General features: G+C 41.2%; 2 protein-coding genes and 1 long non-coding RNA gene across 3 annotated transcripts in view; all 3 read right to left on the bottom strand.

The window, feature by feature from the left end:
* Positions 1–24,037: 24,037 nt before the first annotated feature.
* Positions 24,038–25,193, bottom strand: LOC106085799 (uncharacterized). Its single transcript, XR_009397751.1, has 2 exons — positions 24,765–25,193; positions 24,038–24,708 (listed from the first exon to the last, which is right to left on the bottom strand). It is a non-coding gene; the product is annotated as an uncharacterized LOC106085799 (long non-coding RNA).
* A 5,561-nt stretch (positions 25,194–30,754) lies between these two features.
* LOC106085798 (lipase 1) lies at positions 30,755–59,081 on the bottom strand. Its single transcript, XM_059365456.1, has 7 exons — positions 59,021–59,081; positions 54,202–54,332; positions 47,953–48,133; positions 36,401–36,612; positions 36,202–36,345; positions 35,997–36,134; positions 30,755–31,216 (listed from the first exon to the last, which is right to left on the bottom strand). The coding sequence occupies exons 1-7, from the start codon at positions 59,079–59,081 to the stop codon at positions 30,755–30,757; spliced, it is 1,329 nt and encodes a 442-aa protein (XP_059221439.1).
* A 4,000-nt stretch (positions 59,082–63,081) lies between these two features.
* LOC106085797 (lipase 1) overlaps positions 63,082–72,089 on the bottom strand; it is a 20,959-nt gene continuing 11,951 nt past the window's right edge. The window contains exons 2-7 of the mRNA XM_013250211.2: positions 69,970–70,166; positions 69,729–69,906; positions 69,348–69,559; positions 65,158–65,307; positions 64,962–65,093; positions 63,082–63,492 (exon numbers count right to left, since the gene is read on the bottom strand). Of these exons, the coding sequence (XP_013105665.2) occupies positions 63,082–63,492; positions 64,962–65,093; positions 65,158–65,307; positions 69,348–69,559; positions 69,729–69,906; positions 69,970–70,166 (1,280 nt within the window). The remainder of the gene's footprint in view (positions 63,493–64,961; positions 65,094–65,157; positions 65,308–69,347; positions 69,560–69,728; positions 69,907–69,969; positions 70,167–72,089) is intronic.

The following is a 72,089-nucleotide window of genomic DNA, read 5'->3' as shown; positions in this document are numbered from 1 at the left end:
TGCGAACATACCAAGCCCACTTTTAACCCTTCCCCAATGTTACTAGACTTTGGATGCTGTGTGACTTACTGCAGTTGTTGGTTTGCCCTGTGGCTTCATATTTACGGATATGCCAACAGATCCTAAGTTGTGAATGGAGTTCAATGCAGTGAAGTCATTGTGTTAATGAAGTTTGAAACAATTCTGTTACTTTATTTTGGAGTACTAGCATATTTGGAATGTTTGCAACACAAAATTGTCGGGCAACAAAGGAAAAAAAAACGGTAAACCCTAGAACAAAAGTGAATTGGAATGTTGCAATGAAATCGATATGGCTGTGATTTCTGCAGAGTCAACAAAGTTGAAAACATAATTAGAATGTTTACAAACTAAATTTAAAAACAAAAAATGAGCTCCCAATGGAGTTAGTTTCACATGACAATTGAGAGTTTTGTGAGCATCATGGGGGAAGTAAATAATTTTTTTTCAGTTGGCTGAATCAGTCAAATGTTATGGAAATTGAAAAAAATGTAACAATTGTGAATAAGGACAAAATATTTCTTTTTGCTACCGACTGTGACAGGAATCCAAACCCATGGCAGCCGGTTTTGTTTACCGGACTGACCTGAACCTGAACCTTTCATGGCAGAGGCACATCCCAAGTGCCTTCTCTGCACGTTTCTGGTCCGTGCCGGTATTGACACACCCTGATTCTGTCCGTCTTGCCAGAAACGTCTCCATCTTCGGCGGTGTCTGTGAGGTGTAACTGGTGTATGGAGTGGGTGATTTTCCGATCTTGTTCCGGCCATACGTCATTACGGGTGTATAATCGCACTGAATATATTGCAAGGTGTTGTGTTGCTTCGAGAGGAAAGTCTCAGTGATGAGTCAGCTGGCACTGGCTCTTACTTAAATACTGAGTGCCAATGATACTCGAGATGACAAGCCGAGTTATTTTCGCCTTCAAATAACCAATGGCCAACATGAGGGTCTGTTCCCAGGTTAGGGGCGGCTGGCGGCGAGCGTCGGATCTTGGAGCAAGCGGCTCGCCACAACGAGGGATACGTGTGCAATCCCACAAAACCCATGCGGTTGGGGCGCTGGGCCAGTAACCCGCCCCCCGGAAAACTGAGAACTACTATGAGAAACAAAGGAATAGTAAAAACGGAACTTTGACGACCCACGCAAACGAAAAAAGGACCATGATTTGCGGATCTGCACCTGGAATGTCTGCACACTTTATAGAAAAGGAGCAGTGCACGCGCTGGCGGATGTATTAGAGAAGTACAAGGCAGATAATACCGCCTTACAGGAAGTGCGATGGACTGGATATGGCGTCACTACAACACCAAACGGTAACGAACTACTACTACGTGTGCAATCCCACAAACCCATGCGGTTGGGGCGCTGGGCCAGTAACCCGCCCCCGGAAAACTGTGAACTAATATGAGAAACAAAGGAATGGTAAAAACGGAATGTTGACGACCCACGCAAACGAAAAAAGGACCATGATTTGCGGATCTGCACCTGGAATGTCCGCACTCTTTATAGAGAAAGTGCAGTATACGCGCTGGTGGATGTATTAGAGAAGTACAAGGCAGATGTTACCGCCTTACAGGAAGTGCGATGGACTGGATATGGCGTCACTACAACACCAAAGGGTGACTAACTATACTATAGCTGCCATAACATGAGGCATGAATTTGGCTGTGGATTTGTAGTAAGTCGGAGACTGAAACACCTTCTCTCCAGCTTTACTCCGGTGGATGAGAGGCTAGCCACAATGTGCATAAAAGCCAGATTCTTCAACATCAGCCTTATTTGTGCCCATGCCCCGACGGAAGACAAAGACGAGCAGACTAAGGATATTTTCTACGAACGCCTAGAGAGAGAATATGACCGCTGGCCCGCCCATGATATAAAAATCGTTCTGGGAGATTTTAATGCGAAGATAGGGAAGGAAGACATTTTGGTCGGAAAGAGATAAAGACCAGCAATGGGTTGAGGCTGATAGATTTCGCTGCGACAAAAAACATGGTAGTGAGTAGCACCAGATTTCAACATAAAAATATTCACAAAGCCACATGGCTGTCACCCGATCAGAATACGAGGAACCAACTTGACCACGTTGTGATAGATGGGAGGCATTCATCCAGCGTGTTAGATGTACGATCGATCCGTGGAGCGAATATAGATTCGGATCATTACCTTGTTGTAGCAAAGATTCGCACCCGTTTGAACATGGTGAGGATAGTACGATCTGACACTGCGCGGAAGCTGGACATTGATCAGCTGCAAACACAACAAATGACAGCGGCATACTCCACTCGACTGACCCAACTGCTTGATGAAAGCACTCCTTGTTCCGATGATATTATGGCGCAGTGGGAAACTATTGCCCATTCCATGGAAAATGCCGCGAAATCCGTACATGGGTACCGAAAGCCTCCTCCAAGAAACCCACGGTACGACCAAGAGTGTCGAGATGCTACTGAAGCCAAGAATGCGCCATATAGAGCAACCCTGCAATCAGTAGCAACGCCAGATCAAGGAGAGGTATCGGGAGAAAAAGAGAGAGAGGAGAAACGTCTATTCCGCAGAAAGAAAAGGAAATGGAAAGACCTGAATGTGAGCGAATTGAGATGTACAGGTGTCAGAATGAAGTCCGGAAAGATAAAGGAGAGGTATCGGGAGAAAAGGAGAGAGGAGAAACGTCTATTTCGCAGAAAGAAAAGGAAATGGATAGACCTGAGTGTGAGCGAATTGAGATGTACAGGAGTCAGAATGAAGTCCGGAAATTCTACCAAAGAATTAAACATCAAACCGATGGCTTTGGTGCAGGCACATCCTCCTGCAGAGACAAAGAAGGAAATCTGGTAACTGACACAGATAACATGCTGAGGATATGGAAAGAACATTTTACCCAACTGCTAGAGTCCGACAGTATCAGCGAAGAGGATACCGCAGAACCAATCCCTTATGATGGTATAGAATGTTTACCTCCTAGTCAGAATGAGAAACAAGTAGCAGTGACCCGACTAAAGAATAACAAGGCAGCAGCAGCCGACGGGTAACCCGCTGAACTATCTAAGACCGGAGGCGACACACTGATTAGGCGTATGCATCAGCTGATCTGCACAATCTGGCTAGAAGAACGCATACCCGATGATTGGAATCTCAGCATTCTATATCCCATACACAAGAAAGGAGACAAGACAGAATGTGCCAACTACAGAGAAATAAGTCTCCTCCCCATCGCATACAAGATACCCTCGAGCGTACTGTGTAAACGATTAAAATCTAAAGTCAATGAGATTATTGGGCCCTATCAATGCGGCTTTAGACCTGGTAAATCCACCCTAGACCAGATATTCACACTGCGCTAAATCCTGTAAAAGACCCGAGAAGGACAAATTAACAACTACCAACTCTTTGTTGACTGCAAAGCCGCCTTCGATACTCCTTTACTTTCAAACGTATTTCAAGCCATGTGTGAATTTGGTATCCCTGCAAAATTAATGAGATTTTGCAGGATGAAACTTGCTGATACGCTTCCCTCAGTAAGAATAGGAAAGAATCTCTCCCAACCATTTAATACCAAACGAGGTTTCAGACAAGGAGACAGCCTATCGTGTGATCTCTTTAATATTTTGCTATAGAAGATTATACGAGATGCAGATGTGCATAGATATGGCACACTAATCACAAGAGAGCACATGCTACTCGCCTATGCCGAAGACAACGATATCATAGGTCGGTCACCGGAAGTAGTAACTGCAGCCTTTGAAAGAATCAAAAGAGAGTCAGTGAAAATGGTAGTAAATGGCGATAAGACGAAATGTATGGTTTCAACTCCCAAAAAGCCTTGCACAACCCAGCAGATGAAGAAAATGGAGAAAGTTGGGAACCACAACTTTGAGACAGTCAGTAATTTTATCCACCTCGGCACCGCCGCAACCGAAACGAATGACACCAGTTTTCAGATTAAGCGAAGAATAATACTGGCAAACAGATGCTACTTTGGACTAAGTAAGCAGTTTAGCAACAAGGTCACCTCTCGGCAGACGAAGATTACACTAAACAAGACACTGATACTACCTAGCCGTGCTGTTATATGGTTCTGAAGCATGGGTATTTGTGTAAGCAGATGAGGCAGTGCTTGAAGTATTTGAGAGAATGATTCTTCGTAAAATATATGGACCAGTTTGCGTTAATGGATAATATAGGCGACGTATGAACCACGAGCTGTATGACGACGATAGCATAGTTACACGCATCAAAATACAATGGCTGCGTTGGCTAGGTCATGTTGTCAGAATGGATGAAGAAGCTCCAGCAAAGAAGTCTTTTGAAGGAAAGCACGGTGGTACACGCAAACTGGAAAGACCAAAAACCCAATGGAAAGATCAAGTTGTGGGAGACACCTCGAAAATTGGTGTCGAAGATTTTAGAATGAGCGCTGAAGAACGAGGCGTTTGGAACGCTATTCTACGTTCGGTAGTGGAACAAATATTCTGTCATAGCCAATTAAAGTAAGTAATACCTTCTGGGCTGTTATCGCACTGACCATCCAAATCATCATCTTGTGAATAGGTATCCACCGCTCAGAAGCCTCAAGGTGCATCTTCATGATCTAAAGCAAAAGGTTCAACGCTGCAATAAAGAATCTCTAGATCAAGCCGCATATAATGCGGGTGTGAACAACATTCATGCCGGCACGGTATTGGGTGCGGTGAATAGCTACCGGGTGAATGTTGTCCTTGGGGAACGACCGCCACCCATCACACCTGAAGAAATTGACCTCCTCCGGCAAACCAGAGTAGTTTTGGCTCAATTACGTTCCAGCAGATGCAACCGCCTCTTTTTCTACAGAGCAAGGATTGATGCCAACGTGCAGAATATGTGTCCTGATTGCAATCTGAGACCACACGACACCTGTTTAACTGCCCAGCCAGACCCACTCGACTCAGACCCAGATCCTTCTGCATACACCACACCTTAGTTGCAGAGTTCTTGGATCTGAATATTCAACAGAACTAAGCAGACGAAAGATAGAGCAATACGACACACTGTTGCACCAACATGAGGCTGTTACTTTCTGACGCTTTCAGAAAATCGTAATCTGTGGTTCCAGCCTATAATTGGGGTTTTACGGAACTAAAAATTGTTGCTGCTGGTAGAGTTGAATCCTGGACCTCAATATCAGCTCGACCATTTCCCCTCTGGTTTTGGCAATTTTCACCATTTCTAATTTGCAATTTCACCCAAGAAATGGGAATCAAGTTAAAGATTATTTTGTCGATGCAAATCCAAGATGTTGTTAAATATTCAGACATCTTTAATTAATACCTGCACTTTTCTATGGGTTGCCCAAAAAGTAATTGCGGACAAATTTTTTCACAGCTTGTGACTCTGTAATTGCATTCTTTCTTCTGTCAGTTATCAGTTGTTACTTTTAGCTTGCTTTAGAAAAAAAGTGTAAAAAAAGTATATTAAAAATGCATTTACTTTCATTTAAAAAATCCGCAATTACTTTTTGGGCAACCCAATACTTATCCCTAAGAGAGTTAATCCAAAGTGGGAATTCTTTTATTTCCCCATTAAAGCTTCTATAGACCTCTTTCACCGGCATTGCTTTCGTCCAGGCTGTATAGTTTAAGGTCTTGGCTGGCAAGATACTTTATTCGTAAGCCACTTCAACTTATTAACTTTATTGAAATGCATACACCAAAGCATGTAGGAAGCCGTACATGAGTTTTCAACTCCAACTCAACAAGGATAATGGAAAAGTGCATGTGATGCATATGCGTTTGCATGCTAGCTCTTCTCTTGAAGGGGTTTGAGATTCTTTTTCTTTTGTCGCTAAGAAAGAATCATACAACATCAAAGGAGATGATGGCAGGATAGTGAGTTCCTTTTAAACTGCTTTGTTGCAGTTTCTCAACACTGCAACAAAGGATCTTGCAGAAATTTACCCTAATGTGTAGTTGTTAGTATGAAATGTATTTTTTTATATACGAGCAGATTGAGTAGATTAAAAATTTAAATCGGTGTGTGTGGAAGGCTAATTGGGGATCCAACTTAAGTTGGCAATCGCAACAGATGGAAAGAGGTCCGCAGACTTTTTAATAGAGCATGTCTTAAAAAAGCGGAAATGTATTGGCATAGGTATTACAAACGGCTCAAGCAATACAATAAGATTAGCAGAGCGGCAAAACGTGTCTCCTGTAAGCTATTCTGCGACCAGGTCGATAGCGTTAATGACGCCGCCAAGATGAAAAGTTTCTCTCAAAAACTCATATCTAAATTGAAACGTTAGTAGACGACATGGGAGTGACAGCAAAAACCAGGAGGACAGCAGGACATATTGAGGCCTTTGATGAAAACGCATTTTTCACAGGATACGACGGGACTCACGGAGACATCAGAATCTTGGAATAATGAGGTTGAACATAACGGAATTAATGGCCAAGGAAGCCTTGAGGAGCTTCAAACCATTTAAGTCACCCGGACCTGATGGAATATTTCCGGCGTTACTACAAAAGGACGCCGACTATCTGGAGCCTCATCTGGCCACTAGTTTCACAGCATGCGTAGGACTTGCATATACACTGAAAGCCTGGTAGGAGGCAAGGGTGGTGTTCATACCCAAGTTCGGCCAGGCAAGTTATGCGACACCAATTGCCTGCAGGCCTACTGGCCTGTAAGCCTTACGTCCTTCCTACTCAAAACCATGGAAAGTTTTGTGGATAGCATGATGAAGAGTAGAACATCCAGCGAACTGCTTAAATACTAACAGGTTGCCCATGTCAAGGGAAAGTCGGTGGAGACTGGCTTGCAGGAGGTTTGCGTAAACTTGAAGAATCCTTCGATACCAAGACGTACACATTGGCGGTTTGTATGGATATCGAGGTGGCGATTAATAATCTGCGAACCGACACATTGATCCAAACCTTAGACCAGTACCGGGTGGACAGGAACCTTAGAGACTGGATAAACCATATGCTAAGGAACAGATGAATAAATTGCGGGTCCCATGGGGAAAGAATAAGTGAAAAAGTGGCACAAGGCATGTTACAGGGGGCATTTTATCGCCACTCGTTTATGTGACCACCATTACGAATGCTAACTGAGGAGGAATTTGAACCCTTCTGCTATGCAGACGATGTTATAAAACTTTTTAGGGGTAAGGATTCGAACCAGATATGCAGAACAGCCGAAAGGTTCATGTATATGGCATCTGACTGGGTTCGACCCAGGGGTCTCAATGTTAACCCAGAGAAGACTGAAATATGCCTGTTCACGATGAAGATGGCCAATTGGCCAATTTGATGTACCGATGTTATAAAACTTTTTAGGGGTAAGGATCCGAACCAGATATGCAGAACAGCCGAAAGGTTCATGTATATGGCATATGACTGGGTTCGACCCAGGGGTCTCAATGTTAACCCAGAGAAGACTGAAAAATGCCTGTTCACGATGAAGATGGCCAATTGGCCAATTTGATGTACCGATATTATACTGCTTCTTAGGGGTACGGATCCGAACCAGCTATGCAGAAGGGCCAAAAGGGTCTTGCACTTGGCATATGACTGGGCTATACCCTATGAGAGCCCTCAATGTTTACCCAGACAAGACTGAAATATGCCTGTTCACGAGGAAGACGAAGGAGGGCTAATTTGAAGCACTACGTTTCCTCAACATCTGACAAGCTTAAATGTTTAGGAGTGATCTGGGATCGGAAACTTAATTGGAAGTGTAACATTCAGGAGCTTACTGAGAAGGCTCACAGATGTTGGGCACTATGTAGATGGGTCGAATCCGAGGATAGTCCACATGCTCTACAGGAACGTGATAAGACCAATCAATGCTTACTTACGCCTCAGTAGTTTGGTGGACTGCTACGCAGAAAAAGTGCAACAAATAGTGACCATACAACAGGTTCAGAGATTATGTTGTCTTGGCATAGGCGGAGCGAAGAGGACCACGCCTACTAGGACACTGAGGACTATTTTAAATATCCAACTCATTACAGATTAAGTATGAGGCAGCCCCTGCGGCTATGAGACTTAAGGCGATAGGAGAATGGATTGAGGATGGAAGCAGCTCATACCATCGCGATATAATCGAGGCGACGATAGGAAACCTGGAGGGAAAGGAAGAGGTCTTCGATCGGATATGAGACGACACTTGAGGTCGAGTGCGAGGCACTACTGCCAGCGGCACAGTCTCCGACTAACGGAACCCTAGCGAAATTTGACAATGAATGCACCTTTTATGGGCCCAAGATCTTAACCCCCAAGAATTGTTTGTACCCTCCACCATAAGATGGGGCTATACTAATTTCGTCATTTTGTTTGCAACTCCTCCAAATATACGTCTAAGACCCCATAAAGTATATATATCTTGATCGTCATGATATTTAAGTCGATCTAGCCATGTCCGTCCGTCTGTCTGTCGAAAACACGCTAACTTTTGAAGGAGTTAAGCTAGCCGCTTGAAATTTTGCACAAATACTTCTTATTAGCGTAGGTCGGTTGGGCTTGTAAATGGGCTATATCTATCCATGTTTTGGTATAGCTGCCATATAAACCATATACAAATCTTGGGTCTTGACTTCTTGAGGCTCTAAAAGGCCCAATTCTCGTCCGCTTTGACTGAAATTTTGCACGTTGTGTTTTGGTATCACTTCCAACAACTGTGCAAAGTACGATTCATATCAGTTCATAATCTGGTATAGCTGTCATATAAACCGATCTGGGATCTTGACTTCTTGAGCCTCTAGAGGGCGCAATTCTTATCCGATTTGGCTGAAATTTTGCATGAGGTGTTTTGTAATGTCTCCCAGTAACTGTGCTAAGTATGGCGCAAATCGGAACATAACCTAATATAGCTGTCATATAAACCGATCTGGGATCTTGACTTCTTGAGCCTCTAGAGGGCGCAATTCTTATCAGATTTGGCAGAAACTTTGTACAACGACTTCTCTCATTACTTTCAACATACGTGTCTAATATGGTCTTAATCGATCATCGATCGAGCTTGATTTTGCTTCTTGAGCCCCTACAAGGTACAATTCTTATCCGAATGAACTGAAATATTACACAATGACTTCTACTATGTTCGGCATTCATTTATGGTCCACATCGGACTATAACTTGATATAGCTCCAATAGCATAACAGCTCTTATTCAATATTCCTTGTTTGCCTAAAAAGAGATACCGCGCAAAGAACGCGACAAATGCGATCCATGGTGGAGGGTATATAAGATTCGGCCGGGCCGAACTTAGCATACTCTTACTTGTTATTTTTAGGTTAAATCGCACCACTCCTATCCGAGATCTGGGGTTTCTGAGAATTATGGTAAGGGGGAGCGTCCGCTCCCCCTTCAGATATCAACAAATGTAGTACCCTATTTTCACCACGGATGCGAAATTCTTTTCCGATTGGAATGAAATTTTGCACGAAGTGTTCTGTTATGATATCCAACAACTGTGCCAAGTATAATTCAAATCGGTCCATAACCTGATATAGCTGCCATATAAACCGATCTTGGGTCTTGACTTCTTGAGCCTCTAGAGGGCGCAATTCTTATCCGATTGGAATGAAATTTTGCACGACGTGTTTTGTTGTGATATCCAACGTCTGTGCCAAGTATGGTTCAAATCGGTTCATAACCTGATATAGCTGCCATATAAACCGATCTTGGGTCTTGACTTCTTGAGCCTCTAGAGTGCGCAGTTCTTATCCGATTGGAATGAAATTTTGCACGACGTGTTCTGTTATGATATCCAACAACTGTGCCAAGTATGGTTCAAATCGGTCCATAACCTGATATAGCTGCCATATAAACAGATCTGGGGACTTGACTTCTTGAGCTTCTAGAGGGCGCAATTCCTATCCGATTTGACTGAAATTTTGCATGACTTATTTTATTCTTACTTTCAACAACTGTGTCAAATAAGGTTCAAATCGGTTCATAACCTGATATAGCTGTCATATAAACCGATCTGGGATCTGGACTTTATGAGCCTCTAGAGGTCACAATTATTATCCGATTTGCCTGAATTTTGGTACGACAGATCCTCTCATGACCATCAACATACGTGTTATTATGGTCTGAATCGGTCTATAGCCCGATACAGCTCTCATATAAATCGATCTCTCTATTTTACTTCTTGAGCCCCCAAAGGGCGCAATTCTTATTCGAATTGGCATTTTACACAGGTCTCCAACATATAATTTAATTGTGGTCCAAACGCACCATATCTTGATATCGCTCTAATAGCAGAGCAAATCGTTTCTTTTATCCTTTTTTTGCCTAAGAAGAGATGCCGGGAAAAGAACTCCACAAATGCGATCCATGGTGGAGGGTATATAAGATTCGGCCCGGCCGAACTTAGCGAGCTTTTACTTGTTATGTATAAGACTATAAACAAATTTTTAGATTGGCTTTTTGAGGTAGACGTTAACTAACTCAACATAGGTCAAACAAAACAATTACGCCATTTATATGTTAGACGTAGATCTTTTGTGTTCATATGTTTATACGCTAAATTATTTAAATTCTAAAGCACTTAACCTAAGAGCTGATACTTATACCCTGCTTACTGCTGTACCAAAGATGCTCCATTTTTAATACTGTGATGAAAATGGGATTGCCTCTGTTGAGGGACTCCACGTTATTGATGGCTTAATTCTGCTTGATTTATTGCAACACCAACACCATCTTACATTCCTCATCTCCCACATGGTTGCGGCAGCATATCTGTGGCAAGAAACCATTTCTAATGATGGTGTTTGGTGCCTGGAGCATTGAAGTTTGGTGTGGAGGCAACGTTCGAACATCAATAAACATTAAGGGACTCCAACAATACAAATTCCCTCTCTTCCACTCCTTCACCACTGCTCCATCTCCTACCGACCAATGCCCTAAACCACTCACATTATGTTTCACTAGCTCACACACATACATTTATGCGAAGAGCCACAGTTTGTTTTTTGAATTAATGTAATGTGCATTGAAGGAGCAAAGGAGCAGAAGACAGAGCAAAAACAACAAGCAAATCTAAATAAAACATTAAATAAAAACAAATACATATATATTGTGAGGGAGCACCTTACTACAAGTTGCCAATGTTTTATTTTACTTTTTTGGGGTATGGGAGGATATAAAGCTTCTCATTCTGTTTGTAACACGCAAAAACTATTTATTGGGTTGCCCAAAAAGTAATTGTGGATTTTTCATATAGTCGGCGTTGACAATTTTTTTTACAGCTTGTGACTCTGTGATTGCATTCTTTCTTCTGTCAGTTATCAGCTGTTACTTTTAGCTTGCTTTAGAAAAAAAAGTGTAAAAAAAAGTTCATCCTAAGTTTTATTAAAAATGCATTTACTTTCTTTTAAAAAATCCGCAATTACTTTTTGGGCAACCCAAAAGTAGTACATGAGTTATACTATAGGATATAGATCACCCTATAGCAATTCTTCAACTTTTTTTGGGTCGCCCCCTTAAAGTCGTAACAAATTTCCAGATTAGTGAGGTCTCTAGACGTCGACGCTGTTACGAGTTACCAACAAACTTGGCCATTTTGAGAATGTAAGCGACTTTTTCGGTAATACTCTATACAATACAAGCCTGAGAGGGCATTTTGTCTGTTTTCCCCGGAGGTGAGACTTCCTTCATGTCAGTGAGTGTATGTTTAGGTTAGGTTGAAAAGAGGATGCGGATATTAAGAGAAAACAAGTAAGAGCGTGCTAAGTTCATCCGGGCCGAATCTTATATACCCTCCACCATGGATCGCACTGGTCGAGCTCTTGCCACGGTATCTCTTTTTAGGCAAACAAAGAATATTGAATAAGAACTGTTATCCTATTGACGCTATATCAAGTTATAGTCCGATTCGGACGATAAATGAATGCTGAACATTGTAGAAGTCATTGTGTAATATTTCAGTTTATTCGGATAAGAATTGCACCTTGTAGGGGCTCAAGAAGCATAATCGGGAGATAGGTTTATATGGGAGCTGTATCAAGCTATTGATCGATTCAGACCATATTAGACACATATGTTGAAAGTCATGAGAAAAGCTGTTGTACAAAATTTCTGCCAAATCTGATAAGAATGCTCCCTCTAGAGGCTCAGGAAGTCAAAATCTTAGATCGGTTTATATGGCAGCTATATTAGGTTATGTTTCGATTTGCGCCATACTTAGCACAGTTACTGGAAGACATTACAAAACACCTCATGCAAAATTTCAGCCAAATCGGATGAGAATTGCGCCCTCTAGAGGCTCAGGAAGTCAAAATCCTAGATCGGTTTATATGGCAGCTATATCAGGTTATGTTCCGATTTGCGCCATACTTAGCACGGTTATTGAAAGACATAACAAAACACCTCATGCAAAATTTCAGCCAAATCGGATGAGAATTGCGCGCTCCATTGGCTCAAGAAGTCAAGATCCCAGATCGGTTTATATGACAGCCATACCAGATTATAAACTGATTTGAATCATACTTAACACAGTTGTTAAAAGTGATATCAAAACACTACGTGCAAAATTTCAGCCAAATCGGATGAGAATTGCGCCCTCTAGAGGCTCAAGAAGTCAAGATCCCAGATCGGTTTATATGACAGCTATACCAGATTATAAACTGATTTGAATCATACTTAACACAGTTGTTGAAAGTGATATCAAAACACTACGTGCAAAATTACAGTCAAATCGGATGAGAATTGCGCCCTCTAGAGGCTCAGGAAGTCAAGACCCAAAATCGATTTATACGGCAGCCATATCTAAACATGGACTGATTTGAGCCATACTTAGCGCAGTTGTTGGAAGTTATACCAAAACACCACATGCGAAATTCTAGTCAAATCGGATAAAAACTGCGCCCTCTAGAGGCTCAAAAAGTCAAGACCCAAGATCGGTTTATATGGCAGCTATATCAAAACATGGACCCATTTGACCCATTTACAATCCCAACCGACCTACACTAATAAAAAGTATTCGTGCAAAATTTCAAGCGGCTAGCTTTACTCCTTCGAAAGTTAGCATGCTTTAAACAGACAGACAGACGGATGGACGGACGGACGAACAAACGGACGGACATGGCTAGATCGACTTAAATGTCATGACGATCAAGAATATATACACTTTATGGGGCTCAGACGCATATTTCAAGGTGTTACAAACAGAATGACGAAATTAGTATACCCCCATCCTATGGTGGAGGGTATAATGAACTCAAAGTCAGGAATTCCATGCTACATACAAAATCCCATATTGTTTTCCATACCACGCCCTTAGGTTGTTTAATGTCAAGTATTGTGTACCTATCTAAGTGCCGCTGAGTGTTCCCAGCGAAAGTCAGGCAATGACATGTACTGCAAGACAAGTAAAAGCGTGTTAAGTTCAGACGGGCCGAATCTTGGGAACCCATTACTATGGATTCTGCTAAAAATTTATACAGAATAAATTTAGTCGCAGGAATTCCATGCTACCCAAAAAATCCCAAATTGTTTTCCATACCACGACCTTATGTTGTTTCATGTCAAGATTGTGTACCTATCTAAGTACCGCTGACTGTTCGCAGCGAAAGTCGGGCAATGAAATGTAATGCAAAACAAATAAAAGCGTGCCTTGGGAACCCACCACCATGGATTCTGCTAAAAATTTATACAAAATAAATTTAGTTGTAGGGCATAATTTTATTCTAAATACATACCAAACTTCTGTCAAACCAGCAAAAATTAAAGCTTCTAGGAACCGAACAAGGATGATCGACAGACCGGTTTACATGGGTGCTATATCAGGTTCTAGACTGATTTTGGCCGTATTTGGCACAGTCGTTGGAAGTCGTACCAGAATATCGCAAGCAAATCGTACAAAATTTGCGGCTTGTAAGGACTCAAGAAGTCAAATCGGGAGATCGGTTTATATGTGAGCTATATCAGGTTAAAGAGCGATTTGGACCATACCTGACACAGTTGTTGGAAGTCATAACAAAAACTACATGCAAAATTTCACCCAAATCGGATGAAAATTGAGGCTTACAGAGGCTCAAGAAGTCAAATTGGGAGATCGGTTTATATGGGAGCAATACTAGGTTATAGGCCGATTTTTACCGTACTTAGCACAGTCATTGAAAGTCACATCAGAACACTATGTGCAAAATTTCAGCCAAATCGGATGAAAATTGCGGCTTCCAGGGGCTCAAAAAATCAAATCGGGAGATCGATTTATATGGGAGCTATATCAGGTTACGGACCGATTTAGAGCGTATTCGGCACAGTCATTGGTAATCCTAACAAAACAAAAATCACATGCAAAATTTTCGGCTTGTAAGCACTCAAGAAGTCAAATCGGAAGATGGGTTTGAATGGGAGCTATATCAGGTTCTTGACCGATTTAGACCCTACTTGGCACAGTTATTGGAAGTCATAACAGGACCCTACAAGAAAAATTTCAACCAAAAATTGCGTCTTCCAGGGGCTCAATAAGTCAAATCGGGGAATCGGTTTATGTGGGAGCTTTATCTAAACTTGAACCGATATGGCCCATTTGCAATACCCAACGACCTACATCGATACTAAGTAAAAATGCAAAATTAGCCCATGAACATTCCACTAACACAATAGGAGCAAACTTCTCCCCTATCAATGAGTGAAGTCCGATTCAAGTTTAAGGTCAATGATAAGGGGCCTCCTTATTATAGCCGAGTCCGAACGGCGTGCTGCAGTGCGACACCTTTATGGAGAGAAGTTTAACATGGCACAGTACCTCACAAATGTTGCCAGCATTAGGAGAAGAAAGCCACCGCTGAAAATTTTTTATCATGGTTTCGCCAGGATTTGAATCTAGGCGTTCAGCGTCATAGGCGAACATAATAACCTCTGCTCTATGGTGGCCTCCACATCGATACTAAGTATCTGTGCAAAATTTCAAGCTGCTAGCTTAACGCGTTCGAGCTCTATCCTGATTTCGACAGACGGGCAGACGGACATAGCTAGATCAACTCAGAACGTCGAGACGATCAAACATATATTGGGTTGCCCAAAAAAGTAATTGCGGATTTTTCATATAGTCGGCGTTGACAAATTTTTTCACAGCTTGTGACTCTGTAATTGCATTCTTTCTTCTGTCAGTTATCAGTATATTTGATTAAAGTTCATTCTAAATTTTATTAAAAATGCATTTACTTTCTTTTAAAAAATCCGCAATTACTTTTTGGGCAACCCAATATATACTTTATGGGATCTAAAATGAATATTTCGAGGTGTAACAAACGGAATGTCTAGATACCTCCATCTAATGGTGATGGGTATAAAAAGAGAGCCTTGAAGATATCCAGAGCACCGACCTTACTCTCACCGAACTGGTGAATAGAGCGACTCCAACGTGCAGATAGGAATGCCATCAAGTCACCTGTGGAACGTTTTCTGCGGAACCCATATTGTCGGTCGCTACCAAGAACATTGGACTCCAAATATCTCACAAGATGGCAATTGACCATGCTCTCCTTAACCCTGGAGAGCGCGGAGCATAACGCTGTTGGTTGGTAATTCGCCTGGTCGGTTGCCTCACTCCTCTTGGGGATAGGCGGCACGTTCGCAATCTTCCAACACGCCGGGTAAACATCCGCACCTTAAGCAAGGTTGAAAGGATTGCAGAAAGTACAAGTGAGCGTCGAAGAACACTTGCATAAAACAAGTGACGATATGCCATCTGGGTCCAGGAATTTATTTACGTCGCGATCTGCAAGAACCCTTTTGACTCCACGTTTTCGAAAATATATTTGAGGCATGGTACCAGATACGTCTTACATAACGGGGAGTGGTTGATCGCTTTCCGAGTTTATTGACAGCAGTCATCTGGCCTTCACTTGCAAATTGTCAGCTCTTTCATTCCCGCTGTTATACTCCGCTGTGACCCGACACACTAACGATGCAGATTGTGCCATACTTCTCCTTACACTCCAAGACTGTTTGTGACCGTCTTGGCTGTTATTGCCTTGATGGCCACCTTACGCCCGGATATCCGCTTGCAACACCGTATTATGGTCAGGCACTCTAAAACAGATCTCAGGGCCACTTTGTCCTCTATACCGCGATGGCGTGATCTGCTCCTATCCTCCATTCATTCTTCCACAGCCTTAAGTCTGGTCGTGGTCCTTATCGCTCCACCTATGCCAAGGAAACATGTTCTATGAATCTGTAGTATCATCATCATCACATTGCACTTTTTCTCTATAGCAGTGCACCAAACTACTGAGGCGTAAGTAAGTATTGGTCTAATCGCGCTCTTTCAGAGCCAGCGAAGAGTGCTCAGATGCATGCCCCATATCGTGCCTACGGCTCATCTACATAGTGCCAAACATCTGCAAGCCTTCTCGGTACGCTTCCGAATGTGAGACTTCCAATTCAGTTTCTCGTCCAAAATCACTCCAAAGTATTTGATATTTTCAGATATCGAAATGATTCTGTTGAGGAAACGGTGGTGTGTGTTGTTGACCGACCTTCATTTTCCTCGGGAGCAGGCAGATTTTAGGTTTCTTTGGGTTAACATTGTCATAGGCCATTTCCATTACCCGGCTCTTCTGCATAGCCGATTCGGGTCCTTAGAAATATTTTAACATCGTCTGTGAAGCAGATCGGTTCAAACACCTCCTCAGTCAGCTTCCTTAACCCTCCGGCGGTTGAGAAGGTCTCTTTATCTATGACGTTTTTCAAGGTGCCTGGGGACCTTTTCCGTAGATGTCTAAACTTTTTTAAAAAATGCGTTCCCTGTAGACCTTTTACTACGGCTACGGCAACAGATGACTCGACCGTCCGAGGATTAATAGGTTACTATGGTGGCCACCAATAGAAGTGGCGATAAAATGCCACCTTGTAGCGTGACCCGTGCCACTTCCTCCCTTATATTCATGTCATTGGACCCGCAATTTATCCACCTGTTCTTTATCATATGGTTTAAGCTGTCTCTAAGGACTCGTTCCACCCGAAACTAGTCATAGGATTAAATCAGTATTTCGGTCCGCACTTAGTTACATGGAAAAATTCTTCTATTTTATGCACAAGATCGTGTAGGACAGTCTCCACCGACCTTCCCTTGATATAGGCATGCTGTTTCTATTTGAGCTGTTCGCTAGATGTCCTAGTCTTTATTATAGAATCCACAATACGTTCCAATCTTCTGGGGGCCATAACTTTTGATCTACTCAACCGATTTGCTTGATTTAGGACCCTATGTCACCAAGTACCGTTAGTGAGGTATAATTCAAAATTTTCAAAATTTTGCCTTGAGTTTTTCAGTGTTTTTTTATACCCTCCACCATAAGATGGGGGGTATACTAATTTCGTCATTCTGATTATAACTACTCGAAATATTCGTCTGAGACCCCATAAAGTATATATATTCTTGATCGTCGTGAAATTTTATGTCGATCTAGCCATGTCCGTCCGTCCGTCCGTCCGTCTGTCTGACGAAAGCACGCTAACTTCCGAAGGAGTAAAGCTAGCAGCTTGAAATTTTGCACAAATACTTCTTATTAGTGTAGGTCGGTTGGTATTGTATCGGTCCATGTTTTGATATAGCTGCCATATAAACCGATCTTGGGTCTTGACTTCTTGAGCCTCTAGAGTGCGCAATTCTTATCCGATTGGAATGAAATTATGCACGACGTGTTTTGTTATGATATCCAACAACTGTGCCAAGTATGGTTCAAATCGGTTTATAACCTGATATAGCTGCCATATAAACCGATCTTGGGTCTTGACTTCTTGACTTCTTGAGCCTCTAGAGCGCGCAATTCTTATCCGATTGGAATGAAATTTTGCACGACGTGTTTTGTTATGATATCCAACAACTGTGCCAAGTATGGTTCAAATCGGTTTATAACCTGATATAGCTGCCATATAAACCGATCTTGGGTCTTGACTTCTTGAGCCTCTAGAGTGCGCAATTCTTATCCGATTGGAATGAAATTTTGCACGACGTGTTTTGTTATGATATCCAACAACTGTGCCAAGTATGGTTCAAATCGTTCCATAACCTTATATAGCTCTCATATAAACCGATCTTGGGTCTTGACTTCTTGAGCCTCTAGAGGGCGCAATTCTTATCCAATTTGAATGTATTTTGGCACGTAGTATTTTTTTATGATATCCAACAACTGTGCCAAATATGGTTCAAATCAGATCTGGGGACCTGACTTCTTGAGCTTCTAGATTTGGCTGAAATTTCGCAAGACGTTTTCTATTGTTACTTTCAACAACTATGTCAAATAAAGTACAAGTCGGTTCATAACCTGATATAGCTGCCATATAAACCGAACTGGGATCTTGACTTCTTGAGCCTCTAGAGGTCGCAATTATTATCCGATTTGCCTGAAATTTTGTACGACGGATTCTCTCATGACCATTAACATATTTGTTTATTATGGTCTGAATCGGTCTATAGGCCGATACAGCTCCCATATAAATCGATCTCTCTATTTTACTTCTTGAGCCCACAAAAGGCGCAATTTTTATTCGAATTGGCTGACATTTTACACAGGTCTCCAACGGTGAATGCCAGAGGACTGCCGTCAATAAACTTGGTTAACCCGAAGACTAGGGTAAACGTGGTCCGAGTTAAGAGAGTGGGCGACAAATGCGCATGCAACATTTTGGAAAAGCAAAATGGTCGTAGGACGGCGAAAATCCTATGGGGGATCCAGATCGTGAGAAGATTAGAAGGCTATTACTGAATGGAAGCCAGAAGGAGGTCAGTATAGCTATTGGTATCATAATGGGACACATAGGACTACGAGCTCACTTATGCAAAATCGGTGCGGCAAGTGATAGCATGTGTAGGGCATGCGGGGAAGATGATGAGACGTTGGAGCATTTCCTTTGTCATTGCCCGGCTTTCGCATCCAACAGATACCGGTACTTAGGTGGAGACAATATCAGACATGAACCAACTTAGGGGAGTGGTATTGAAAACAATTAAGGATTTTGTAAGTAGCACGGAATTTCTAACTTAAAATTATCTTTTTAGAGGTTACTTTATATGTTTTAGAGCGCACAACAAGCCTGGCTTAGGTGTATGTCCATAGTGGCAAGGGGCGTATTAACATCTGCACTCTCTTTTCAACCTTACCTACGCCCCACAGTGCAGGAAATATATTCTCACACACCAGATTTATGCTACATACTTGCTTTTGGTGATCTAAAGTTTTGTTACTCTAAGAAAAATGTCCAATAAATCCAAAGAGTGAGCGTGGGCAACATATGAGACCATTTCCTGTACGAATAATACCATCTACTTTGTATATGTCTGCGTGACCGGGATTTTTGTTAGTCCGCTTCTGAGAGAATTTTTGGTATTTACGCTTTCATGACCCTTTCCTTGTGTACTCTACTTCATTGTGTGCTTAATAAATAAAAATGCGCGAAGTTAACTGTGCTTAACATTAAACAAATACAAAGAAACCATAACAAGTCATAAGTGGTGTTACATGAGTGTAATAATAATAACCTAAAATACACATGCAAAACAAAACACACATATATGCACGCATTTACACAGCCAAGTGGTTAAATCCACCATCAGTGTAGCAGCACCCATGTGCATATCCTAACATTTATTGCTAATGTTTTAGCAAATTTTGCGTTTTAGGTGAGTGTGTGTGTGTTCGTTTGTTCCATTTAACATTGAAGTTGCGTTGTTTTGTTAAAGTTTTATAGCTATTGTTGAAATAGTTATTTTAGTTGTTGTTTTTGTTAAAGATAAACAGGCATTTAACCGCAATCGCTGAATGGAATTTTAATTATTACAAACCATAAATTAAGCGCGCAATATGGTTGGATTAGTGGCTCTTTCAATTACAGGTTGCAATACTTAATGCGGATACTGATATGCACAGGATTTATTATTGGTAATAGAATGCTCATAGCGATAACATTTAAAATTGTTAAACAACAAATTTAACAGAGATAAGACTTGAATATGAATATTCAGGATATGAAATAATTTATTTAGGTGTTTGCCTTAGAACTGGTCTGGCTCTCTGCGTGCAGAGCAGATATCATGGATGATGTTGTTTAGCTTCGATGCTACACCATTCGGATGACAAATGGCCCATAGTAGTTCTGGGTTTTCTAGTCAGATCTTTCTCGCCATCTACCATTTTCGTTGGGTATCCATCAAGGGCTATAGTCGGTTGGTAAAGTGAACTCGCATAGGCGACAACATTCTGGTAAATATCCTGCAAGCCACTTGTGCATGAGAAGGTTTTAAGTGGACCTACCCGATAAGTACAATGTGGGAGCTATATCCAATTCTATTCTGATGTTTGTCAAATTTGGAGCAAATATGTTCGGTTTGGGTTTGACAAATGACGACAAATTACCCAAAATTTTACGAACATATGTATGAGAGCTATATCTAAATCTGAACCGATTTCGAACAAACTTCTCAGATATTGTGGTGGTCGTCAAGGAAAACGTTGTGCAAAATTTTGGCAAGATTGGTCTATAAATGCGCTGGGAGTGAAAATCGGGCGAAAATATATATATGAGAGCTATATTTAAATCTGAACCGATTTCTATGAAATTCACCAGTAATGTCTAGAGTCAATAGAAAATCCTTCCTGCCAAATTTCAAGAGAATCGATTGACAAATGATCACTTTATTGCAATATTTCTTAAAATCGCACGGACATATATATGGAAGCTATATCTAAATCTGAACCGATTTCGACCAAACTCTATGGATATTGTGGTAGTCGCCGAGGAAAGCGTTTTGATAAATTTTGGCAAGATTGGTCAATAAATGCGCTTGCAGTGGCTCTAGGAGTGAAAATCGGGCGAAAATATATATATGAGAGCTATATTTAAATCTGAACCGATTTCTATAAAATTCACCCGTAATATCACGAAGATGGGTAGTGCAATTTATAGTTTCTGTCCTCTCTTATAGTAACCTAAAAACAAAAATTTGTTATCCAAGCTTCAGTTGTGGAGTGCCAACAGGGTTGGAGCCATTCCCAAAACCCACCAAATATATATAGTGAGCAATCATGAACATATTGGACTCAAGTGAAAGATATTTATGAGTAGATATCGTATCTTATATCCAATTGTGGGGCCAAGTGTTTTGGGGACCACCCCAACTCCCAAAACCTCTTTATTCGGACGTATTTGCCGACCATGGCAATCTGGGCTTCAAATGAAAGGTATTTAGGAGTAGAAAATAAAATCAGACATTCAAGTTTTGGTTGAAGGGTTTGAGGGGCCGCCTCACCCCGAAAACCCCCATAAACCGAACATATTTACCAAACATAGCAATATGGGGCGTATATGATAGATCTTTTGGAGTACAGTACGAATCTGATATTATCATTGGGGACCAAGTGTCTAGGGGCCGTCCCACCCTCATGACACCCCTCAAATTGGACATGTTTGCTAACCTTGGCAATATGTGGCTTAAATAAAAGGAATTTTAGAATAGAGTACGAATCCGATATGTTTCAAGGCCAAGTCTCTGGCCGTCCCACCAATAGGGTACTAAATTTTTTGATATTTGAAGGGGGCGCCCTCATTTTCAAAAACGTCACATCCCAGATATGGATGCACCAAATTAAGTGAAATTTTGCATGCCACCTCATGGTACCCCACGAAAATACGAAATTGATATGAAATTTTGTCAAAAAAAGTCAAAAACGCCCAATCCTAAAACCCACCCGAACAGACATGTTTACCTATTGGGGCAATATGGGTATCAAATGAAAGGTATTTAAGAGTGGAGTACGAACTTGGCATTGACATGGGGGGGGGGGGAGTGTAGCACGAAAATTATACTTAAAATTGCGTCCAAGTACCTCCTCCGGGGCCTCCGCGATCCCAAACCTCCCCAAATATGCATATTGTACTATCATGTCAATATAGAACTCAAATGAAAGGTATTCGGCAGTAGATTACAAATATGACATTAAAAATTAGGTCCTAATATTGAGGAGTCGTTCCACCCCCAAACCCCCTCAAAAACCCCCCAAAAGGGGAAAATTAGCCAATCATGGCTATATGGAGTTAAAATGAAAGGAATTTTGGAGTAGGTTACGAATATGACATTAAAAATTATGTCCAAATATCTGACGGCGCAGCGGGCAGAATTCACCTTAGCTTACGTTAAGTTGAAAAGAGGGTGCAGATAATAATCCACCCCATGCCACTATGGACATACACCTAAGCCAGTCATCGGCTTGTTGTGCATTCTAAAAACTAAAAAATAACCCCGAAAAATAAAATTTTACGTTAGGAATTCCTTGCTACTTACAAAATCCTTAATTGTTTTCCATATCACTCGCCTAAGTTGGTTCATGTCTGGTATCGTGTCTCCACCTAAGTACCGGTGTCTTTTAGCCGCGAAAGCAGGGCAATAACATAGGAAATGCTACAATATCTCATCAACTCCCTACACATGCTACCACTTGGCCCACCTATTTTGAATAAGTGGGCTCGTAGTCCTATGTGTCCCGTTATGACATCAAAAGCAATACTGACCTCCTTCCTACTTCCTTATAGCCGCGTCCTCTCACGATCCGAAACACCCCTTAGGATTTTCGCCGACTGTTTCTCAGTTCCACATTGCTTTCGCCCACGCTTTTAAATCGAACTTCGTCGACCTGAAAGGCTTCAGGTTAACCAAGTTTATCGGCGGCAGTTCTTTGGCTTTTACTGCGAAATCGTTTGCCATTTAATTCCCTCTTACTCCGTTATGGCCCGGCATCCAAACGATGCGGATTGTGCCATCCCCAGAGAATGCGTTAATCTCCTTCTTGCACTCAAAACTGTTTGTGGCCTTACCCTCCTTGCCATTATGGCCATATCACTGTCCGTAATGATGTTCACATTGGACGTCCTCGCGTTGGTACCACACCACCTCACGCATTCCGTGATCGCTCGGATCTCTGCTTGCAGGACCGTTTTATGGTCAGGCAGTCTAAAACAGATCTTAGTCTGTGGGTTCTCAATGTAGACTCCCAGGCCTACTCTATCCCTTACCTTGATCCGTCCGTATAACAAGATCTTCCAAACGGCAATACTAGGCTTCCGTTAGTCCGTTAGCGTAGGTCGGTTGGGATTGTAAATGGGCTATATTGGTCCACGTTTTGATATAGCTGCCATATAATCCGATCTGGGATCTTGACTTCTTGAGCCGCTAAAGGACACAATTCTTATCCGATTTGGCTGAAATTTTGCATGAGGTGTGTTATTCTGACTTCCAACAACTGTGCTGACAATGGTTGATATAGCTGATATAGCTGTCATATAAACCTATATGGGGTCTTGACTTCTTGAGCGTCTAGAGTGCGCAATTCCTACCCGATTTGGCTCAAATTTTGCACATCGAGTTTCGTTATGACTTCCAACAACTGTGTTAAGTATGGTTTAAATCGGTCCATAACCTGATATAGCTGCTTTTGTACCGATCTGGGGTCTAGACTTCTTGAGCCACTAGAGGAAGCAATTATTATCCGATTTGGCTGATATTTTGCATGAGATGTTTTGTTATGACTTTCAACAACTGTGCTAAGAATAATTCAAATCGATCCATAACCTGATATAGTTGCCATATAAACCGATCTGGGCTCTTGACTTCGATTTGGCAAAAATTTTGTACAACGGCTTCTCCCATGGCCTTTAACATACGTGTCGAATCGGTTTTTAGCCTATTACAGTTGCCATTTAAACCGATCTTCCTATCTTACTTCTTCAGCCCCTTAGGTGCGGAATTCTTACCAGATTTGGCTGAAATTTTACACAATGACTTCTACTACGGTCTCCAGTATTCAATATTCACCCCTATCGTGCAAGTTTTTTCCCTCGAAATATTTTCCCATTCCACAAATTTGCAACCGTTAACAAATTTTCCCATGAAATGGTTTCCCTTTTTGTGATAATTCAAAGGGGAATGATTACCCATTCACATCAAAAAAAAAATTTCCTTATCGTAAACTTGGGATTTCCCAAAAAATATTTAATTTTTCCCATAAATTTTGTTCACATCGTTTTTGCTGAGGAGTTGCTTTAACCATGTAAGTTTTTGTGGGGTTTTATTAGAACAATAATGCCTTATTTAAAATTTTTTAGGAGCCGAAGTGTGAACAAAAACCAAGACGCGATTTTGCTCAACAAAATGCAAAATAGCAGGACAATTGCATGTGGCTTTGTCAAAATTTCAAAATACGTAATGACAGAATTTTGGAATAGTCTTACAGAGGAATTGAATAGTAACGGCCCTACAGTTAAAAACGTGTCAGATAGGAAACTTACAAGTGTTGTATTTAGGCTATAGTGTCCTTTCCGGTTGAAGTATAAGTGTTCCATTGGACCTATATATGTTGATGTGAGTGCCATCAATAGATTCCACAACGCCTGGTATTCCAAATTTACGATAGAAATCTTGCGCTGTCACTCGACTCTCTTCCTCGGTCGGAAAGGTTCCATTACATTTAAAATATGTGTGAGCACTTCGCTGAACGTTGACTGCGCCATTCCAACTTCGTAATCTCTGCCTACTCCTTTCTGGTACCCACCCTCTGCAAAGTATCGCAGACAGGCACATAATTTTAAAATTGTTGGAATTCCGGATGATGTTTTTGATGGCGGCAGATTTTCCTCGAGCTCCTCCAGAATATACTTAAAAGCATCTTTACTTAATCTATAGTGCTGGATGAATCTACAACAAAAGTTTATTAAGAAGCAAACACTTTTTAATGCATTTAGGTAACCTACAATGTATGGGGTAAATCCAAGAGGTTAGATGCATCTCGTACACGTCTGCGGATGATACGATGCTGCACTGTTTCTTCCTCCTGAAGCAACAATATTGCACCGATTCTCAACATTTTCTCTTTTTTAAATTCAATTTAAATTTGTTTTGTATTTTACCTTCATTCAGTATGCACTGATAGCCCTACAAAACTTGTAACAGCTGATTAAAAAAGGGAACAAACATTTCGCGGGAGTTTAACGATTGTAAAATCCCTTTCGAGGGGAATTCAGATCTCATGGGAATAAAAATTCCACATATTTTTCACGATAGGGGTGATTATTTTGTCCTTTGTTTGCCTTAAAAGAGTTACCGCGCATAGAACTCGACAAATGCGATCCCAGGTGGAGGGCATATAAGATTCGGCCAGGCTGAACTTAGCACGCTCTTACTTGTTCTTTCTAGTGTTAAGATTAGTTTATCAAATCTTTGCATTTAAGATTTCATTTTTTTTTTTTTTTTACAAAAAACACAGAGGCACAAATTATCAATCCTCAGGAAGATTAATTATGATTTATTTAGCCAACCATCAACTCAAACTATATTTAAAGATTTCTGTTTTCTCTCCTTACTTTCAGCCTGCTTTCCTTTCGTATTGGATATGTCTTCAAAGTCGGTAAGTTCATAACTTTTTTAGTATAAGGTAATACGCCAAAAATAATATTTAATACGTCAATTCTGACAACTAAAACTTTTACTTCAGAGGGTTACTTAATAAAAAAAATTTACCATTGTACCTTAATGAAATGTTCCTGAGCAAATTTGCATTTGGGGTTTCTCGATTTTATAACATTTCCAATTATCTTTTAAACATTCTGCATTTACAGTTATGGTCTCAAAAACTATTTTTTTTTTTTGATTTTTTTAACCATCATAATTCATTAGAAAAATAATTTATTTTCAAATTTTCCTGTATTCTATACTCCAAAGTCTACAGCCGAAATTCCTAATGGAATTTCTTCATCTTTTCAAGTCTTGATTTGAAAATATTTGCCAGGAAGAATTTGTACAATGACAATAACTTTATAATAAACTGCAGTTGACATTTTTTGTCATGTTTTTTCCCTATGCTGTTCTTGGTGATGAAGAACATTTAAATTTTTGTGGAAGAATATTTGGATGTTAGTGACGATGGTACGATGGTTGACGATGAAGCAATGAGAATGTTATCATGGTTGATGGTGTCAACTAAGTTTTAGATGAGACAACTATGGTGTTTGCAGCTCTATTACAAGTGTCAGCAACTGACTGAAATAGTTCTAAAAAATGTTTAATGGATTTGTTTTGCTTGTACACAGAACGGAAAAATCATTTTATTTGATAAGTAGATGCGAAAATTCAAATGAAATATTTTTCAATAAATCTACGACAAACTTTTTAGAATATTCCACATTTTATTGAAAATATTTTATATATTCACCTGATAAAAAGAGCATTTTATCCCATCCAAGTCGATAACAAAGAGTTGATTAAATTATCCTAAGCATTTTTTCAACAAGAAATTTTACAAACAAATGTGTTAAAAATGTCGTTAGGTGTTTATCAATCTCGAGTTTCAATCCATAAAAAAATCCTGCTTTTGATAAAAATGCTGGCAGACCAATTTACTTCATATTTGAATTCGATAAAGATATCCACAATTTGCTGAAAAATAACGTTGTCGTCAATATAATCAATACCACACAACAATAATGGGTTCCAAAAAAAAACTATATTTTGTTCGCGCCCGCTCCGCTGCGCTTTCTTTAACTCTCTAATATCTTTTAAGGGTAGGGACACTTCACCCTGAATGTGAATATCGAATTTGTGCCATTGTAGCATATGTCCGCCAATGACGCTGAATTGTCGAATATCGAATTCTCGAATTCGTGCCATTGTAGCATATGTCCGCCTATGACGCTGAATTGTCGTGATTGGTCTATATATCCACTTGGCAGATATATAATAGAAACCATGTTTTGTTTTAGGTGACATGCCACTATAGACATACCCCTAAGCCAGTAATCGGCTTGTTTTGTACGCTCTAAAAACCAAAAAGTAAGATCGAAGAAAAAAATTTTAATTTTGAGGCAATGCTCTAACGTCTCGTCATTTTCCCTACATTTCCTACACATGCCATCACTTGTAACCTTATGTGTCCCGTTATGACACCAAAAGCTATACTGACCTCCTTACTTCCTTTCAGTAATAGCCTCGTCCTCTCACGATCCGGATCACCCCATAAGGTTTTCGCCGCTGTTCCACAGAGTTACATGCGTTTGTCGCCCATGCGCTTTAATCGGACTGCGTCGACCCGAAAGGCTTCGAGTTTACCCAGCTTATTGACGGCAGTTCTCTGGCCTTCACTGATCGCCTGCTCTTTCATTTCCCCTTACTCCGGTATGGCCGGGCACTCAAACGATGCGGATTGTGCCATCCTCAGAGGCCTTTAATATCCAATGCAAAAAAATTTCGAACGAATCACATCACCAATCTCCGAGATCTGATGTTTTTAAAAATAAGGGGGGAACGAGTAGTGCTTTTTTAGGGGAGCGATGGCAGCTCAGACATTTCGACTCAAATATGGATATCAAATTTGTGCAACACTCCCAAATCCCTTTAATTTGAGCCCAATATTGCCATGCAGTGCTTGATTCCACGGAACAAACAAAAAAACCGAGTCCCATATAGTCATGATGGGTCATATGCCCATTTTAGGAATTTTTGGGACGTAGGGTGACCCCCTAAACTTCGAACTGATTTTGTATGTACTGTATGTAAGATCCGTAATTTACTGCCGAATGCCTTTCATTTGAGGCCCATATTGACATGAACGTCCAATATGTCTGTTTGGGGGAATTTCGGAGTTGGGGCGGGGTAAGGGGGAGAGTCCGCCCCCTTCCGATATCAAAAAATTATATAGCCTATGTTTCCTTCTAGACCAACCTACACAATCTGTGAAAATTTCAAGGTAATCGGTTCAGCCGTTTTTGAGTCTATACGGAATAAACAAACACAAATTCAATATTATATATATATAAGAAGATTTATTTTTTTTATACAGCTGCCATATAAACCGATCTTGGGTCTTGACTTCTTGAGCCTCTAGAGGGCGCAATTCTTATCCGATTTGAATGAATTTTTTGCATGACGTTTTTTCTTATGATATCCAACAACTGTGCCAAGTATGGTTCAAATCGGATCATAACCTGACATAGCTGTCATATAAACCGATCTTGGGTCTTGACTTCTTGAGCCTCTAGAGTGCGCAATTCTTATCCGATTGGAATGAAATTTCGCATGACGTGTTTTGTTATGATATCCAACACCTGTGCCAAGTATGGTTCAAATCGGATCATAACCTGACATAGCTGTCATATAAACAGATCTGGGGACTTGACTTCTTGAGCTTCTAGAGGACGCAATTCCTATCCGATTTGGTTGAAATTTTGCATGACGTATTTTATTCTCACTTTCAATAACTGTGTCAAATAAGGTTCAAATCGGTTCATTACCTGATATAGCTGCCATATACACCGATCTGGGATCTTGACTCCTTGAGCCTCTAGAGGTCGCAATTATTATCCGATTTGCTTGAAATTTTGTACTACGGATCCTCTCATGACCATCAACATACGTGTTTATTATGGTCTGAATCGGTCTGTAGCCCGATACAGCTCCCATATAAATCGATCTCTCTATTTTACTTCATGAGCCACCAAAGGGCGCAATTCTTATTCGAATTGACTGACATTTTACACAGGTCTCCAACATATCATCTAATTGTGGTCCAAACCGGACCATATCTTGATATCGCTCTAATAGCAGAGCAAATATTTTCTAATATCCTTTTTTGCCTGAGAAGAGTTGCCGGGAAAAGAACTCGGCAAATGCGATCCATGGTGGAGGGTATATAAGCCGAACATGGCACGCTTTTACTTGTTTTTTGTTTAAATAACCCTTTTACACCCACTACCATAGGATAGGGGTATACAAATCTAGTCATTCCGTTTGTAACATCTCGAAATATTTATCTAGAACCCCATAAAGTATGTATATTCTTGATCGTCTCGACATTCTGGGTCGAACTAGCCATGCCCGTCCGTCTGTCGAAATCACGATAGCGGTCACTTGAGATTTTGCACAGATACTTAATATTGATTTCGGTCGTTGGCGATTGCAAATGGGCTATAGCGGTTCAGATTTGAATATAGCTCCCATATTAATCGACCTCCCGATTTGACTTCTTGAAGCCGCAATTTTTGTCCGATTTGGCGGGTGGTGTTCTGTTATAATTTCCAACAACTTTGCCAAGAACAGTCCGAATCGTTTAATAACCAGATATAGATCCCAGATTTTAGCAGAATCTATGGTGGTGGGTTTCCCAAGATTCTGTCCGGTCGAACTTACTTGTTAGTTTTTAAAGCGCACAACAAGCCGATTACTGGCTTAGGTGTATGTCCATAGTGGCATGGGGAGGATTAATATCTGTACTCTCTGCTTAACCTAACCTAATGTTACTGGTGAATCGCAAAGATATCGGTTCAGATTTAGATATAGCTGTCAAAATTTTCTATTTCGCCCGATTTTCACTCCAATCTTGCCATAATTTTGTACAATTGATTCCTCGACGGCTACCACAATATCTAAGAATCTTGGTTGAAATCGGTTCAGATCAAGATATAGCTCCTGTACATATGTTCGCCAGATTTTGTGTAATTAGCAATAATGTTGTTATTTATTAAACGTAGTTATTGCTGTTTGAATATACATGGTCAAAATTTGATATGGATTGTTTAATAACCCATCTGAAAACATCCGCCGAGATGCATCAAAATTGGTTCAGAATTGGATAAAGCTCTCACAATTTACTTATAGTGTATGTGTAGGTAATTTGTCACAGAAAGAATTGAATATGTCATTACACAAAAATACATGCATTGGGGGAACGTACAGCTAATAAACAGGGCTGTCGAGCTTGGTTAATGTGGCAATTGTATCATAGATGCGTTTTCGCTTTTAATATGATTGAAATACAACATACCAACGCACGGCCCTTGAAGCCAACACACCTAATATGGTTGAAAAGTCTTCTAACCAAAGACGAAACGCGTGTGTGTTGCTATCTTTGGCTTTCCTTTTCCATTTGCGTCTTCGATCGTTGAGCTCGTCTCGAAAGAGAAACAAACAAAAATTAAAAATTAAAATAGAAAGAATTCTTCATGTCGATGCAAAATTTTATCGAATTTTTAATAATTCTTCTTATCAAAATTTTTCTTTTTTTTTATTTGTGGAAAGCGTCGTTTTGCTGTTTAAAGTAAAGCTGGCAAAATATCAATGGCACTATCGACATTGAATATCGATTGATATTTTTGCTATCGGTATTATCGCCAAATTTACATTTTTTGCAAAATTTAACAAAAATAAGCGATCCGACACTGAATATATCCTATAAGATACATTGCGCCCATAGAGGGCGCAATTTAATCCGGTTGAATTTTGTTCCATGATCTCCCTCATGACTGCCGATTGATTTTATTTAATTTGGTTTTATTCGGTGTGTTCATTGATCGACCTTTTGATTTATACTTCTCATATTCTTTTGAAATATAGGTGATGGGAAATTACGCGATAGTATTGATACAATCGATTTTTATTAATAGAAAAATCTAAAATATCAAATGTTGCGATTATCAATAGTTTGCCAGCTATGGTGTAGAGCAACTACAAATTTCAATAAAAATTTTGCCGGAAGAGATATTTGAATTAAATTAACATACCATACCAGAAGATACTTTCATTCGTTATCTACTTTAAATAACAAATGTCTCTAGTTGCATTAGCTAAGTCTTTCTTTTCTTAACATACCAATACTTTTTCTTTTTTTATTAAAATTCTTTTATATTGTAAAATAAATACTTAAGACCGCTAAAATAAATACTTAATTATTTAGGTTCCATTCACTCCTTTCCCTTCACTTGACTTCCTTAGAGTCGCCATCATCAGGTTTGGTGGCATCCTTAGGCGTTGGGTATACACTTGCATTATTGCGCCTATCTTTGTATTTACCCAAAACCTGCATCATTCTGGCATATACCAAACGCCTCACATTGATGGCCCACAAGAAATCCATGTGATTAAATTCCTTTTGTGGTATCAGATATTTGCCAATAGGTCTTCCCAAATCAGCGTACATAGCCTCTACATCAGTGGGATGGCACAGCAGATCATTTTTGGAATAATACACATAGGTAGGCACTGTAACAGCGGTTAAATTGTAGCTGGGTGGCTCACGTTCCTTATACAACAGCATATTTTTATTTGTACTATAACTGTAGGGAGCAAATTTTCCAGTTTTTATGACCTGTATGAAGTGCTTGACTTGCTTAGCAGCCACACCGGCAGGATAGTGACCCAAAATGACGGGGAACATTTTCTGAAAAAAAGAAGGATATTTTTATAAAAATATTCGTATTCTGAAGGAAATTTTGTGTTTAGAGAATAGTGCACTGAAATTTTGTCTTCAGAGAAAATTTACCAGAAATGTTGTCTTAAGAGACAAAGTAAAGTAACCTTCAGCATTTTAATTTCGCTCCTCAAAAAAAATCTTTATCTCGGAATAGGACTACATATTACTCAAAACTGTTTAAAGTATTGGGTTGCCCAAAAAGTAATTGCGGGTTTTTTAAAAGAAAGTAAATGCATTTTTAATAAAACTTAGGATGAACTTTAATCAAATATACTTTTTTTCTAAAGCAAGCTAAAAGTAACAGCTGATTACTGACAGAAGAAAGAAGAAATCACAAGCTGTGAAAAAATTTGTCAACGCCGACTATATGAAAAATCCACAATTACTTTTTGGGCAACCCAATATTTTAAGATAGCTACGAGTGGGTTATCGAAATGGGCGAAAGTGCAGAGTTCTGATAAAAATAAAACTGTCATTCCAAGCACTTTTACGGACCCTGGAAAGAAATTCACATCTCCCAAAGAACACAAGACTGCTAAAACGCTAAAAAGTGCGCCCTGCTTTCAAGTACTTTGGGAAGATCAAGCCAGCCCTCCCTGCATGGAAACTCCAGATAGTATCCTATGGAGGTAGACAAAGTCGGAACAGGTACCAAGGAAGAGCTTACGGCGCCTGAGCCTCCCTGTAAGACTGTGACTTTCAAAAGGACACACAGCCATCACGGAAGGGGAAGATGGTCGTTGAAAAAGGAGAGCAGCCATCCTTTTACGCCAAAGTGGCCAGGAAGCACAACAGAAATGAGCAGACGTATGCAGTCATCGATGTCAGCAGTTCATGCAGTAGGATTCCACCAGATCATCACTTCCAAGGGGAGGATCTAGTTAACAAGCGCTTTTTTGAACATGGGTTGATCACTGAAGAGGGTCCACCCATACAAATTATGGGCTGCGAGTATAGGGCATGATATCGGCAAAAAGCTCATTGAAAGTATCTCCATTACGTGGACATCCCCCAGCTCACAAAGGCGGAAGTCTTCGTCAAAAGATGAGGCATCAAATCCGCGACCAAAAGCATGGTGGCGCCCGAGCAGGGACCGTGAGTAGAGATACGACAAGACCAGCGTTTGGGGGAAATGCGCGAAACGGCCCACCGAACCTTTTGCCATGCTAGTGGCTAGCCGACTACCAGAAAGTCATAGCCAATCCACTGCTAACGTAGAGGGTATACAGATTCCGCAGGGAAAAATTGGGGACATATCGAAGCGAGTTTAGTTTGAATATCAGAGGGACCATTGATGAATAGAGACGGCGGTTCGGCCAATTTCGAACCAAACCAAAGGTGTTAACGCGCCTGTTAAGGCTACAGGCTGTACATGATGCTAGGATTTCTAAACGGGACCAAAAGGCCGGAATTTCAACTGCGAAGATACCAAGCATAATGGTCATCGACATATCAAACCCAATCCACACGGCAAAAGTTATACCTCCAGCCCACCTACCGCACTGGGCCCCAGTTGAGACGTATCTAATAGCTCAGTCAATAGATCTTAGTTCTAGCCTCTAACATTCAATAAACAGATCGTCATCGTATTGTAACAATGTTTTTCTCTACTCCAGTCATTCAAATATGAATTTCTGCGACGGGCTCTGCCTCGCGAGCTTGCCCAGGCACAGGATAGAACCAGTCGTTATAGTGGTTCTCCCTCGTATAAACTTCTATGCGATTGGCCGCGGAGAAATGCGTAGTCGTCCTCATGGAGGAAGAAACTTTTCTTGTGGTAGGCCTTGACCAAGTCTACATGCCAAGTTTGGCTAAGACTAAAGGCAAGACGTTCTACACGTCCAAGGCTGTCTTTTTCAAGACTCGAATAGGCAAAGATCCTAATATTGAGACTTCAGGCAGTACAGAGACAGGTGATTCAATACCGCCCAACGAACAGGGGACCGACGACGAGACCATTTCTGGCTTTCTCAATATTGGAAAGACTGGGATGGGCAATGATCCTTATATTAAAACATCAGACAGTGCAGTGACAAGAGACTCAATACAACCTAATAGGCAGGGAGCGGACTATAACACCGTCACCGACTCCCAGGCGGCCCATTTACTGGAGGGCCAATGATTGAGGTCATTCAGATAAACCACCAACGCAGCTAAATGGCTGCTTTCGCTTTTATGAAGAAAATCAGCAAGGGCAAGATTCATACTGCCTAAATTCAGGAGCTATGAAGGACCTACAACAATGTTTCTGGACTATCCACAGGAACTCGGCTGAGCATCTGCGATAGGTTAGGTAAGAGTGGGAGTCTTTTCAGACTCACTTAGACAATTTTAATCCATTGTGATATCACAGTAGCGGCAGACCAAGGCCTCTGGTGAGAATCGAACCCACGCACTGGCAATCTGAGCGAGCTACCAACTCGGCGGTCGGAGCACCTGCGTTATTTGACATAAAAATTTAAGTTTTCTATTTTCTCCCGAGTTGTCAATTGCAACAGTGCTGAGCTAAGGAGACAGTGGAGCATACCTGGCATCATGGATAAATCATATGCTGAGGAACAGGTGGATACATTGGAAACGGATGCAACAGTGCTGAGCTAAGGAGACGGTGGAGCATACCTGACATCATGTATAAATCATATGCTGAGGAACAGGTGGATACATTGTGTGTTCCATGACATAACTGTAAGGGAGAAAGCGGCACAAGACACTCTACAGGGTGGCATTTTATCGCCCCTCCTATAGGTGACCACCATAAATAACCTACTACGGATGCTGACTGAGGAGAGATTTGAACCAATCTGCTGCGACGATGTTACAATACTTCTAAGGGTTAAGAATCCGAGTCAGCAAAGCAGAAAGACCAAAAGGGTCTTACACGACTTACGACTGGGCTAGACCTAGAAGTCTTAAGGTTAACCCAGTGAAGATGTATTTGGGCCAATTAGACGACGGATCTTGACTACTTGGGCTTCTAGTGGGGGCAATTCTTATCCGATTTCGCTGAAATTTTACACCAGTTGTTTTATTTTGACTTCCAAACACTGTGCGAAGTATGATCCAAATCGGTTCATAACCTGATATAGCTCCCTTATAAGATGATTTTGGATCTTGGCTTCTTGAGCCGCTAGAGGGCGCAATTATTATCCGATTTGGCTTAAACTTTGCACGAAGTGTTTTTTGGTGTAACGTCCAACAGCTGTGCCAAGTTTAAATCCCGATATAGCCCCCAGTTAAACCGATCTCGGATCTTGATTACTTGAGCCTCTAGAGGGCGCAATTGTTATCGGATTGGGCTGAAATTTTGCATTATGTAGTTTATTTTGAGTTCCAACAACTGTGCGAAGTATGATCCACATCGGTTCATAACCTGATATAGCTCCCATATAAACCGATCTTGGATCTTGACTTCTTTAGCCGCTAGAGGGCGCAATTGTTTTCCGATTTGGCTTAAATTTTGCACCAGGTGTTTTATTTTGACTTCAAACAAACCTGCGACGTATGATCCAAATCGGGTCTTGACTTCATGAGCCTCTAGAGGGCGTATTTATTATCTGATTGGGCTGAAATTTTGCACCATGTAGTTTATTTTGACTTCCAACAACTGTGCCAAGTATGATCCGAATCGATTCATAACCTGATATAGCTCTCATATATACCGTTCTCGGATCTTTACTTCTTTAGCCGCTAGGGGGCGCAATTGTTATCCGATTTGGCTTAAATTTTGCACCAGGTGTTTTATTTTGTCTTCAAACAACTGTGCGAAGTATGATCCAAATCGGTTCATAACCTGATATAGCTCCCATATAAACCGATCTCGGATCTTGACTTCTTGAGCCCCTAGAGGGCGCACTTATTATCTGATTGGGCTGAAATTTTGCACTATGTAGATTGCCCAAAAAGTAATTGCGGATTTTTTAAAAGAAAGTAAATTGCATTTTTAATAAAACTTAGAATGAACTTTAATCAAATATACTTTTTTTACACTGTTTTTCTAAAGCAAGCTAAAAGTAACAGCTGATAACTGATAGAAGAAAGAATGCAATTACAGAGTCACAAGCTGTGAAAATATTTGTCAACGACGACTATATGAAAAATCCGCAATTACTTTTTGGGCAACCCAATAGTTTATTTTAACTTCCAACAACTGTGCCAAGTATGATCCAAATCGGTTCATAACCTGATATAGCTCCCATATAAACCGACTTCTGATCTTGACTTCTTGAGTCTCTGGAAGGCGTAATTATTATCCGATTGGCTGATTTTTTTTTTTTTTTTGGATTTTAAGATTTGGAGAAAACATCGATAGAATTTTCTCTTTAGAGAAAATTTCACCGATATTTTATGTTTAGACAAAATTTCACTGAAATTTTATCTTGAGAGCAAATTTCAATGAAATTTTTTATATAAAAATGTCATTGAAGTTTTGTATTAAGAAAAAATTTCACTGAAACTTTGTCTTTGGAGACAATTTCACTAAACTTTTGTCCTTAGAGAAAGTTTCACTGAAATGTTGTCTTTTTAAAAACAATTTCACTAAAATTTTCACTGAAGTCTTTTACATAAAGGAAATTTCTTTGAAAATTTTAAGTGTCTTTAGAGAAAATTCCATAGATATTTGGTTTTTAGAGGAATTTATGAAAACTTTAAATGTTATAGAAATTTTATTTGTAGGGAAAATTCAATGTTCTCCCTTGACCTCTGAAACATTCATTATTTAAATGGGTTATTACAACACACCACTTACCCGATTAAATTCATTCCAATTTCTGCCCACGATACCAAACACTGCCTCTATACAAAGCCTTTCGGTTTCTTCGGTCATGCGACACAGGAAACGGAATTCATTATGAAACATTTCCGTTATAGAGCTGCCAACCAAAGTCTAAAATGACATACAAAAATTCCACAATCAGAAAAACCAATTTGTTTAAAAATTTCCCAGAACCTACATTGAAGTATAAATTAATGGCCCGTATGTAAGGATGTTCCTCCGTTTCTTGGGCATATACCGCCGGTGCTAGGGCCTGCATCATTATCACCTTTTTATTGTATTCCGGCCTCATGGAACACATAACAAAGAACGCCGTGCAACCCTGTCGAAGAAATATTTTTTACTATGAACTGCTTGAAAAACTTTCTAGATATTACCTGTGAATGTCCCGCATATTGAAGTCGCTTAAAACCGGTTGTCTTTAAGACATAATCGATCATAGCTGGCAAATCGTATATTCCAATTTCATGCCAACTGAATTCCCAAAACTTTTTACCATCTGGATCTAAAGTGGTGTGATTGCGAGAATAACGATTTCCACGAGCATTACCCAGCCACACATCGTAGTTGTTATCGGCGAGTAAATAGGCTGAAAGGAGAAAGAAAAAAGAAATTTAATTTCGAAGCGCAAAATACCTGGCCAGGAAATTGAACTACAAATCTAACATTTTAGAAAGAACAAGAAAGGCAGCTCTTGTCCTAAACACCTTCAAAAGAGCCATTGGAAGAAGTTGGGGAGAGTTGAAAAGAGGGTGCGGATATTAATCCGCCTCATGGCGTTAAGGACATACACCTGAGCCAGTAATCGGATTATTGTGCGCTCTAAATACTACAAAAGTTAACAAGAAAAAGAAAATTCTGAGCTCTTTACAAAATCCCTAATTGTTTTCAATGCCACGCCCTTAAGTTGGTTCATGTCTGGTATTGTGTTCCCCACCTAAGTGCCGGTATCTGTTAGTCGCGAAAGCCGGGCAATGACATAGGAAATGCTCCAACGTCTCCTCATCTTCCCCGCATGCCATACACATGTAATCACTTGCAGCACCGATTTTACATAAGTGAACACGTAGTCCTAGCTATACTGACCTTCTTCTTGCTTCCTATCGGTAATAGCCTCGTCCTTACATGTAAGGACGATCCGCTTCCTCCTCACACGATCCGGATCACCTCATAGGATTTTTGCCGTCCTACCGACTGTTTCTGGAGGTCACCATAGCGCAGCGGTTAGCATGTACGCTTATGACAATGAAGGCCTGGGTTCGAATCCTGGTGGGAACATCAGAAAAATTTTCAGCGGTGCTTATCCCCTCCTAATGCTGGCGACATTTGTGAGGTACTTTATCATGTAAAAACATCTCCCCAAAAGTGGTGTCGCTCTGCGTCACGCTGTTCGGAAAAGGAGGTCCCTTATCATTGAGCTTAAAATTGAATCGGACAGCACTCATCGATATGTGAGAAGTTTGCCCCAGTTCCTTAATGGAATGTTCATGGGCAAATTTGGATTTTACCGACTGTTTTGCTATTCCACAGTTTTACATGCGCGTTTTTCGCCCACAACCTTAAAACGGACTGCGTCGACCCGAAAGGTTTCGGATTAATCATGTTTTTTGACTGCAGTTCTCTGACCGTCACCGCCAGATCGTCTGCCTTTTTATCCCCCCTTACTCCGTTATGGCCCGGCACCCAAACGATGCTGATTGTGCCATCCTCAGAGAAGAAGTTAATCTCCTTCTAACACTACAACATTTTTCGTGATCTTTGCATCCTAGTTATTATTGCCCTTATAGCCATTTTACTGTCGGTAAAGATGTTCACACTCGACGTCCTCGTATTAGCACCACACACCTCACGCATTCCGTGATCGCCTGCCCTTCGCCTGCAGAACCGTGTTATGGTCAGGCAGTCTAAAACAGATCTCAGTCCCTGGGTTCTCAATGTAGACCCCAGGCCTACTCTGTCCTCTAGCTTTGATCCATCCGTGTAACATGATCGTCCAGATGGCAATACTAGGGTTCTGTCAATCTAAAACTGTGCCGCTGGCAGCAGTGCCCCGCACTCGACCTCAAGTGTCGTCCCAGGTACCCGATCGGAAATCTCTTCCACTCCTTCTAGATTTCCTACCGTCGCCTCGATTATACCACGATGGAACGAGCTGCTCCTATCCACAATCCATTCTCTCATCGGCTAAAGTCTCTTAGCCGCAGTGGCTACCTCACACTTAATCTGTATGTAAATGGTTGGGATTTTTAGAATAGTCTCCAGTCCTCTGGTGGACTCCACCTATGCCGAGGCAACATGGTCCTTATGTTGCACTTTTTCTCCATAGCAGTCCACCTAACTACTGAGGCGTAAGTAAGTATTGGTCTTATCACTATCCTATAAAGCCAGTGCACTATCCTCGGATTTAGATACCATTTCGAGCCTACGGCCCGTCTACATAGTGCCCAATATCTGTGAGCCTTTTCAGTACGCTCCTGAATGCGACACTTCCAATTAAGGTTTCTATCCAAGATCACTCCTAATTATTTGACTTTGCCAGATATCGAAATTATTCTATTGAGGAAACGTGGTGCGTCAAATTTGCCTACTTTCGCCTTCCTTGTGAACAGGCAGATTTCAGTCTTCTCTGGGGTAACATTGAGACCCCTACGTCTAGCCCTGTCATATGCCATATGTAAGACCCTTTTGGCCCTTCTGCATAGGTGGTTCGGATCCTTACCCCTTAAAAGTATTATAACATCGTCTGCATGGTGGACGGTTTCAAGTCCCTCCTCAGTCAGCATCCGTAATAGGTCATTTATGGTGGTCACCTATAAATGACCTATTACCTATAGGGTAATAGGTGGCGATAAAATGCCTCTCTATGGCGTGCCTTGTGCCACTTTCTCCCTTATATTTATGCCATGAGACACACAATTTATCCACCTGTTCCTTAGCATATGGTTTATCCAGTCTCTAAGGACTGGGCTCACCCGGTATTAGTCTATGCATTGGATTAGTGTATCTGTCCGCACATTGATAAAGGCCCCCTCGATGTCAATTCATACCGTAGGGTGTAGGTTTGGCATTGAAGGATTCAAAAGCCCCAACATGTCCTCCGTTGTCTCTGCTCTCACTCCCATTTGGTCTACCAAAGTTTTAGTTTGGACATGGGTTTTTGAGAGATACTTTTTTATCTTGGCGGCCTCATTAACGCTATCAGCCTGTTCACAGAAAATCTTCCAGGAGGCACGTTTTGCTGCTTTGGTAATCTTATTGTAGTCCTTGAGCCGTGTGTTATACACATCCCAATAAACTTCTGCTTTTTTGCGACGTGCTTGGTTAAAAGCCTTCGGACCTCCTTCCCAATATTGCAAATCTCCCCCGTTCATCCAGGGTTTATCTTTTGCTGATTTCCTTTCCCGAAGAGTACAACTATCTTCGAACGACCCCACCAGTGCAGTCGTAATCCTATGACATTTTCGTCCATCTCTTCTATGCTTGGACAATCTAAATTATCTTGCCCAAGTCTTCTTCTGAGTAGCCTTCAGAATTTTGTTGTTGTTATTCAACTTATTCCGGAAGCTTATCGGATTCGGCGCTAGCTGCTATTCAAAACCTAATTTAGCGATGGTCAGCGATAGAATGTTCCATGGAGAACCTCCAGTCCTGAACTTCATCGATTAGATTTTCCGAACATATCGTCACATCTAATACCTGCCGTTGCAGCGGCAGATAAAGTGATACCAGGTATACTCCACCGTCTCCCTGTCTCACCACTGTTGCATCCGACGTTGACAACTCTGGGGAAAATATATAATTTAAATTTTTATGACAAATAACGCAGGTCCTCGGCCGAGTACCAGTGTTGGGATAAAATAATTGGTAGTTGATATGGTTTAGTCCAGAAACTTTGTTCCGGGTCGTCCATGACTCCAGAATTAATGCAATATAAATCTTGCCCTTGCTGACGTTCTCCATCAGAGCGTGTGTTGCTGTCTCGCTCAGGTGGAGGTGTGTGTCCTCTAGTAAATGTGCTTCTTGGGAATGGGAGATGATCTCATCGCCCGCTCCCTGCTCGTTAGGCTGATTTGACTTTCCTGTCACTTCACTGCCTGATGTTAGGCAGTGCAGTCAGGAAAGGCTCTTTGCCTATCCTCGTTTTCCAAATCTTTATAAAGTCGGTAATGGTTCCATCATCGGGTTTCTGTTCGTTAGGCTGTATTGTGTTTCCCGTGCCTGTACTGCCTGTTATTTCAATACCAGGATCTTTGCACATCTTAGTCTTCCAAATCTTAAGTAAATGGGTTTCTTGGGAATAAGTGATGGTCTCATCGTAGACCCCCAATTGGTTAGGCTGTATTGAAACACCTGTCGCTGCGCTTCCTGATGTTTCAATATGAGGATCTTTACCTATCCTAGTCTTCCGAATCTTGAAGTCGGTGATGTGTTCGTCGTCGTTTCCTTGTTCGTTAGGCTGTGTTGGGTCTCTCGCCACTGCGCTGCTTATCCTAGTCTTCCCAATATTAAGAGAGACGGTGATTGTCTCGTCGTCAGCCCCCTGTATGTTGGGCGGTATTGAGTCACCTGTCACTGCACGGCCTGATGTCTCAATAGAGGATTTTTGCCTATTCTAGTTTTCCCAATCATAAGCAAGTAAAACCGTGCTAAATCTAGACGGGCCGAATTCTGTATACCATCTACAATGGATCCCATTTGTTGAGTTCTTTTCTTCGTATCTCTTTTTAGACCAACAAAGGATGATATAAAATATGTGTTTTGCTAATGGAGCTATAACGCGTTATGGATCGATTCGGATCATAATCGAATTTAATGTTGGAGACCATAGTAGAAGTCATTGTGTAAAATTCAGCCAATTCGAATAAGAATTGCGTCCTTAGGGGCTCAAGAAGTAACACAGGGAGATCTGTTTACATAGGAGCTGTATCAGGCTATAGACTGAATCAGACCAGATTCGACACGTTTGTTGAAGGTCATGGAAGAAGCCGTTATACAAAATTTCAACCAAATCGGATAATAATTGCGCCCTCTAGAGGCTGAAGAAGTCATGAATCCCGATCGGTTTATATGGCAGCTATATCAGGTTATGGATCGAGTTTAACCGTATTTGGGACAGTTATTAGAAGTAATAACAAAATACGTTATGCAAATTTTCAGCCAAATCGGATATTAATTACGCCCTCTTGCGGCTCAAGAAGTTAAGACCACAGATCAGTTTATATGACAGCTATATCAGGTTGTGGACTGATTACAACTATACTTAGCGCAGTTGTTGGAATCCAAAACAAAACACCTCGTGCAAAATTTCCGGCAAATCGAATAAGAAATGTGCCCTCTAGTGGCTCAAGAAGAAAAAAATCAAGATTGGTTAATATGGCAGCTATATAAGGTAATGAATCAATTTCAATTGTACTTAGTACCGTAGTTGAAAGTCGTAACGAAACACGTCGTGCAAATCTTCAGACAAATCGGATAAGAACTGCGCCCTCTAGTGGCTCAAGAAGTCAAGATCCAAGATCCGGTTTATATGGCAGCTATATCAAAATATCGACCTATATGGCTCATTTACAATCCCAACCCACCTACATTAATAACAAGTATTTGTGCAAAATTTCACGGGACTAGCTTTACTCCTTCGAAAATAAGCGTGCTTGTGACAGACAGAGGGACGCACACGGCTAGATCGACTTAAAATGTCATGACAATCAAGAATATTTACACTTTGTAGGGTCTTAGACGAATATTTCTAGGAGTGTCAATTAGAGTGACGAAATTAGTATCCCCCCCATCCTATGGTGGAGGGTATAAAAAGACAGCATTGCTCTCGTAGTACATCTTAGCCAAACTTTTCACGGAGACTTAATCAATGCCAACCACAAGGAGAGTTCCTTCCTCTTTCTCCTAGCCTCTATACTCGCAGTTCATCACTTGTATGGGTGGACACTCTACAGAGTTCCACACATGTTGGAAAATTCGCTCGTTAACCAGATCCTCCACTTGGGACCAATGATCTGGTGGAATCCTACCGGATGTACTGTCGATATTGATGACTTTATAAGTCAGCTCATCTCTGTTGTGCTTCTTTGCCACTCAGGCGTAAGAGGGCAACTCCTTACCGTTCTGAGCGACCATCATTCCCTTCCGTGATGTCTATAGTGTCGTTTTGCTCCATTCTTCCTTCATTCCTGTTCCGAATTTGTTTCCCTCCGCAGGAAACTGTCTGGAGACTCCACTGGAGGCCGGGGGCTGGCTTGGTCTTCCCAGAGTACTTGAAAGCGTGTAGCTCTTTTTATACCCTCCACCATAGGATGGGGGTATACTAATTTCGTCATTCTGTTTGTAACTACTCGAAATATTCGTCTGAGACCCCATAAAGTATATATATTCTTGATCGTCGCGACATTTCATGTCGATCTAGCCATGTCCGTCCGTCCGTCCGTCTGTCGAAAGCACGCTAACTTCCGAAGGAGTAAAGCTAGCCGCTTGAAATTTTGCACAAATACTTTTTATTAGTGTAGGTCGGTTGGTATTGCAAATGGGTCATATCGGTCCATGTTTTGATATAGCTGCCATATAAATCGATCTTGGGTCTTGACTTCCTCAGCCTCTAGAGGGCGCAATTCTCATCCGATTTGACTGAAATTTTGCACATAGTGTTTTAGTATCACATCTAACAACTGTGCTAAGTATGGTTCGAATCGATTCATAACCTGATATAGCCGTCATATAAACCGATCTTGGGTCTTGACTTCTTGAGCCTCTAAAGGGCGCAATTCTCATCCAATTTGACTGAAATTTTGCACATAGTGTTTTAGTATCACATCTAACTACTGTGTTAAGTATGGTTCAAATCGGTCCATAACCTGGTATAGCTGCCATATAAACCGATCTTGGGTCTTGACTTCTTGAGCCTGTAGAGAGCGCAATTCTTACCCGATTGGAATGAAATTTTGCACGACGTGTTTTGTTATGATATCCAACAACTGTGCTAAGTATGATTCAATTCGGTTCATAACCTGATATAGCTGCCATATAAACCGAACTGGGATCTTGACCTCTTGAGCCTCTGGAGGTCGCAATTATTATCCGATTTGTCTGAAATTTTGTACAACGGATCCTCTCATGACCATCAACATACGTGTTTATTATGGTCTGAATCGGTCGATAGCCCGATGCAGCTCCCATATAAATCGATCTCTCTATTTAACTTCTTGAGCCCCCAAAGGGCGCAATTCTTATTCGAATTGGCTGACATTTTACACAGGTCTCCAACAAATAATTTAATAGTGGTCTAAACCGGATCATATCTTGATATCGCTCTAATAGCAGAGCAAATCTTTCCTTATATCATTTTTTGCCTAAGAAGAGATGTTGGGAAAAGGACTTGAAAAATGCGCTCCATGGTGGAGGGTATATAAGATTCGGCCCGGCCGAACTTAGCACGCTTTTACTTGTTCTTCTTTAGCATCTTGGCAGTGTTATGCTCTTCGACATATCTAATTCTCTTTCCAGCTTCCGTAGAAGTGCCTGGAATGTCAGTTCTATCCCTTCTAGCATCCTGCGCCTTCGCCCGAATTCGCTGCCGGTGCACCGCATCGCTTTCTCAGTCTGCTTGTGAGCTTAGCAAAGCCATCGCTTACTTCTGCTGTCATCCCGCTGCCCTCATCTCTCGATTCGGCTGCGATGGCTGTTTCGTTGACACTGTCGCTGTCGGGTGAATCGGAAACATCACCTTTATTTAAACGCTGGGGATGAACTGTGCATCCCTCTGGTTTATCTGTCTCTTTCTCATTTGTTAGTCTGACGACTGGTTGTGTGCTTGAAGTATTACTCTCGACTGCAGGTATTAAGGCACCCACACCTATAGGAGGGGAGGATAACATGCTGCGGTCTGATGCCACCACCGCAGCTGTTTTGGTCTTTGGAGTTCATTTTGAGCCTACTCCTGAAAAGCTTTAAAATTTTTCCTAATAGGTAACAAATCCGGAATACGGATTTTTTTTCTTCGAGGAGCAAAATGAAATCTCGTCCCCTCCACTCAACGGTTACTCTGAGTCAATACGAAATAATTTCTTACCTATTTTCGTCCCTGCGAAATATTTCGAAATTAAATTGCAAATATTTTCATGGGAAATGTGCAGCCTGTCAGTCCTGTGGCTCCTATTAAATTGAACCCACATAATGGTTTGGCCATTTTAAATCCATTTAAGGTGCAGTGCGTGCTTGTACCTGGATTATTAATATTCCAACTCATTCACAACAATGTGAAATCAAGTTAATAGCAATTTCCTGATAATGATATATTGACGAATTAAAGTACGGCAATGCAAAAGGATCTGCCGTTTGTGTCTCACCCACAGGGTGTGTTCAGTTAAGTCTGGCACAACTTTCATTTAATTAAAAGCCATCAACTACACTGCAAGCATAGTTTTAATCCTGGCCATTTGCTGCAAAGAGCAGCATCCTTGTTTATCCTTGTTTTTCGCCTTTCATTGGGTTTCGTTTCCATTTTGCGTGGAAGTAATTAATCTATGTTTATCTTAGGAATTACTCAACATCAAATTACAAAATGATTCTGAACGGTGAACACAAGCATGGGAGGTTTTCTTGCCGGGTCTGGCATTTGTAGGATGTACATCAGCTGTAGTTTGTTGAAGAATGTGATGCGGCTTTGCTGCCGCCTACAATGTTTGGGGACGGTATTCAAATACAGACACAGATTAAGTGCAGAATATTTGAGCTATGATGTGATGTGAACCCAGTGAAGATTGTGCGGTCATGATTGAGAACTGATCACTTAAGACAATCAAATCACTTAAGACGAAAAATCCTAAAGAATTCTGAACTTTTGTTATATTTAATCAAAATGACTACAGGAATGGTATATGAATATAAAAAGTGAACAAAAATTGTTTTCCGGGGGTTGGAGACTAGAACATTTTGCATAGAACATAGAAAGAACAAGTAAGAGCGTGCTAAGTTCAGCGGGCCGAATCTTATATACATTTCACCTTGGATCGCATTTGTCGAGTTCTTTCCGCGGTATCTTTTTTAAAGCAAATAAGGAATAATGAATAAGAACTGTAATGGTATAGGAGATATATCAAGATATAGTCCGATTCGGACAATAAATGAATTGAATGCTGAACATTGTAGAAGTCATTGTGTAATATTTCAGCCCACTCGTATAAGAATTGCGCCTTGTGTGGGGCTCAAGAAGCAAAATCGGGAGAACGGTTTATAGGGGAGCTGTATCAGGCTACAGATCGATTCAGACCATATTTGACACGTACGTTGAAGGTCGTGGAAGAAGTCGTTGTACAAAGTTTCTGCCAAATCGGATGAGATTTGCGCCCTCTAGAGGTTGAAGAAGTAAAGATCCCAGATCGGTTTATATGGCAGCTATATCAAACTATGGTCCGATTTGAACCATATTTGACACAGTTGTTGGAAGTCATAACCAAGCATTTCATGCTAATTTTCAGCCAAATCGAATATGAATTGCGGGCTCTTGAGACTCAAGAAATCAAGACCCCAGATCGGTTTATATGACAGCTATACCAGGTTATGAACCGATTTCAACCATACTCAACACAGTTGTTGGAAAGTGTAAAAAAGCACCCCATGCCGAATTTAACCTAATTCGTATAAGAATTGCGCACTCTAGAGGCTCAAGAAGTGAAGATCCCATAATTGCGCCCTCTAGCGGCGCAATTCCTATCCTATTTCCAAGATCGGTTCATAATTGCGCACTCTAGAGGCTCAAGAAGTCAAGATCCCAGATCGGTTGATATGGCAGCTATATCAGGTTATGGACCGCTTTAGACCATACTTAGCACTGTTGTTGGAAGTCAACGTCACACTACAAGCAATATTTCAGCAAAATCGGATTGGAATTGCACCCTCTAGAGGCTCAAGAAGTCAAGACCCCAGATCGGTTTATATGACAGCTATATAAAGTTTAAGACCGATTTCAACCATACTTAGCACAGTTGTTGTGAATAACATAACAAAATATCTCATGGAAAATTTCAGCCAAAATGGATGAAAATTGCGCCCTCTAGAGGCTCAAGAAGTCAAGATCCCAGATCGGTTTATATGGCAGCTACATCGGGTCATATACCGATTTTCGCTATACTAAGCACAGTTGTTGGAAGTCATAACCAAACACTTCATGCAAAATTTCAGCCAAATCGAATAGGAATTGCACACTCTAGAGGCTCAAGAAATCAAGACCCCAGATCGGTTTATATGACAGCTGTATCAGGTTATGGACCGATTTCAACCATACTTAGTACAGTTGTTGGAAGTCATAAAAAAATACGGCATGCCGAATTTTAGCCAAATCGGATCAGAACTGCGCACTCTAGAGGCTCAAGAAGTGAAGATCCCAAAATTGCGCCCTTTAGCGGCGCAATTCCTATCCTATTTCCAAGATCGGTTTATAATTGCGCATTTTAGAGGCTCAAGAAGTCAAGATTCAAAATCGATTTATATGGCAGCTATATTAGGTTATGGACCGATTTAGACCATACTTAGCACAGTTGTTGGAAGTCATAACGGCACACTACATGCAATATTTCAGCAAAATCGGAATGGAATTGCGCCCTCTAGAGGCTCAAGAAGTCAAAACCCCAGATCGGTTTATATGACAGCTATATAAGGTTATAGATCGATTTCAATCATACTTAGCACTGTTGTTGGAAGTCATAACGTCACACTACATGCAATATTTCATCAAAATCGGATTGGAATTGCGCCCTCTAGAGGCTCAAGAAGTCAAGATCCCAGATAGGTTTATATAGCAGCTATATCAGGTTATGAACCGATTTGCGCCATACTAAGCACAGTTGTTGGAAGTCATAACAAAACACTTCATGTAAACTTCAGCCAAATCGGATGATAATTGCGCCCTCTAAAAGCTGAAGAATTCAAGACCCAAGATCGGTTTATATGGCAGCTAAATCAGATTATGAACCGATTTGAACTGTACTTAGCATGGTTGCTGGAAGTGATACCAAAACACCACGTGCAAAAGTTCAGTCAAATCGGATGAGAACTGCGCCCTCTAGCGGCTCAAGAAGTCAAGACCCAAGATGGGTTTATATGGCAGCTATATCAAAACATGGTCCGATTTGGCCCATTAACAATTTCAACCGACCTACACTAATGAAAGGAATTTGTGCAAAATTTCAAGCGCCTAGCTTTACTCCTTCGAATATCAGCGTGCTTTCGTTAGACTGACGGACGGATGGTCAGACGGACGGACGGACATGGCTAGATCGACTTAAAATGTCATGACGATCAAGAAGGTGTTACAAACAGAATAACGAAATTAGTATACCCCCATCCTATGGTGGAGGGTATCAAAATTGTCCAAGCGAATTGCAACCTCTGATATGGCCTTAAGGTTTCGGGCACATGATAGCATGAAAGTTTCGGTTGATATGACTTCTGCATCTCTAATCATATAGCCATAGGTAAGTCTCGTCATAACATCAGGCGTGAATATCAGAAAATTTTTCAGCGGTGGCCATACCCTCACTAAAGCTGGCAACATTTGTGAGGCATCCTGCCATGTTAAAACTTCTCTACCAAGTAGCTTGTGGCAAGCCCTTTCGACTCGGCAAAAAAAGGAGGCCCCTTATCATTGAGCTTAAATGGGACTACACTCATTGATATAAGAGAAGTATCCCCTGTTCCTAAATCATGGAAAATCAAGTACAAGTCTCGTCATAAGCGAAGCGAAAAAATCTTTCACAAATAAAAATGTTTTCTTCAATATTTCAAAGGATACTATATTCGTTGTTGGGTTATATCTCAACCTTATTGGTCCATAATTCCTTTAAACTTCATTTCTCATTCGCTCTTTTACTTAAATTAACTGCAAAATAATGAAAAGAAAAAAAAAAATACGAAGAATACTTACCCAGACTTACATTGGGACCCATTATAACATAACCCGCCGAGCTGTCAACAAGACCATGCTGCAAAAAGAATGGCTGGGCACCTTGTTTGCCCCGTATGCGATGCATTGTCAGGATATAACCATCTTCGGTGGTGACTTGATGCACTTCGGCAGGATACCCATATTTAGCAATTAATTTATCCTGTTTTTTGTTGTTGTTGTTGTTTTCGTTGTCATTTGTAGCAAAGGCAATGACATCGCAGGGAATAGTAAATCACAGCATGAAAAGCAAATGAGTAGAATGGGAAAAGGACCCTCAATGCAAATATGAAGCGATAGTGAGGAACAGGGGGAGAGAGTGAGAAGAGAGAAGAGAGAGAAAAGAAAATATTTAAATAAGTCAAGTGAATGGTGATGCATAACTGAGTGATTGACTATGGTAGGTAGTGATGATGGTGGGTGATGTGATGTGATGCGATGATGGTCGCCAGTCTGTCGGTCGTCCTGCCATCTTCCTCTACATCCATGTGAGAAAGCAAGATAGCGTGTGAGAGTTTTGTCTGCGTCGAAGGAAATGTTGCAAAAGTGCTGATTGTGTTTTTCACTTGCCAGAGCCTCAATTCAATTTGGTTAGAATGTGGAAGAAGTTCTTTAATTACATAAAACTCAGCCATATAATAAATGTTGATGAATGCGAATTAAGCATTTTGTGGTTTGTATTCACAGCATCGTGGTTATGTTTCAATTTAAATTTTACAAATTTTAAAGGAAATATTGCCAGACTTGGAGTTATTTTCAAGGTTTTTTCAAATACATGGCCAATAGAAGAAAACCTAAAGTCTACGGCCCCATTAAGAATGTCCAAATGTGCCGAGTAAAAAGTTCACAAACAGAAGAAAATGTAAACAAAAGGAAAAGTTGGAAAGTTAGAAAAGTCATACGTCGCCTATATTCTCCATCAACGCTAACTGCTCCATATATTTTACGAAGAATCTTTCTCTCAAATACTCCAATCACTGCCTCATCTGCTTTCACAAGTTCCCATGCCTCAGAACAAATAACAACACGGGTATTATCAGTGTCTTGTATAGTGTAATCTTCGTTTGTCGAGAGGTGGCCTTGTTTCTAAACTGCTTACTTAGTCCAAAGTAGCATCTGTTTGTCAGTATTATTCTTCGCTTTACATCAAAGCTGTTGTCATTCGTTTCGGTTACGGCGGTGCCGAGGTAGATAAAGTTACTGACTATCTCAAAGTTGTGGTTCCCAACTTTCTCCATTTTCTTTATCTGTTCGGTTGTGCAAGTCTTTTTGGGAGTTGCCATACCCATCTTCACTGACTCTCTTTCGATTCTTTCAATGGCTGCAGTAACTACTTCCAGTGACCGACCTATGATGTCGATGTGGTCGGCATAGGCGATTAGCTTGTGTTCTCTTAAGGTTAGTGTGCCATATCTATTCACATCTGCATCGCGTATAATCTTCTCCAGCAGGATATTAAAGAGATCACACGATAGGCTGTCTCCTTGTCTAAAACCTCGTTTGGTATTAAATGGCTCGGAGAGATTCTTTCCTATTCTTACTGAGGAACCCGTATCAGCAAGTGTCATCCTGCAGAGTCTTATTAATTTTGCAGGGATACCAAACTTAGACATGGCTTGAAATACCTTAGAACATAAAGGAGCATCGAAAGCGGTTTTGTAGTCAACAAAGAGATGGTAGGTGTTGATTTGTCATTCTTGAGGATTTGGCGCAGTGTGAATATCTGGTCCAGGGTGGATTTACCAGGTCTAAAGCCGCATTGATAGGGCCCAATTACCTCATTGACTTTAGGTTTTAATCTTTCACGCAGAACGCTCGAGAGTATCTTGTATGCGATGGGCAGGAGACTTATTCCTCTGTAGTTGGCACATTCCGTCTTGTCTCCTTTCTTGTGTATGGGACATAGAATGCTGAGGTTCCGATCATCGGACGTGCGTTCTTCTAGCCAGATTGCGCAGATAAACTGATGCATACGTCTAATCAGCGTGTCGCCTCCGGTCTTAAATAGTTCAACGGGTAACCCGTCGGCTCCCCGCATACCTTGTTTTTCTTCAGTCGTGTCACTGCTACTTAGACCTCATGTTGAGTAGGAGGTAAACATTCTATACCATCATCATTGATGGGTCGTGCGGTATTCTCTTCGCCGCCAGTGTCCGATCTAGCAGTTGCATAAAATGTTCTTTTCATATCGTCAGCATGTTTACCAGATTACCTTCTTTGTCATTGCAGGAGAATGTGCCTGCACCAAAGCCATCGATTTGATGTTTAATTCTTTGGTAGAATTTCCGGACTTCATTCTGACTCCTGTACATTTCAATTCGCTCACACTTACGTCTTTCCAATTTCCTTTTTCTTTCTGCGGAATAGACGTTTTTTTTCTCTCTCCTTTTCTCGCGATAACTCTCCTTCATCTGGCGCATTGCTACTGATTGCAGGGTTGTTCTATATGCCGCATTTTTGGCTTCAGTAACATCTCGTCACTCTTGGTCGTACCATGGGTTTCTTGGAGGAGGCTTCCGGTACCCAAGTACGGATTTCGCGGCATTTTCCATGGAGTGGGCAATAGTTTGCCACTGCGCCATTATATCATCGGAACAAGGAGTGTTTTCATCAAGCAGTTGGGTCAGTGGAGTGGAGTATGCCGCTGCCTTCTGCTGTGTTTGCAGCTTTTCAGTGTCGAACTTCCGTGCAGTTTCGCCATGTTCAAACGGATGCGAACCTTTGCTGCAACAAGGTAATTATCCGAATCTATATTCGCTCCACGGATCGATCGTACATCTATACGCTGGATGAATGCCTTCCATCTATCACAACGTGGTCAATTTGGTTCCTCGTATTCTATCTTTGCATTAAAATCTCCCAGAACTATTTGATTATCATGGGCGGGGCAGCGGTCATATCCTCTCTCTAGGCCCTCGTAGAAAATATCCTTTGTCTGTTCGTCCTTGTCTTCCTACGAGTCATGGGCACAAACAATGCTGATGTTGAAGAATTTGGCTTTTATGTGGATTGGGGCTATCCTCTCATCCACCGGAGTAAACCTGGAGACAATGTGTTTCAGTCTCCGACTAACCACAAACCCACAGCCAAATTCATGCCTCGTGTTATGGCAGCTATAGTATAGTTCGCCATCGTTTGGTTTTGTAGTGACGCCATTTCTAGCCCATCGCACTTCTTGTAAGGCAGTAACATCTGCCTTGTACTTCTCTAATACATCCGCCACCGCGTATACTGCACTTTCACTATAAAGGTTGCGGACATTCCAGTCGCAGATCCGAAAATCATGGTCCTTCTTTCGTTTGCGTGTTTTGTCAACATAGGGGGTCTGTTTTTTCAATTCCTTTGTTTCTCATAGTAGTTCTCATGGTTTTCCGGGGGCGGGTTACTGGCCCAGCGCCCCAACCGCATGGGTTTTGTGGGATTGCACATGTATCCCTCGGTGTGGCTAGCCGCTTGCTCCAAGGTCCGATAAATATCTATGGGGGAATTCAGATCGTGAGAAGACCAGGCTATTACTGAAAGGAAGCAAGAAGGAGGTCAGTATAGCTATTGGTATCATGACACGACACATAGGACTACGAGCTCACTTATCTAACATCGGTATGGCAAGTGATAGCATGCGGGGAAGATGATGAGACGTTGGAGCATTTCCTATGTCATTGCCCGGCTTTCGCGTCTAACAGATACCGGCACTTAAGTGGGGACACAATATCAGACATGAACCAAATTAGGGGAGTGGCATTAAAAATAATTAAGGATTTTGCAAATAGCACGGAATTCCTAACTTAGATTTTCTTTTTCGCAAATCACTCTACAGTCTTTTAAAATAGAGATATTGAGCTGAAACTTTGCACAGATTCTTTTTTGTCCATAAGCAGGTTGAGTTCAAAGATGATCGATTTAGACCATATTAGTCACGTATGTTGAGGGTCATGAGCGAAGCTGTAGTACAAAATTTCTGCCAAATCGGATGAGAATTGCGCCCCCTATTGGCTCAAGAAGTCAAGATCCAAGATCGGTTTATATGACAGCTATACCAGATTATGAACCGATTTGAATCATACTAAGCACAGTTGCTACCAAAACAATACGTGCAAAATTTCAGTTAAATCGGGCGAGAATTGCGCCCTCTAGAGGCTCAAGAAGTCAAGACCCAAGATCGGTTTATATGGTAGCTATATGAAAACATGGACCGATTTAAACTATACTTAACGATGTTGTTGGAAGTGCTACCAAAACACTACTTGCAAAGTTTCAATAAAATCGGATAAGAATTGCGCCCTCTAGATGCTCAAGAAATCAAGACCCAAGATCGGTTTATATGGCAGCTATATCAAAGCATGGACCGATTTAAATCATACTTTACACTATGTGCAAAATTTGAATAAAATCGGATAAGAATTGCGCCCTCTAGAGGCTCAAGAAATCAAGACCCATGATCGGTTCATATGGCAGCTATATCAAAATATGGACCGATTTGATCCATTTACAATACCAACTGACCTACACTAATAAAAAGGATTTGTGCAAAATTTCAAGCAGCTAGCTTTACTCCTTCGTAAGTTAGCGTGCTTTCGACAGGCAGACCGACGGACGGACATGGCTAGTTCGACTTAGACGCATATTTTGAGGTGTTACAAACACAATTACGAAATAAGTATACCCCCATCCTATGGTGGAGGGTATAAAAATAATCGCACGAAAATGTTCACGATTTAATTCCATTTTTTTGGGCGAGGTGAATCTTTTAAATTACTGTAAACAACACAAATAGCGCTCGTATGTCAAAACGTTCTGAGCACGTATAACCTCAAAAATGTCAAGCTTTACGGTAGAGCCGTCAGTTAGTCGGAAAGGTCAGCAAGCGAAATTTAAGCTAACTCGAAAATAATTGCGCACTGTAGGGGCACAAAAAAATCAACTCGGAGGAGGTAAATTCAACGTCTATCGCTAAAAGTGGGAGTGGCATAGATCATATAAACTACGAATTTTGTCAGCGACGTTTTGATCTGCGAAAAACCCCTCAGATAGGGTTCTCCTCAGTGCGGCTGTGATGCACAAAGAACACAAGCTGTCATTTAGATCTGCCTGAATATTGATCAGTGGGTGGATGTTTGAAGAGCAGTCCACCATACCATTAAACCATATTGTGTATGTATTATAGGTCTGACATTTGCATTATACAATCAATGTATGAAACGCGGGTTAAACCTCTAATGGTTAACAATAGCTCCCTAACAGGTGTTTAGGGCAAGAGTAGCTTTTCGCCCTTTTATTGAAGTTAAATTTTCGGTCAGGAAAAACCGCCAGCCATTTTGCGCTTTCAGTAAAAAGAGCATGCTCTGCTTCAAAGGAGACAGGTACCCCTGTGGCTACGTGGTATCTTTTGCTGAAGATAAATACTTTTGTTGCCACTTTCCTTAGCGCATTTCGAAGTAGTGTGGAAGCCGCTTAATATTGCCCTAAGAGTTTTAAAGTAAGCGAACGTGATAGCCTTTCTCTACTTTCTGCCGGAGATTGCACACACCCATATTCCAAGATAGTGATGGCGATTCACCATATTACAATACCCTGTAGATCGAAGGCCACCGTGGGGCAGAGGTTAGTCTGTCTGTCTTTGACTACAAATGCCAGGGTTCAAACCCCGGCGTGAACTTCAGAAAGTTTTTCAGCGGTGGTTATCCTCTTACATTTGTGAGATATGTTGCCATGTCTATCAAGTGGTAACGCCATGCGGCACGCCATTTGGATTCAGCATAAAAAGAAGGCCACTTGTCATAAGTTAGCCCCTGTTCCTCAGTGGAATGTTCAAGGGCAACATTTACAATTACTTATCATTGAGCTTAAACATTATGCAGACTGCTCTCATTGATATGGGAAAAGTATCCCCTGTTCCCTAATGGAATGTTCATGGAAAATTTAGTTGTTGTATTGGATTGCCCAAAAAGTAATTGCGGATTTTTCATATAGTCGGCGTTGACAAATTTTTTCACAGCCTGTGACTCTGTAATTGCATTCTTTCTTCTGTCAGTTATCAGCTGTTACTTTTAGCTTGCTCATTCCAAGTTTTATTAAAAATGCATTTACTTTCTTTTAAAAAACCGCAATTACTTTTTGGGCAACCCATATATCGAAAGATCATTTGTGTGGCAACTCTGGTTGTCATTTTGCCCAACATGTTTATGGGAGTTCCAGCCGACAGTTGGGCTAATGGCAGATTCCTTTACTCACCACTGTCAAATAAGAGTCCTCCTCTATGCTTTTGCGTTCAGCCTTTTCCTCTGGAGTTTCATCCTCACCGCTGTCATCTTCGTCCTCATCGATGAATTGAGAGTTCGCCAGCCAGAGAGCGATATTAAAAACTGCATAGAACAGAAGCAAGTGTTTGAAATTCCATACTTGAAGTAACAGCATTTGTTGTCAAAAATTCATATAAAACACAATGAACACACACACAAAAATCAAACTTTTTGAAAACTTTTAGAGAAAATAAATAATTTTGGAATTTTTTGTTTTTTATTTTGAAATTTTCGTTTTGTTGTTGATGGTAATGCACTTCCGTTGTTATTTTTTGTTATTTTTTTTTTCTTCTTGTTATGTTAAGGTTGACCCGATACTTAGGCGTTTACGTTGTATTCGATAATAAAAAAAAGTGAAATTATTTAATTTTTGTTTATTTTCTTTCGGCAAGGGACTGAGTGAGTAGTGTGCTTGGCTCATATAATGCTTGTCAATCTGTTGCCGGAGCTCAATGAAGACTAAGCCAGCGAAGTTATTACGTTAAGGCCAAAAATGATCGAATTTTGTGAGGCGCTGTTGGTCAACAACAACAAAAGCGGGTCGGTCGGTCGATCGATGTACTTCGAAGCCAAGTTGGTGCGAGGAGGTGCGTAGCATTTTATGAGCGGCGGACGCAGCAGCAGCAGTCCGACAGACAGACAGACAGCAAGGCGGGCGGCGTTTTGAAGACAACATAAAGATAACAGAAAAGAAATTTATTGTTTTTGTGGATTGCCTTCTTTGTTGTTGGTTTTTTGATTTGTAATTGGACATTGTTTCTGTGAACATCGTGCCAAATTATGTGACGCTCTGGCTTTAGGTGCTAAAACCAATAAATCGATTGAATGAAAAACGTTTAAATTAGCCAGCCATCTTCACACACACACACACACATAACTTGGCCGCGCCATGGCCCAGTCCATGGTGGTGTGTCCCATAAAATTTTGATATTTCGTTATTATTTAAAATATTGCTCGGTCGCAATTTTTTGTGGGGTGTTACCAAATAATTTCACTGATATCTGCTGCTGCGACAGTTGCCGTTGATTGACTGCTTCTGGTTTCTTGTGCCAGCTGAAACTAAAAAAGAAAAAAACCCGCTTGGGTGCATTTCTTTGTTGGCCCTATTTTACAGCCCTCTTCATTTAAGTGCCATTGGCATTTTGTTTGCATTTTTGTGATTTCTTGTCATTATGATTTTAGACAGTGTTTATGGTCGTTGACAGAAATTTGCGTTGGCATCTGTATTACGACCGAAACAGCTGATCAATAAAATTTGTTTATTATTATTTGAAGTTTTTGAACTATTTTGTCTCAATGGTGCCAAATGGTAGAGAGTTCATTTTAAATTTCTTCCACTCAATTAAAATAGAAAGATCTGGGGTAACGGGAAACGAAGTGTTGTTAACTTGAAGAAATTTTGAACAAAATTCCCATAAAAGTGAAATTTTGACAAAATTTCCCATAGAAGCGATTTTTTTGACAAAATGTACCATTGAAGTGACATTTTTAAAAAATTTTCCGTGCGGAGTTCCATGCTACTTCCTCCATCGAACGCCTCCCCAGGTGGTGGATGGGGGAAATCTGATTAGATATGACGGGTACCGCAGAAGTAAAATATGCGGGGCGAACCAACAAGTCAGCAAAAGCAGGGCGTGTCCCGTTGGCACGGATACGTTGAGTTCGTGTAATAGGAGCGGCAGCCAACGGAGGCCAACAGTGGCGCTCGCAGATCTTCGGAAGATTCACCATCATGAAAGGCCTGGACGGGTCGCTAATAACTCCACCACTAGGCACCGACGCGCTGACCCAATCCGCCATCCATTAAAAAAAATCACGATTACAGAAACATCAACTAGAAATAACGCAACTGACAACCCCCCATGACGTCCTATGGATTCAGAACACGGTTTATGATTGGAACATGGAACATCAGAACCCTCTCAGAGGCATCCAGACTTTACCAAGTCCAGAACGAGATGTTAAACTACAACCTAGACATCCTCGGTTTAAGTGAAGTACGATTACTGAAATCCTGAACTATAGATCTTCAAAGTGGCTACAACTTCATTTTTCCAGGCAATGAAATCCTTCGAATAAATGGGTTCGGTCTTTTACTGTCGCCTAAAGCATAGCGAGCTCTTCTATCAGACAATATTATATCTGAACGCATCATGACGGCAAGATTAAATTCCGCAAAATATCCATTGTACAATGCTACGCCCCTACCATACCCAATGACTACAAAACTAAGGATGAATTCTACTTCCAACTCGACTCAGTGTCACGCTTACTACCAAAAAGAGGCATTAAACTTGTTATGGGAGATTTTAATGCCCATGTGTTCAATAGGTTAGGTTAGGTTGCGTGGGTTGCCCACCAAAGATGAGTTCACTCGGAGGCCAGTTTGGCCCATTGTGGTACTCTAGAAAGTTAGGGAAGAGAAAGATGATGTGAGACCTCGTACTAGAGGAGGATTGGAGAACCCGAGCGGGGGGTAAAGAAACGCTCATACCCACGCAAGCCCGGATATACCTCTAAGTCGGAGCTTATGATATCCCCCCGTCGGAACCATTCTGTTTCTTCAACAAATCTTGGGGCACCTACCAGTGGTACGTTCGCAAATACACCCTGGTCACAGAGAAACGGCTCCCCAGAAGAAGAGCCTACTTTCCTTCACAGACTCGGACAAGAAAACAGCAAGTGCTTCTACAGAAGTCATTGGCGGTATTTCCATGCATCGACCTCTTATCAAACGCCAGCAACTCCCTCGTCCTCCTTCGATCGATGACTGGCCATAGCGCCTTTGTAGTCCGGCAAGCATCCATCGAGTCCTACCTCGCCACCGACGCCACCCTGGCCATCTCCTCTACTGTGTTCAACTGGCACGCAGGCAAGACCAACGACTGGTCCGCCCGGCACATACGAATCCCTCCTGGCGCACTCGTCCGCCCTCTCATTCCCTGAAATCCGCTTATGCCCAGGAATCCATGCCACATCGTGGGCCCGGAGCCCCACGCAATTCGACCTCGACCCTAAGGCCTTGAGCGCCCCCACACTGTCCACATAAATTCTGAGTTTCGAGAGAGGTAAGACCCTTACCAGAATATCTCCTGCGGCCACTGCAATGGCACAGAGCTCTGCCTGAAAGACCGTACACTCGTTCGGCAGTCTCAGAAACAAGCTGTTGAGAGCATTAGAGTAGACCCCCAATCCAGTTCCTGATTCCATCTTGGAGCCATAGGTGTAGATCGCGGTCCCATCCTTCTTAAGTACAGCATTCGCCCTCTATTCGTCCCTCGCAGGAAATCAAATAGCGAATGCCCTCACTCCAGTCGGCACTGGTGCCAGATAGTCGGCGATCCTCCTCAGTCCACCCTCCGCATCCATAACACTCAGAATAGAACTGTGGCCTCCCTCAGCCTAAGCGCGACCCGGCTCTGTTCCGAACATAGGCCTGAATAGGCTGCATATCCAGCATGGCCTCCAGGCCTGCCTGCGGTGCGGATCTCAGAGCCCCTGTGACCCTAACGCAGGCCAGTCTCTGGACCTTCTTGAACTCCCTCGCACGCCTGCTTTTTCCTACGGCAAAACCACCACCAAACCAGTGCTCCATAGGCCAGTATTGGTTTCACGCTGGCCGTATACATCCAATAAATCATCTTTGATGTTACCCCCCACTTCCTACCGTACATCCTCTAGCAGAAGTAAAAAGCGCGCAGTACCTTAAGGCTTCTTTCCTCGGTGTTCCTCTTCCAGGACAGTTTCGAATCAAGGACTGTGCTTAGGTACTTCGCCTCCTTCGACAGCCGCAGGGTGTCACCGACCAAGAACGGGAGTCTGAACTCCGTTATATTATATCTACGCGTGAAGAGCTCCGTCTTTCCTGGGTTGGTCCTCAACCCATTTCTGGTAGCCCATCACTACATTCTCCTCAGTGAACCTTCCATGATCTCGCTGACCGTCGACAGAAACCTGCCTCGGACCAGCAGCACGACGACGTCGTCCGCATCGGTGATAATCCTCGTGCCGTCCCCACTGACGTCCATCAGGACTTCATTTATCACGAGGTTTCAAAGAATTTGCGAGAACACCCCTCTTGTGGGCGTTCCTCTGGTCACCCGCCTTCTGACCACACTATACCCAAGGTTCACACTAATAATCCTTCCATGAAGCATATTATTGGTCCACTGGGAGATTAGGGGATAAATTCTCTGAGGTCCAGTGCGGCGATTATCGATCCTATCTCCACGTTATTGAGAGCTTCCTTAATATCCAAGAATGCCGCCAAAATGTGCTCTTTCTGTCGGAGAGACGTATCGACCTCATGTACGATCTTGTTTTGCCGTTTCCACCGACCTACCTTTGAGTTATGCGTGTTGCGCCCCACTTAAGTTTTGCAGCGTCAGTCCCTCTCTCGCCTTCAGGTCAATCAGTGTTTTCAGCAAAATCAATGACTGAGTAATAGGTCACCCGCCTTCTGACCATACTATCTGCCAGGTTCGCATTAATAATCCAGCCATAAAGCAAATTGTTGGTCCATTGGGAGATTAAGGAGTGAATCTGCGTGCGGTCCAAAGTGGCTACTTTCGCCCGCACTTGACCACACAAAAATAATCTACAATCAATTATGGGAATGAATGAAAGATTGGTTGTTTTGTGCGCAAGAAACCGGCTCTTTATTGAAGGCACAAAATTTCCCCATAAAAATATACACAAATATACTTGGGAATCACCAGATGGAAAACCCCATAATCAAATCGACCACGTACTTGTCAGCAAACTCTTTCTGGGTTCGCTGATGGATGTGAAAACTAGACGAGGAGCCGACATCGATAGTTATCACATGCTCTTAGTGGTCACTCTATGTCAACGCCCAGCCGTCGTTTAAAGAACTCAAATAAGGTTCATCTTCTTAAAACTAAAAGAACAGGGAATACAAGGAGAAGCTGCAAAATAACACCCATACATGGGCCGACATAATAGCCGCATGTACAGAGATCGCCACCTCTATCAAAGGCATTGCACGACGATCCCAAAAACCATGGATAAGCATAGAAACTATAGAGGAAATAAAACACCGCAACGCTTTGCTACGTGTAAAATCAAATGTTACAAAAACCGCAGCCAGGAAATTTGTACATTTAGGTACTAAAAAAGTACCAAAAAGATACGAAATGAGTGAACTTTCTACAGGACGGGTGGATAGAGATAGGATTTTAAAATTAGACTTAAAAGACATTTTTTTGGTCCAAAAGGAGGAGGGCGAAAAAAGTGGAAAAATAGTACTGGCAACGGGAGAAAACGTACGTTTAATACCGCAACTGGTACGATTTGGTACTTTCTCTACAGATGCAGCTAGCTGCCAAATTGGCATGTAGGTACAACTAGGAAACATATGATTGGTGACTAAATGATCTTTTCAAAATTCGTACATTTTGTTAGCAATATTGGTACCATTTGGTACTTTCTGTGCAGATGGCATTAGAGGTCTGAAATTTGGCATGCAGGTAAAACTTAGAAATATATGATGGACGACTAAATGATTTTTTTACACAACGAAAATTTTGGTACCATTTGGTACTTTTTTCATAGATGGAGCTAGAGGTCCGAGGTGTAACTAAGGAATAAAACCAAGGAACTACTAGGAAATATATGATTGGCAACTAAATGATCTTTTAAAAATTCGTACATTTTGGCCCACAATTGGTACCATTTGGTACTTTCTTTACAGATGGAGCTAGAGGTCTGAAATTTGTTATGTAGGTACAAATAGGAAAAATATGATGGGTGACTATGATCTTTTTACAATTGGTAAGTTTTGGTACCATTTGGTACTTTCTTCATAGATGGAGCTAGAGGTCCGAGGTATAACTAACAAATAAAAGATGGACTATGAAATGATCTTTTCAAAGTTTGTGCATTGTGGTACCATTTGTACTTTCTGTTCAGATGGAGCTTGATGTCTGAAATTTGGCATGTAGATTCAACTAAGAAATCTATGACGGGTGACTAAATGTTCTAGTAAAAATTCGTATATTTTGGTACCATTTGGTACATTCAGTTCAGTTGGTGCTAGAGGTCTGAAATTTGGCATGTAGGTACAACTAAGAAATATATGAAGGATGGCTAAATGATCTGTTCATCATTTGCACATTTTGGTACCAACATTGGTACCACTTGGTACCTTTTTCATAGATGGAGCTAGAGGTCTGAAATTTGGCATGTAGACACAACTCAGAAATGTGATAGGTGAACAAATGATTTATTAAAAATTCATACATTTTAGTACCAAAATTGGTACCATTTGGTACTTTTTTTACAGATGGAGCTAGAGGTCTGAAATTTAATATGCATGTATAAATAGGAAAAATATGATGGGCGACTAAATAATCTATTCGCAACTCGTACATTTTGGTACCATTTGGTACTTTCTTTGCAGATGAATCTAGAGATCTGAAATTTGACATGTAAGTGCAAGAAGGAAATGTATAATAGGTGTCTAAATGATTAATTCAATATTCGTACTTTTTGGTACCAAAAAGGGCAATGAGTACTAAAGTTAAGCAATTTCTTAAACATAATCCCAGACTTGATAAAAGTGTTACTACATCATTCATTTTCATGTATTCTACCAGGGCTTGGTCCTATAACACTACCTCACGCAATATTTTAAGTGTCCATCATCTCACCTGGGTTACCCTATAATATCATCTCTTTCCTGCCAAATATTAAGCCATTAAAAATATAAAACAAAAATGCTTATTTATTAGCACTCTGATTTCATTTCAGTTTGTTTCTTCGTTTTTTGCTCCCAGTCTTGCTTCCCCAGTTGTGTCCCCAATATTTCATATTGACATTTTGGTGTCGACGGTAGTGCATTATGTAATATTTGGACTTGCTTTGATCTGAAAAAGATTTACAAATGTAAACTCACCAATAACAGAAGAAGATTGAGCACCCAAAACATGGCTTTTACTTTCGTTGAATATTCATGAATGTGACGGTGACGGTCAATATGTTAATTGAAGCTGCTGTTGACACTGGTCATTCGGGGTAAATAAGCTGCGTCGTTGAGCCAGCCAGCCGGCGTAGCGAACGGTTACAGGTGAATGCACATTAGTCACAAAAACTTCCATTGCTGCAGGCCTGTCCGTGGTCTCTGTTAATCTCTTTGTTGCAGTTCAACATATAGAGGCTATGTTGCCACTATTAATACAAAACTGTGATTTAGGTCAGTTTTATTTTTAATTATCTTTGAGATGCAAGCTGATTGAAAGCATCTTGTAATGAGGAAAGGTCCAGGTGAATTTTTGTACAAAATGTTCCATGAAAACCAGTAACAGTTACAGTGTTTTATTTGTCATTCCCTAGCCTCTCTACATAGGATGATAAGGTCGTGTGCCATTTGGATTGTGAAGGGAAGCATACATCACCCCTTCTCCTTTAATAAATGAACAGATTGTAGTGTTTTATCTTTTTCCCCCTGATTTCGACATGTAAAGCTTATCAAACAATTTTCAGCATTTTTTCTTTCATTTTTGGGGATCAGGATGGCAAACTGGTTTACGCCTGCAACGAGCACGTCCCTCGCTTTATGGTATCGGCTTATTAGGGGATTGACTCTCCCTAGAGGTGCATCCCATATCCTGTGATTATCTATATCTTCTTCCAGACCTCCGCATTCATATTCTACGCCACTGCATCCTCTATCTTCACATCCGTACGTCGGGAATAAGTCGTCGCCTCCACCTACTCCGGTTTTCACTCGTTGTCATCTCTGGATAGTCTCCTCTAGTATTGCCCGTTTATAATCCTTTGGAATCTATGGCCCCTGGATCTGTTCCGGCTATAACAAGTACTGGGGGCTCCATCACCGTCCGGTGGGATGATATGATCCTAAGATCCGCCGTACGCTATAACGAAAGCAGGCATTTCGCTCGACATGCCGTCTGCAGTGTCGAATGATATGGAGGAGGATGCCATAGCATATCTCTATCGGGAGAGGCCCACCTATGTTTGTCATCAGTCGACTGAGTTGCGCCGTTATCCTTTATCCAAGAGCCTCGATCTTCTGCGCTCATTCTAAAACCTCTGGCACCTACTTTCGCGGTGTCTCCCACCACTTGATCTTTCCATTGAGCTTTTGGTCGTCTCGGTTTGCGTGTACCACCATGTTTGCCTTCAAAAGACTTCTTTGCTGGAGCTTCTTCATCCATTCTGACAACATGACCTAGCCAAGGCAGCCGTTGTATTTTGACACGTGTAGCTATGCTATCGTCGTAATACAGCTCGTGTTTTATACGTCGCCTATATTCTCCATTACGCAAACTGGTCCATATATTTTACGAGGAATCTTTCTCTCGAACACTCCAAGCTCGTTGTTTTCCACTATTCCCACATAAAGTAATCATCAATGCTTAGAACAAAAAAACACGTCAACATTGCCAAACTCTTTTCGTTGTGCCCTTGAAGATACGTCGAATGTCTCTGCAAGTGATTTTTGTGCGTAGGCCACATTGACCTACAGCACAGAACTAATGTGTGCTCTACACTGTACTCCATAGTCGTTGGGTATGTAGAGCACCTTTATCAATTTGACAAAGGAGTTGATGAAGATACATGGCGTATCAGAAATCGCGATATGACAACAGCACACTCTTACTAAACTTTAATAAGTTCCTTGCTATGCTATTCTTTGAATGGAAAGCATTGCATTTAAATGATCTCGAGCTAGAATATGTTCGAAAAATCGATACAGGATTTTTAAGATCAAAACAAAAGAGCGTAAACAGACATGTATAAAAAATTATCTTATATTTATTTAAAATATCTATTCAATGACATATTTCAATTGATTCTTTAAAGTCTTTTCCTTATGTTCCAATAATCGATCATTGACCAACTTCTTAACATCCGATGAAATATAAAAATCATAATGATTAAATTTATCTGCCAAAATGCGATAGACACCCTTAACACCCTCCAGCATATGGGCATAGATAGAGTGTACACCTTCAGGTGTGGCTATGGCATCAGTGTCTCCGAAGTATAAGATCATGGGTACTCGAACCTGTGACAAGTTGTAGCTGGTGGGCTCAACAGTGCGATAGTGCAAAAGATTGCCTTGAGGTTCATAGTCATACCAAACGAAATCACCAGATTTCCATAGTTGGCGTAAATGGGTTGCTTCTTTTATGGAGCCTCCCTGTAGAAGTTGTCCATAGAGCAGAGTATTCATGGTCTAAGAAAACAGAACATTAATTAACTAATAAACAAGTAAAAACGTGCTAAGTTCGGCCAGGCCGAATCTTGGGAACCCAGCACCATGGATTCTGCTAAAATATGCAAACTTCTCACATATTAATGAGAGCAGTCCGATTCCAGTTAAAGCTCAATGATAACGAGCCTCCTATTTATAGCCGAGTCTGAACGGCGTGCCGCAGTGCAACACCTCTTTGGAGAGAAGTTTTACATGGCATAGTACCTCATAAATGTTGCCAGCATTTGGTGGGGAAAACCACCGCTGAATATTTTTTCTGATGGTCTCTGCAGGCTTCGAACCCAGGCGTTCAATGCCATAGGCGGACATGGTAACCCCTGCGCTACTAGTGTCCTAGCAGAACACTAAGCGCAAAATTTCAGCTCAATCGGACAACAATTGCGACTTCTAGGGCCCAAAGGAGTCAAAACGGAAGATCGGTTTATACGAGAGCTGTATCAGGTTATAGACCGATTCGAATCATACTCGGCACGATTGTTGGAGGTCGTAGCAGAATTTTAAGAACAAAATTTCAGCTCAATCGGACAACACTTGCGGCTTCTAGGGGCTTAAGATGTCAAATCAGGAGATCGATTTATACGAGAGTTACTCCAGGTTATAGACCTATTCGAACCTTACTCGGTACGATTGTTGGAAGTCGTAGCAGAATACTAAGAACAAAATTTCAGCCCAATCGGACAACAATTGCGGCTTCTAGGGGCTTAAGATGTCAAATCGGGAGATCGGTTTATACGAGAGCTGTATCAGGTAGCTAGGAAATCGGGAGATAGGTTTACAAGAGAGCTGTATCAGGTTATTAGAGTAGCGTAGGGTAGAGTAGAGTAGAGTAGAGTAGAGTAGAGTAGAGTAGAGTACATTAGAGTACATTAGAGTAGAGTGGAGTAGAGTAGAGTAGAGTAGAGTAGAGTAGAGTAGAGTAGAGTAGAGTAGAGTAGAGTAGAGTAGAGTAGAGTAGAGTAGAGTAGAGTAGAGTAGAGTACATTAGAGTAGAGTGGAGTAGAGTAGAGTAGAGTAGAGCAGAGTAGAGTATCGGACAACAATTGCGGCTTCTAGGGGCATAAGATGTCAAATCGGGAGATCGGTTTATACGAGAGCTGTATCAGGTAGCTAGGAAATCGGGAGATAGGTTTACAAGAGAGCTGTATCAGGTTATTAGAGTAGCGTAGGGTAGAGTAGAGTAGAGTAGAGTAGAGTAGAGTAGAGTAGAGTAGAGTAGAGTAGAGTAGTAGTAGTAAGTTCGACCGCTATCGCGGTTTTTACACACGGACGGACGGGTGGACATGGGTAGATGGGCTCGAAATATCAAGACGATCTACAAATATACAACCCATGGCCGTAGATCAATATTTTCTGGTGCTACAAACAGAATGGGTAGTATAGTCCCCCCTCCTATGGTGATGGGTACAAAAACAACAACACTTGAGCCTGACCCTCTCATATTGACCATTTCCTGCCAAAAGTGTAAACCATTTTTCACATTCGGTTCTCTGTGATGACTTCAAACATTTATCGCGCATAAAATTTTTTGGTAACAGCTCATAGTCATTGGCGCTAGTTTTTTTCTGAAAGTAAACGAAATGAGATAAACTTTATTTAGAAATTTTGTTTTTAGTCCCTCTTACTTACCTTAACAAATTTGAAAACCTTCCTTACATCATCATTTGTGAATTTCACCTGATTTCTCAACGAGGCTATTGGTGCCAAGGCCTGAACAAACTGCACTCTTTCATTGTATTGAGGCAGCAAGGAGCACATAACCAGTAGGGCATTAAAAGCCTAGAAGTGAAAAGAAAGGCACATTTACTAACGAAAACACCGAAAACGTAGGAGTGTTTGTGCTGGTAGGCAAATGTTTGCTCAAAGCGTACACGCAGAAAAAAATTGAAAAAAATTTACAAATCCATAAGGCTAGACTGTATTTAAAATCTACTATGGAAAGGCAAAATTCGGGCTGTCCCGACTATAGAATAGGATATAAGTGTAAATTGGACGTTATTAATATATGGACGCTATATCTGAATCTGAAGCGATTTTATATCGGTTCAGATTTGGATATAGATCTCATATAAACCAATCTCTCGATTTGACTTCTTGAGCCAATGCAAGCCGCAATTTTTGTCTGATTTGGAATAATTTTGCACACTACGTTGTTTTGTTATGACTTCCAATGACTGTATCGTCATTCTGTTTGTAACACCTCGAAATAAGCGTCTGAGACCCCATAAAGTATATATATTCTTGATCGTCATATCATTTTAAGTCGATCTAGTCATATCCGTCCGTCTGTCGAAAGCACGCTAACTTTCGAAGGAGTAAAGCTAGGCGCTGTAAATTTTGCACAAATACTTTGTGTTAGAGTAGGTCGGTTGGTATTGTAAATGGTTCAAATCGGTCCATGTTTTGATATAACTGCCATATAAACCGACCTTGGGTCTTTACTTCTTGAGACTCTAGAGGGCGCAATTCTCATCCGATTTGACTGAAATTTTGCACGTGGTGTTGTGGTGTTACTTCCAACAACTGCGTCAAATATGTTTCAAATCGCTCCATGTTTTGATATAGCTGGCATATAAACCGATCTTGGGTCTTGACTTCTTGGGACTCTAGAGGGCGCAATTCTCGTTCGATTTGACTGAAATTTTGCACGTAGTGTTTTGGTATCACTTCCAACAACTGTGCTGAGTATGATTTAAATCGGTTCATAATCTGGTATAGCTGTCATATAAATCGAACTTGGATCTTGAATTCTTGAGCCAATAGAGCACACAATTATCATCCGATTTGGCTGAAATTTTGCATGAGGTGTTTTGTTATGACTTCCAATAACTGTGCTAAGTAAGGTTTAAATCGGTATAGAACCTGATATAGCTGCCATATAAACCGATCTGAGATCTTGACTTCTTGAGCCTCTAGAGGGCGCAATTCTTATCCGAATGAACTGAAATATTACATAATGACTTCTACAATGTTCAGCATTCATTTATAGCTCGAATCGGACTATAACTTGATATAGCTCCAATAGCATAACAGTTCTTATTCAATATTCTTTGTTTGCCTAAAAGGAGATTCCGCGCATAGAACTCGACAAAAGCGATTCATTGTGGAGGGTATATAAGCTTCGGCCCGACCGAACTTAGCACGCTCTTACTTGTTATACCCACCACCGAAGGATGGGGGCATATTTATTTTGTCATTCTTTCATGCAACACATCGAAATATCCATTTCCGACCCTTCTTGATCGTCGTACATATAATCACGCTGCAGTCTTTAAAAATAGAGATAGCGAGTTGAAATCTTGCACAGATTCTTTCTTTGTCCATAGGCAGGTTAAGTTCGATGATGGGCTTTATCGGACTGTATCTTCATATGGCCCTCGTATAGGCCGATCCAACGAAGGCCCAAAAAAACTACATATATTATCCGATTTTGCTAAAATTTGGGACTGTGAGTTAGACCACTCGATAACCTTCTTCAAACTTCTTCGGTCCAGATTTGGATATAGCTGCCATATGGACCGATACCTCGATTTAAGGTTTTGGGCCCATAAAAGTCGTATTTTGCTGAAATTTGGATATAGCTGCCATATAGACCGATCTCTCCATTTAAGGTTTTAGGCCGATAAAAGGCGCATTTATTGTCCGATTTTGCTGAAATTTGGGACAGTGAGTTGTGTTAGGCCCTTCGACATCCTTCTTCAATTTGGTTCAGATCGGTTCAGATTTGGATATAGCTACCATATAGACCGGTCCGCCGATTTAGGGTTTTAGGCCCATAAAAGCCACATTCATTATCCGATTTTGCTGAAATTTGGTACAGAGAGTTGTGTTAGGCCAGTCGACATTCTTCTTCAATTTGGCCGAGATCAGTCCAGATTTGGATATAGCTGCCATATAAACCGATCTCTCGATTTAAGGTCTTGGGATCAGAAAAGGCGCATTTATTGTCCGATTTTGCCGAAATTTGGGAAAGTGCGTTGTGTTAGGTCATTTGGCACCCTTCTTTAATTTGGCTCTGATCGGTTCAGATTTTGATATAGTTGCCATATAGACCGATCTCTCGATTTAAGATCTTGAGCCCATAAATGGTGCATTTATTGTCCGATTCTGCCGAAATTTGAAACAGTGAGTTATGATAGGTCCCTCGACATCTTTCTGTAATTTGGCTCAGATTTGTATATAGCTGCCATATAGACCGATCTCTTGATTTAAGGTCTTGGAATCAGAAAAGGAGCATTTATTGTCCGATTTCGCCGAAATTTGGGAAAGTGAGTTGTGTTAGGTCATGCAACATCCTTCTTTAATTTGGCTCAGATTAGATTGGATTTGGATATAGCTGCCATATAGACCGATATCTTGATTTAAGGTCTTGGGCCCATAAATGATGCATTTATTGTCCGATTCTGCCGAAATTAAGGACAATGAGGTCCCTCGACATCTTTCTGTAATATGGCTCAAATCGGTTCAGATTTGGATATAGCTGTCATGTAGAGCGATCTCTTGATTTAAGGTCTTGGGATTAGAAAAGGCGCATTTATTGTCCAATTTCGCCGAAATTAGGGAAAGTGAGTTGTGTTAGGTCATTGGGCATCCTTCTTTAATTTGGCTCAGATCGGTTCAGATTTGGATATAGCTGCCATATAGAACGATCTTTCGATTTAAGGTTTTGGGCCCATAAAAGGAGCAGTTATTGTCCGATCTCGCTGAAATTTGGGACTGTGAGTTGTGTTAAGTCATTCGGCATCCCTCTTCAATTTGGCCCAGATCGGTTCAGATTTGGATATAGCTGGCATATAGCCCGATCTCTCGATTTAAAGTCTTTGCCCCATTTATAATCTGATTTAGCAGAAATTTGACACAGTGACTTATGTTAGGCTTTTCGACATCCGAATCGTATATGATTCAGATCGGTCTATATTTGGATATAGCTACCAAAAAGTCCAATATTTTGTTCTACACAATTTAACACTGACATTTACTTATTAGACCACTTAAAGTTTGTGCCGAATTTGATCCAAATCGGACCATATTTCGATAAAGCTGCTATGGAGGCATTTATTATGCATTTTTCACCAGATTATGACGAAAGGTGGTTTACATATTTACCCGAGGTGTTGGGTATCCAAAGTTCGGTTCGGCTGAACGTTACACCTTTTTACATGTTTTTTGGAATTTTTGAGAAGCAAAAAGCAAAAAAAATAATTTTGGAAATCGGACCACAAATGCAGATCTGGCAGCCACAACAAATTTTCGAAATACCGAGGGCTTAACAAAAGGCTCCCGGAAAACCTATGGCCTTGAAGTTTTGTGTGTGATTTCACCAACACCTCAGCTCTAACCGCTTTTAAAGAGATATCTCTATCCGTGCTTACATCCGTGGTTCTATCCCACTATGCGGTGTTCGGACGCGACGCAGGAGGGCCCCATCATTGAGCTTAGACTTTAATCACACTGCACACATTGATATGAGAGAGGTATTTATGGAAAATTTAGTAGCATATGAATTAAAATGTCCAAGGGTGAGGAAATTTACCTCGTTTTTAGGTCCCCTTTCTTGTAATTTTTGCAAAAAGATTTAATTTTTTTCCACAGTGTAATGGGACTAAAACTACATGAATCATTCTTCTAATGTTTTTTGAAAACCTAGAACTAAAATGGACACTCATCATTTCATCATATGTTATTTCTTGAATAATGGAAATATGGATATGGATATGTCCATGGGTTGCAAACATTTTACCTGTGAACATTTTTCTGTGTGTACTTCTCATTTGTTTTTTCTGTTTGGGTAGGGAATTATTTGTCCTCTCACCACTCACCTGGGAGTGAACAATTAGCCACACTTGATGAAATGAAGTTTCATTGCGTATGTGGTCCACAATGGCTGGGAGATCGTAACGGCCCCACTCATGATAGCTAAAACTCCAAAAGTCGCCATCCTTGATGGAGAAACGTGTATGATTGCGTCCATAAGGAGACCCTCTCAAATTGGCCAGCCAAACATCGTGTTCGTTGTTAAACAGCTGAAAGGCTAAAAGGATGTCAAATACCGTCCTCATCACATAGCAAGACATAACTAACGAAGCGAACAACTTCCCGCGTCCCCAACAGCATGAAAACAAATGCAGGGAATCGCTTGTGTTTAATTAGCGTTGCTGCTGAGGAAGAACCACCAAAAAGGGAATCCTCAGTCTACTTACCCAAACTTTTCGTTGGTCCCATCACCACCCAGGCCAAGGAGGAGGTTAACAAACCATGAACCAATAAAACGGGATTGGAGCCTGGTCGTGGCATGCGATGCAATGTCAAATTGTAACCATCTTCGGTGGCTACGTAGTGCACTTCCAAAGAGAAATTGTTTTTCTCAATCCAATCACTCTGTGGGACGGGGGAACGACAAGTCACAGAAACAAAAGTCACTGAAATTATGCATTGTCTCACCGTTGTCCATTTGAGTTTTTCATATTTCGGTGAGTTCTCATCAATTTCTCGAGATCCCTCATCTATGTCTTTGCTTGAACCACCGCTACCTTTTTTCTTCGATTTCCCAAAGATATTCCAAAAAAACGGGTTGTCCTGCACAGTGTGGGCAAAGCGTGGTGAACACTCACTGGCTGTCTGGCATGTACCCAAAATTTCTTGAATTGCCAGCACACAAAATATGAGCAAATATTGTGGCTTGTGTTGCTTCGACATTTAAAGCGAAGGTAAAACATTGGATGTTTGCCATTTACTGCCAAAAGCCACGGCATCAAGGGAAAATTTCATGCAAGAGTTCTACTCGATTACATTTAATTGCCGCCCTATCATTGAAATCAATCAGCAATCAGTTTAGAGTAATGCCATAAAATGTTCCCAATAAAGTTCATAGCCTCTTTAGGGGCTAATGGGTTTCAAGCATGGATTTTGTTTTGACAAAATTTTTTATATATGAACTTGATTTTTTTAACATTTTTTTCTTTGCTTGAATTCAATTTTAAATGGCCACATTATAGCTTTGACCTTAGCATTGCAAGAAGGTTATTTATATTATTTGTCAGCAACACAGAGGTTAATAACTTTGGGAAAAAAAATAGACGGGAAATTCTATGAGCAACAGCTGTGCAGAGAAGTTTTACTTTGCCATCACTGATAGACGACATTTGGTCGGTGTTTTGAAAGTTTACATCATAAGGTAGCCCAAAAAGAAAGGACCCTAAGTGAATAGTCGGCTTAGATAGCCGAAATTCTTGCTTCTTCAAATGGCGTTGTGCAAGTTTTAAAGGTGTTTAAAGCTAAATCCAAGCAGGTTCAAATACTCTTTCAAAATGTTACCTTTTGCATCGGAGAATATCAGTGGAAGGATTTGTTATTGAAGTCAGAGTTGAATGACCAGAGCTTCTCTGATCATGTACTACATTAGCTTCAGCCCTTGAGAGAATACTGCAGAAGTGGTCACTCGGCTATAGAAAGGCGGATCGAGATCAGTTTCGGCACATATTTTGCACGGCTATCCCTTGTCGACTCTAAAAAGGAAGTGAAATCTGCGGAGCACATTGATGTAATCGTCAAGTGGCTAAGAAAAGCCCTAAATCACTCGTTAAGGTCTGCATGACCCAGCGCCAAACCAAGGGGAAAACAGCGACCGCTGTGGAAGACCATAGAACTGGATGGTCTAAGGATCGTTGCAGAATACTCTTCAAAAGGTCGAAAGTCCCAAGGGCACCACACGACTGGGAAGTCTGTAAGGCTGAGCGGAAGAAAATCTAAAAGCGAGCCGTAAAAGACTCTGAAAAATCTTGGAGTGGAGTTCTGGTGCTTTGTAGGGGTTGCTTGTCTTCAAACCTATTACAGTAGGGTACATTCATAAGTCACACAAAGTATATTCATAAGGAAGCCACCGTAGCACAGAGGTTAGCATGTCCGCCTACTTCGCTGAACGCCTGCGTTCAAATCCCGGCCAGACCATCAGAAAAAATTTTTTTTCAGGGGTGATTTTCCCCTCCAATTGAAATGAATATTGCACACCATAGTAGAAGTCATTGGGTAAAATTTCAGCCAATTCGAATCAAAATTGTGCCCTTTAGAGGTTCAAATTGCAAATTTCGCCCATGAACATTCCACTGAGGAACAGGGGCAAACTTCTCACATATCGATGAGTGCAGTCCGATTCAAGTTAAAACTCAGTGGGGCCTCCTTTTTAGAGCCGAGTCCGAACGGCGTGCCGCAGTGCGACACCTCTTTGGAGAGAAGTTTTACATGGCATAGTACCTCACAAATATTGCCAGCATTAGGAGGGAAAATCACCGCAGAAAATTTTTTCCGATGGTCTCGTCAGGATTTGAACCCAGGCGTTTAGCGGACATGCTAACCTCTGCGTTACGGTGGCCGACCTTTAGAGGTTCAAGAAGTAAAATAGGGAAATCGGTTTATATGGAAGCTGTATGAGGCTATAGACCACATTGGACGCGTATGTTGAAGGTCATGGGAGAGCAGCTGTAAAAATTTCAGCCCAATCGGATAAGAATTGCGCCCTCTATCGGCTCAACAAAACAAGATACAAGATCGGTTTATATGGTAGC

This window comes from Stomoxys calcitrans, chromosome 3 (assembly GCF_963082655.1).
Source record: "Stomoxys calcitrans chromosome 3, idStoCalc2.1, whole genome shotgun sequence".
Classification (NCBI taxonomy): Eukaryota; Metazoa; Arthropoda; class Insecta; order Diptera; family Muscidae; genus Stomoxys; species Stomoxys calcitrans.
This window is presented reverse-complemented; position numbering and strand designations above follow the sequence as displayed.

Excerpts from the sequence above, each read along its gene's own strand:
- LOC106085798 (XM_059365456.1), bottom strand. The coding sequence starts at position 59,081 with ATGTCGGCTCCTCGTCTAGTTTTCACATCCATCAGCGAACCCAGAAAG. Across the intron at positions 36,135-36,201 it reads CCATTAATTTATACTTCAAT|ACTTTGGTTGGCAGCTCTAT; the intron begins GTAGGTTCTGGG and ends ATGTCATTTTAG. Across the intron at positions 31,217-35,996 it reads ATTGGAATGAATTTAATCGG|AAAATGTTCCCCGTCATTTT; the intron begins GTAAGTGGTGTG and ends TCTTTTTTTCAG.